The sequence below is a fragment of the Crocuta crocuta genome, unplaced genomic scaffold (genome assembly GCF_008692635.1).
Source record: "Crocuta crocuta isolate KB4526 unplaced genomic scaffold, BGI_CrCroc_1.0 scaffold56, whole genome shotgun sequence".
Classification (NCBI taxonomy): Eukaryota; Metazoa; Chordata; class Mammalia; order Carnivora; family Hyaenidae; genus Crocuta; species Crocuta crocuta.
The window spans coordinates 2,371,400-2,443,060 of NW_027531334.1; the positions used below are offsets into that span (position 1 = coordinate 2,371,400).

General features: G+C 41.9%; 2 protein-coding genes and 1 non-coding gene across 4 annotated transcripts in view; 1 reads left to right on the forward strand and 2 right to left on the reverse strand.

The window, feature by feature from the left end:
• Positions 1-8,183: 8,183 nt before the first annotated feature.
• Positions 8,184-33,340, forward strand: USF3 (upstream transcription factor family member 3). Of its 2 annotated transcripts, XM_077771893.1 has the most exons (6): positions 8,184-8,280; positions 10,148-10,212; positions 11,347-11,375; positions 13,206-13,288; positions 18,524-18,620; positions 21,280-33,340. In XM_077771893.1, the coding sequence occupies exons 2-6, from the start codon at positions 10,166-10,168 to the stop codon at positions 27,762-27,764; spliced, it is 6,741 nt and encodes a 2,246-aa protein (XP_077628019.1). In that variant the 5' UTR covers positions 8,184-8,280; positions 10,148-10,165; the 3' UTR covers positions 27,765-33,340. The 2 variants fall into 2 exon arrangements, with proteins under 2 accessions (XP_077628019.1, XP_077628020.1); XM_077771894.1 differs by lacking the exon at positions 13,206-13,288.
• A 7,785-nt stretch (positions 33,341-41,125) lies between these two features.
• The window catches only part of SIDT1 (SID1 transmembrane family member 1), a 101,163-nt gene continuing 70,627 nt past the window's right edge, over positions 41,126-71,661 (reverse strand). The window contains exons 11-25 of the mRNA XM_077771895.1: positions 67,468-67,539; positions 66,058-66,203; positions 65,146-65,219; positions 63,867-63,933; positions 62,541-62,614; positions 61,216-61,339; positions 60,894-61,011; positions 58,303-58,439; positions 57,569-57,677; positions 53,105-53,181; positions 49,436-49,482; positions 45,609-45,714; positions 45,414-45,524; positions 44,396-44,509; positions 41,126-42,934 (exon numbers count right to left, since the gene is read on the reverse strand). Of these exons, the coding sequence (XP_077628021.1) occupies positions 42,872-42,934; positions 44,396-44,509; positions 45,414-45,524; positions 45,609-45,714; positions 49,436-49,482; positions 53,105-53,181; positions 57,569-57,677; positions 58,303-58,439; positions 60,894-61,011; positions 61,216-61,339; positions 62,541-62,614; positions 63,867-63,933; positions 65,146-65,219; positions 66,058-66,203; positions 67,468-67,539 (1,439 nt within the window). The 3' untranslated portion in view covers positions 41,126-42,871. The remainder of the gene's footprint in view (positions 42,935-44,395; positions 44,510-45,413; positions 45,525-45,608; positions 45,715-49,435; positions 49,483-53,104; positions 53,182-57,568; positions 57,678-58,302; positions 58,440-60,893; positions 61,012-61,215; positions 61,340-62,540; positions 62,615-63,866; positions 63,934-65,145; positions 65,220-66,057; positions 66,204-67,467; positions 67,540-71,661) is intronic.
• Positions 52,330-52,433, reverse strand: LOC144238160 (small nucleolar RNA U13). The gene has a single exon (XR_013337030.1). It is a non-coding gene; the product is annotated as a small nucleolar RNA U13 (small nucleolar RNA).

The window sequence follows — 71,661 nt, forward strand, 5'->3', positions numbered from 1 at the left end:
GTGGCCTGTTGCCCTGGCATCATTTGTTGAAAAAACTATTCTTTCCTCCATTGAATAGTTTTGGCATCCTTGTCAAACACCAGTTGGCCACAAATGTAAGGGTTTATTGCTGGGCTCTTAATTCAATTCCATTGATCTATGTGTCTTTATGCCAGTACCACACTGCCTTGATTAGTGTAGCTTTGTAGTAATTTTTAAAATGATGAGCTCTCTTTATTCTTTTTAGTCGTTATAACCAGTGCTGATAGTAGGTTCCCACATTAAACATTTAGCACCTGTCTAAAGCAGATTTTTTGAATATTTTTATGACAAAATTATAAATCCAGTTGCTTTTTATCTGCATGTGGCTTCTGACTGATGTTTTTCTTTTCTTGTGAGCAAGAGCCATATGAGAAATTAAGTTTTCTGGGCTAGATATTACCACCTACACATGTCCAGGACAATAAGATATATATTGAAATGGAAGGAATATAATAGTTGAAGACATGGTTTTGCTAAAGTGTACCATAGTGTGTTTGCTTTTTTTTTTTTTTTTTTTTTTGGGGGGGGGGGGAGAGGCAGAGNTTTTTAGGGGGTGGGAGAGCACTATTAAAATAGTTAAGGACTTGGGATCTGGAGTCAGATAGTATTAAGTTAGAATCCTGCCTCACTATTTGTTAGCTGTATGACTGTGGATAAGTTACTAACTTATTTCAATGCCACTTATTTTATAATTTATAAATTAGTGAATATCAGATGAGACTCTGTATAAAGTAGTTATATAATGTGTACAAATCATTATATAATTATTTGTCTTAAAATGATTTTTAAAAAGTGTTCGCTAACATAGAGCACTTGGGTGACTCATTCAGTTAAGTGTTCAACTCTTGATTTTGGCTCAGGTCATGATCTTAAGGTGTTCAAGCCCCACGTTGGGCTCTGTGCTGACAGTGCCTAGCATGCTTAGGATTCTCTCTCTCCTTCTCTCTGCTCCTCCCCTGCTTGATATCTGTCTCTCTCTCTCTCTCAAAATAAACATTAATTTTTTTTTTAAAAAGTGTTTACCTCAGAGTGTTGATTAAATCTGAAGATGTCATACATTTTATATTCATAGCACAATTTTTTGCTTTTGCCTTAATTTTTATTTATATATTTTATTAAGATATAATTCACATGTCACAAAACTCACCCTTTTAAAGTTTAGAATTCAGTGCTTTTTAGCATATTTACAAACTTGTATCGTCATCTCCGTACAAGAATATCATTCCCCCAAAGAAACCCATACCCGTTAGCTGTCACTCTTTATCCCCTCTCTCCACTCCTGGGAACCACTAATCTACTTTCTGTCTCTGGATTTGCCTGTTCTGGACATTTCATATAAATGGAATATGTGACCTTTTGTATCAGGCTTCTTTCACTTCCCATGTTTTCAAGGATTGCCATGCTGTAACGTGTATCATTACTCCGTATCTTTTTATTGCTGAATAACATTCCCTTGTGAGGAATAGCACATTTTACTTATCCATTCATCATTCACATGGGCTTTTGGCTTGTTTCAACTCACTGGCTGTTACGAAAATTTCTGCAACAGACACATGTACAAGTTTCTGTATGAACACGTGTTTTCAGTTCTTCTGGATGTATACCTAGGTAATATTGCTAGATCATAGAGTGACTCTTTCTGTATCTGGCTTATTTCACTTAATGTCCTCCAGGTTGATTCATGTTGTCAAAGATATCATGATTTCCTTCTTTTTTAAAGCTGAATAATATTTCATTATGTACATATATGTGTCTATGAAATTTATACATATGTATACATGTCAGTTTATATTTATATATTTCATTGTGTGTGTGTGTGTGTGTGTGTGTGTGTGTGTGTCTGTCACATTTTCTTTACCCATTCACCCATCGATGGACACTTAGGTTGTTTCCATGTCTTCACTGTTGTCAATAATGCTGTAATGAACATGGAATTATAGATAGTGTTTCCATTTCCTTTGGATACATTGCTAGAAGTGGGATTGTTGAATCATTTGGTATTTTTTTTTTAATTTTGAGGAACCTCCATACTGTTTTCCATAATGACTGCACCAATTCACATTCCCATCTGTTATGTACAAGGGTTTCCTTTTCTCCGTATCTTCACCAACACTTGTTACCTTTGACTTTTTTTTTTAAATGTTTATTTTGAGAGAAAGAGGAGAGAGAGTATCCCAAGTAGTCTCCATGCTGTCAGCACAGAGCCCCCAATGTGGGACTTGAATCCATGAACCATGAGATCATGACCTACCTGAAATCAAGAGTCAGACACTTAACTAACTGAGCCACACAGGGCCCTCACTTTTTGATAATAACTCTTCTAACAGGTGTGAGGTGAGATCTCATGGTTTTGATGCACATTCCCCTGATGATTGATGATGTTGAACATCTTTTTATGTACTTGTTGGTCATTTTTATGTCTTCTTTGGAAATACATATTCTTTGAATGTATATTTTTGAAAGAAATTTCAAGGGATTGATTAAGTGGCAGGGACCTCGAGAGAGCCTTTTGAGGTAATGTTCTGTATCTTGATCTTAGTTGTGGTTATATGGATGTATTCACATTCATTGAGCAGTGAATTTAAATTAATGACTTATTGTATATAAGTTATATGTCAATAAAAAAGAAAAATCCTTACTTCATTGTACTTTTTATCATTTTAAAGCAGACCAGGGTAACTTTGTTTCAGAGATGAAATCTGAACACCCTTACAGGCACAGAAAATTCCTTCACAGTCTAGTCTAAGTTCTCTTGCTGTCTACACTTCCTACTTCCTTCCCTCTTTCCTATATTTTTTATATTTCTGCTGCAGTTCTCAGACTCACAAGACTTTTTTAATGTTTCATGGCCATTGAAGTTGCTCTTTTGCTAATGCATATCCTTTCTCCTCTCCATCTTGACTGACAAAAATACTATGTATTCTTTAAAACCTAGCTTTCTTTTGAGTCCCACAAGAAACATGCCTGATACTGTGTTCTCTCATAGCATTTTATTAACAAATCTTTGAGGTAGCATTTACCAATTTTTAAATTCACTTTTAAAACCTTTTTTTTAAATTAATTAATTAATTTTTTGAGACACACACACACACACACACACACACACAGACAAGGGTGAGTGGGGAAGGGACTGAGAGAGATAGAGACACAGAATGTGAAGCAAGCTCCAGGCTTTGAGCTGTCAGCACAGAGCCTGACGTGAGACTCAACTTCACAAACTGTGAGATCATAAACTGAGCCAAAGTAAGATGCTTAACCGACTGAGCCACCCAGGCGCCCCTAAAACCTTTTTATTTTAAAAGAATTATGGACTCAAAAGAAGTTACAAAATTACTACAATGAATCCATGTACTGCTGACCCAGTTTCCCAGAGTAGAGATATGTAGCAGTAGGACAGTAACAAAAGTAGGAAGTCGACATTCATTAACCAATTTTTAAAAATTTTTTTATGTTATTTACTTTTGAGAGTCAGAGAGAGAGAACACAAGCAGGGGAGGGTCAGAGAGAGAGAGAGATGCAGAATCTGAAACAGGCTCCAGGCTCTGAGCTAGCTGTCAGCACAGAGCTCAACGCGGGGCTCAAACCCATGAACTGTGAGATCATAACCTGAGCCGAAGTCAGACATTTAACCGACTGAGCCACCCAGGCGCCCCAGTTAACCAATTTTTAAGTTTATCTTCTTTTCAGTTATTTTTAAATTATCTACACTGCCCAGTATGGTAACCACTAGCTACATGTAACTATTTAAATTACTTAAAATTACATAAAATTAAAAGTTTGGTGGTCTCACTAGCCACATTTCAAGCATTTAATATACACGTGTGACTAATGGCGACCATATGGACAAGGCAGATATAGAATATCTCCATTGCACAGAGTTTTTTTGGGTAGCCCCGATCTAGACTGTGTTCTTCTTGAGGGAAGACATGCCTTTTCCATCTTTATATCTATAATTCCTAGGCAGTGAGGGTACTCAGTACATACCTGAATGATTGAGTCTAGCCCTACCCCCTTGTTTTACATGTGAAGAAACGTGGGCCTTAAGTTTTGATAAATAAAATGATACCTAGCTTTGCAGTAGCAAATCTAGAATTAGAGCTCATTTTCTCAATTCCAGGTACGCTGTTCTTTCCAAGTGGACTCTTTGGTTTGTGAGCTCATTGATTTGTATCAGTTTTAGAGGAAGGAACAGTGTTAAAGTAATGCACTTCCTAGACTGTAGGGTACAGAAATATCAACTACGTAGCTTGTATTTCTGGACTTGTCTTTCCTAAAATTCTGATTCAGCAGGTCTGTTATAGGGCATAGGAATCAATATTTTAAACATATGCTTAGTCAGTATGTGTGGTCATAAAGATAGCTCAGAAGAGAGAACAACAGAACAGAGAGCCTAGAAATGGAACTGCACTGATATGGACATTTGATTTTTAACAAAGGTATCATTGAAGAAAGGAAATCTTTTCAACAAATGATGTTGCAACAACTAAATCCATATGGAAAAACAATGAACTTTAACCCCTACTTCCTCCCATACGGATCATTGATCTAAATATGACAATATTATAAACCTTGGAGAAGCAATCATAGTAGACTATCTTAAGGATGAGTAAAAGTTTCTTGGACAGGCCACAAAAAGAAATTATCATAAATTAAAAATTGCTAAGTTATACTTCATTAAGAACTATTGCTCCCCAAAAGGCACAATTAAGAAAATGCATAGGTAGGGGCGCCTGGGTGGCTTAGTCGGTTAAGCGTCCGACTTTCGCTCAGGTCATGATCTCGCGGTTCGTGGGTTCGAGCCCCGCGTCGGGCTCTGTGCTGACTGCCAGCTCAGAGCCTGGAGCCTGTTTCAGTCTGTGATTCCCTCTCTCTCTGACCCTCCCTTGCTCACGCTGTCTCTCTCTCTCTCTCCTAGAAATAAATAAAACATTTAAAAAAAAAAAAAAGAAAATGCATAGGTAGATCACATAGTGGGAGACAATATTTGCAAAATATGTTTCAGACAAATGACAAGTATGCAGAAGATATAAGTAACTCAGAATATATGAATATTTTCTATAAATCAATAATAAAAGGATAATCCAGTTTAAAAACTGGCAAAAAGACGGGGCACCTGGGTAGCTCAGTTGGTGAAGCGTCCAGCTTCGGGTCAGGTCATGATCTCACAGTTCGTGGGTTTAAGCCTTGCTTCAGGCTCTGTGCATACAGCGCAGAGCCTGGAGCCTGCTTCAGATTCTGTCTCCCTCTCTCTGTGTTGTCTCCCTCTCTCTCCACCTCTCCCCTGCTCACGCTATCTCTCCCTTTCTCTCTCTCAAAAATAAATACACATTTGGGAAAAAAAAACTGGCAAAAATATATGAACAGACAAAAGATCCACAAATGGTTTTAATTTTTTTAAATGTGTATTTATTTTTGAGAGAGAGAGAGAAGGGGTGGGAGAAGGCCAGAAAGAGAGGGAAACACAGAATTCAAAGCAAGCTTCAGGGTCTGAGCTGTCAGCACAGAGCCTGATGTGGGGCTCGAACTCACAAACTGTGAGATCATTCCCTGAGCTAAAGTAGGATGCTTAACTGACTGAGCCACCCAGGGGCCCCTACAGATGGTCTTCTGTGCACACAAAAAATGCACATAAAAATTATTCAATATTATCAATCATCCAGGAAATGAAAATTAAACTATAATGAGATTCCACTACTTAACCACCAGAATGGTTGAAATGAATAAGCAGACAAAGCCCAGTGTTGGAAAGATATTGAGCAACCAGAGCTCTTACATTTTGGGTGGGGATGCAAAATGGTAGTCACTCTGGGGAAAGTATGACAACTGTTCTTATATAAAAGTCTTTTTGTGGATATACTTTTAAAATTTCTCTTGGGTAGATACTTAGGAATGAAACTGCAGGGTGTATAATAAGCATTTCTACTCCTGGGTATTTGCTCAGCAGAAAGAAAGACTATACCCGTGAAAAATGTTACAGAAGAATGTTCATGGAGAACAGCTTTTCTTCCTGGTCGCCAAAACACAGGAATGGTCAGGTGTTCACCAACGGAAAATAAACAAAGCTGTGTTATAAACTCACACACAGGCATACGTTCATACTCAGCAATAAAAAAGGAACAAACTTCTGGATGAAATTTCAGAAATATGCTGAGGGAAAGCTTGACACAACAGAATTCTCAGTTAACGCAATGTAAAGTTCAGTAGTGAAAAAAATTAGAACGCCTGCTGCCCCTGTGGGAGTAGAGAAGGTATTGACTAAGGGTCATGAGAGAACGTTCTCTGCTGGTAATAATGTTCTGTACCTTGATAGGGGTTGGGTCACGCAGGTGTGTGCATTAGTCAGAACTCATTGAATGTTATGCTTAAGATTTGTGCATTTTACTACACATAGGCTTTACTGCAAGGGGAAAAAGCAGTTTTAAAAGTTGTGATTTTGATACAAGTGATCTCAAAACCACACTTTGAGAACCATTGGATTTGACTAATTTCAGAAATAATTCTTGCCATAAAATATAGTAATTCATAGATTACTAACATAACATTTTGAATTTTTTCTTTAAAAATTCATGTCACTTTAAATATTTTAATGGCTATATTTGTATTTAGTTATATAAATATTGTATTAAATGTAACATTTCCTTATTAGGTTAATCAGAGAGTGGACAAGGATTTTTGACAATATTATATAGTTCATTATTTCAATAAGTATTCTTTTTTTTAAATAAATGTTCTTTTTTAATGTGAGGAATGTAAGCTTAATATCAGGAGAAATACCATACGGAAACAACTGTACACTGATAGATGTAATTGAATTGGTTAAAATGAGGTTTGAGAGGGATATTAAAGTGACATTTGGTAAACTGGGCGATGTTCCTCTTTCAGATAAACTCCTGCCTCTCACCCCCATGTGATAAGTATGTTTACTTATGTGATAGAGCTCTAGCATCCTTTACTTTAAGATTCTAGATGTTGAGAAGTTTGGAACTTTTACTTCATGTATCTTAGTTGTAATATGAAATCTGCAAGCTTTCAAAAGGGCTCAAAAGTTTTATAGTTTCAAAACTGAAACTGTAACAGTAATGACCAAATGCTGACTCATGGGCACAAGGGAAATCTGACCTTACAGGTTTATACGTGAAATGAAATGATGTGTTCACCTGTCATGCCATATCCCAAATAATCTCTCCTACAGTAGGGTATTGGTCAGATGCCTGAAATTCCACCAACTAAAGATACCTGCCTGTGTCTCTAAATTTTCCTGATAAGAATCCCCTGGGGCACTCATTAAATTTCAGACTCCACCCTTAAAGATTGGAATTCCTCCCTTAGAGACTGATTCAGTAGGTCAGGTTGACAGTGGGTTGACAATTTGTATTTTTAACTAGTATCTTGTTGAAAATATAGATTCCTGGGCCCTACCCAGTGCTTCCCATTTATCTGGGATGAAGCCCCCAAATCTACATTTTTTGTGATGTTTTTACTTATTTTTTGAGAGAGAATAAGCCGAGGAGGGGCAGAGGGAGGGGACAGAGGATCTGAAGCAGGCTCTTCGCTGACAGCAGCGAGCCCAGTATGGGGTTCAAACTCACAAACCACAAGATCATGACCTGAGCTGAAGTCAGACACTCAACTGACTGAGCTACCCAGGTGCCCCCAAAACTGCATCTTTTAGAGTATATACAATGCATAATTCTGAAGACTGTCTTCCTAGTGTCACTGCCTTAGTGGAAGATCCTTGAGTAAGGTTTCAGTCACTCACTGACTCACAAGTGAGAAGAGGGAAGGGGGAGATTGAAGGAAAATAATTTAAGAATTGAGGGCAGACCTTAGTGTAAGACAGATGTGGAAGACAGAACTTGAGGGACAGTGAACATGCCGAAGAGAGAGAATCTTCTGGGATCTGTCCAATGGCTACAGTACTTGCTACCATTTTTTTGGGGGTGGAGCATGGGCAGCCCATTGTACAGTGACTTTTTAAAGCAACTACATTCATTAGTTTTCAGATGGTGAGAAAAATTCAGGGTCATTCTGTTCACCACTAAAAATCTGCCTGCATGCCCTAAGTTGCCAGTTGTTTTACGTGCTAATGGAAACCTAGCCACTACAAACATTTATTGATTTTTCCCTTGTGTAGTAAGAAGAAAACATAACTTATAGACCATCTTCTGGCAGAAGATGATAGATTTGGATCAGAAACGGGAGGCGCTGGAAGCCAGGAATCGAAAGTGAAGAACTTCTGCAAGCCCTTGGGTGATAAAGGTAACAGGGACTTATTTATTTACTCACATGTCCCACGTTATCGTTATGTAGTAACCCAATGTGAGTGTGTTGCTTTCAGGCTGATGTGTACCATCGCACATGTGAGGGAGAGAGTGGAATAAGTTGCTAGAAATGGGTCTTGAGTGCACATTTCTCTTCAGGCTGCCTCAGTCAGCACTTCCCATCATTATCTTGTCACTATTCACTTCTACTCATTACCCAGGACCCTTTCTCCACCTTTCCAGGGCTAGAGCCCGTTCTGAAATGCCGTCATTATTATTCATAGCTAACATTTGTTCAATTCTTTTGCTGCTAGGCACCATGATGCTGTGCTTTCCCTGCATTTTTCATTCCCTTCTCAAAACAACTCAAATGGTCCAAATGCTATGATTATGATCCATTTTGTAGATCAAACATCTGAGCTTCCAAAGAGGTTATATAGCTTGCCCAGGATCTCACAGCTAAGAAATGGCAGAACCAGATTTTAAACTCATGCTTTCTTTCCTTTTTTTTTTTAAATTAAAAAAAATTTTTAATGTTTATTTATTTTTGAGAGAGAGACAGAGCACAAGTAGGGAAGGGTCAGAGAGAGACAGAGAAACAGAATCCAAAGCAGGTTCCAGGCTCTGAGCCGTCAGCACAGACCCCGACGTGGGGCTAGAACCCACTAACCGTGAGATTATGACCTGAGCCTTAGTCGGATGCTTAACTACTAAGCCACCAGGCGCCCCTAAACTCACGCTTTCTGATTTCTAATTCCATACTCAGAAAATGGGGAACTGCACTTGCACCTACTCCAGTTCCAGAACACATATCCCAACCGGACAGACCACTTGTGAAAGGCCGTTAGTCCCTGAGATTTAAAAGCATTAAAGCTTTCATTATGAAATTTTTAAAAATCAGAGAAGAGAAAGAAACCACCTATAATATTGCTAGCCTTACATAACTATGACTAATATCTTCATGTATTTGCTTTCAGGCTATTTTGGCATATGAATATATTTTCCTGTAGTATATATACATATATTCTTTAGTATCCTGATACATATTTTTTTAAGTTTATTTATTTTGACAGAGAGGGAGTGCATGCATACAAGTTGGGGAGGAGCAGAGAGAGAAGGAGAGAGAGAAAACCCCAAGCAGGCTCTGCACTATCAGTGCAGAGCCTGATGCAGGGCTTGTACTAATGAACCATGAGATCATGAGCTGAGCTGAGCTGAAGTCAGATGCCCAAGCAACTGAGTCACCCAGGTGCCCCAGGGTCCTGATATTTTAAATATAAGTAGAATTTTCCTACTCCTACCCAGATTTTAATGAGTCTCAAGTGAAGCTGTAAGACTTCTAGCAGTTTGAAGGAAGGATAGCAAGTGAATGAATGAATGAATGAGTTTGCTTCCATGTATGGAATATTACATGTCTGTGTGCTTGTCACTTGTTTTTTCTGCATTCAGAGAAGAGAACCAGTGTTCTAGTTTAAATTTTGTAGAACACTTCAAGTAGTATGAACAAAGAACACACTCTCCCAACTCAAGTATGTTTTACCTGTCTTTCCAGGTCTTGCTCAAATCCACACCCCCTTATTAAGCCTTTTTAGATTTCTAAGCTGATAATAACCTTTCTCTACTCCAGTCTCAACTTTCTGGCAATACCTCACATGTCAAATTCACCATGCTCTCTATCTGCTAGTTATAGTGTTTTCTGTCCTATTCTCTTATACCTTTTCTATCCACAGCAGCTAATCCAGTCTTTTTCAGGGTGTCACTTATGTTTTTTTTAGCTTTTTGGTATTCAAACCAAAGTGCTATTAATTTCTCTAACATACTAGAATAACTTTGAACTTTCTGGTTTGTTCTTCCATGCTGTGTAGGTTCCTATCATTGTAACCATGCCAGAAATGACAGAGAATGAGACTCCTACAAAAAAGCAGCACAGGTATGTAGCCCTGGTCCAAAAATAATGTACTTTGGGTAGATAAGCAGCAGAATTAGTCCCCACTTTGCTAAATAGGCAATTCTCAGGGAACTTTCATTTGGTTGCCTGGAAGACCATTACTCTTCAGAAATATGTGTGGATAAATAAATACAGATTTACAGAAAGGAGTACATAGTTAAAATTTACCTGTCCTCCTTACTTTACAGACAGTGTAACAAGAATGACGATGAGCAATTAAAATTTTATAATGCCAAATCTATGCTAAGTGTTTTGTTTCTCCTGAAACTTTTACTTGCATACAGTATCACAGTCTTCGTAGATCGTTAAGTTCATTTAGGCAGAAGTCAATTTGAATAGACATTTTGTGACATTATAATTTTGTAGTATTACCATATGCACATCAGTATAGTATTACTTCTGGTTCTTCATATAAGCCCCCTTCTGAATTTCTAGCATTTGGGGCATTGTTTCTGCTTAGAATTACATGGCCAATGCTTTCATTAATATTGAAATCCCCATTCTCTTTCCTTACCAAATAACTATTAGGGATTGCTAATGTATTGAGTAATTGTATATAAAATGGAAATTCAGTGGTTTTAGTTGGATTAGCTTTTAAGAAAAACTAAGAGTTTGGATAAACTAAGGCACACAAATGCAACAGATGGCTCAAATGTCAATTGTCTGTGCATGGGTGCTGGTGACGGCCATGTTTTCCTACCTGGGGATTAAAACGTTCCTTTATACTTGTTTGTATCCCTGATGCACTCACTGTACCCCTTGCCAGGTGCCAGGACAAACATCAGAAGTCACCTACTTGGTACATCACTTTGAGAGTTGACTAACTCTTGAATTACATTTTTCAAATAGTTAAGGTTTTCAGTGATTGATTTACTTCCCAACCAATGACTTTTGGGTATGGAAGCATAGAGAATTGTAGTTACTTTTGGAAATTGTAGATTCTAAATTTATATTGATGTATCTGCAGTTGGGTTTTCATACCATAATAAGATAGTTTCTTACTGATGCAACAAATACAAATTCATAAAATTTATTTCTATGGTTCTCAGAATATAAAGTGGAGAAAATGTTTTCCTGTTATTTTCCTGTTCCTCTTATCTGCATTTTTTGTTTCAGAAAGAAAAACCGGGAGACACACAATGCAGGTAGAAACAATAATTTCAATTGTATTTGTTAGCACTTTTTGCATTCATAATGAAATTATACTGTAGTTGATTGTAAGTTTCTTTGTTACAAGCATAGAATCATTATTCCTTATGTTTTAGGAAAATGTTCCATTACTGTGTTTGTTCCTGTATGGATTAATTGACAAAACACCCCTCGAGTCTCACAAAGATGGCTAGTTTATCATCTGATTCATTGTCTGTTTAGATAATTTAAGGATTAATAGTCCTCTGGAATTAGTGTTTTAAGTGATTTCACCCACTGGGGAAATTCAGCTTTACTTCTCCCAAATGGATAAAGAATATGTCTTTGCAGAACTCCAGGAGGGGCTGGCTGCCTGGAGGAGTAGCGGGGAGACGGGCAGTGGACTGTAGACCTTAAAAGTCCATGAAATGTGAACAGCCTTAAATGAAGTTGTGGAGTCCTCAATTATAGGAAGAAATGTAGAAAATAAACATTTGGTTTTATCTCAAACGTCAAAATTATAGGCCAAAGCCAGATAAACATTTACAGAAGTAATTGTGCATACTTTTACAGTTTGGTACATTTTGTAACATTTTATTTTCCAGGGGCTACAGTCAGATCTGAAACAAAATATTTTTAGACATTAATGTCTATTACACTATAAATGATACCTTCCTTTCCCTAAGGAAAGGATCCTGGGGGAATTTTTCTATGGGAAGATGTGGTGAGCACTGATGGAATATTGCTGTTTCCCAGAATGAGAATTTCCTGTGGGTCACAGTGGGTCACAGTGTTGGTTTTTTCCACCTCCATAGGTGAAAAAATCCACTCCTAGGTAACAACAAATACCGTTATTAGAGAATTTAGAAAAAAGGTGATATCATACTTTATTGTTTTGCCTTCTTTGGCCAAATGAATTAAATCTAATCTTTTTTTGACCATAGGAACTGAATACTCTTACTGCAGCCAACTCACATGGTGTCATAAATATGTCCTGATAGTAATTTATTATGAGAGAATAATTAGATATCACTGAAAATAAGTCTTTACTGATAGATTGTGAAGCAAAAAGTATGTATTTTGCGCAACAAGACCTGCTTATTGTTAATCTGAACAATTACTGGAATCTTTTGTTAGAAACGAAGGTTTTAGAAACCCCTCTGAGAGAAAATAGCCAAACTAATATTTTTACTTACAGCGTCTTATTGAAATTATTTAGATCATCTCGTACCCTCTTGCCCTTTCCATACGGTCTTTAAAGTTGTGGCATGGGAGCCTGAATACTTCTCAATTTGGTTGAGATATTGTGAGTTGGCCAGTTTCTTAGATGGGAAAAATCCTACATGGCCAGGGTGACTCCTAGAAATTTTAAGTCATAACTGATAGCTGTTCTATTTCAAAAATGCCTTCTAGTCATCCTACAATGTGCTTTAAGGTTCTGTAATCTGCCTAAATAGATCCCATTTGCCTCTTTGCTATAAAAAGTCAGCCTTCTACTAATTTAGCTTGTTAGTGGGTTCTTAAAATTTAGTTATCACTAAAATCTCCAGTAATTACTTGAAACATAATAATGGCCTAACAGTAAAGTAATATTAGCAACTTCTGTTTATAATTTGAATTTAACTATTATAGATCACATTTTTAAAGTGCTAATAAAAATATAGCTCATATCAGTTCCCATAATACTAGACTCTTAGAAACTGTCTTGTAGTTATTTGTCTTCAGTAGATACCGTTTGATAAGATTTGCTAGGGATTTCTTTACCTAAAATTTCTTTACCCTGGGAGAATAGTGAACTATGGCAGTGGTACCATAAGGTTTGATAAATGGATTTTCCCCCTATCTAGTGGAGAGGCATAGAAAGAAGAAAATCAATGCTGGAATAAACAGGATAGGAGAGCTGATCCCATGTTCCCCTGCCCTGAAGCAGGTAAGAAGTCCACTCATATTTTCATTCATTACTTGTGACCAGATAATTCCCTAAGTGGTTTCTTTGTTCAGTGTGATTATTTTTGTTTCCTGTCATTTGGGTTTTGGAGTTAATAATTGCCTTGTTTTTCATTTGCTTAATTTTCTATATACCTATCTTTAATTTTTCCCAAACTTATAGTAGTCTTCTAGTAGAGTGTTCTACATGATCTAATGGACCATATAATTTCTAGATCTTTAAGATCTTGAGTTATTCAGTCCCACGATTATGTTCATTTATGTGCTACAGTATTCACCAGGCATTTCTTTTATTTTCTGCCAATCATATTTTTTATTACCTTTAAATTCTTACCTAGACTCTTCCAAGGATCTCTATTTTATTCTCTGTGCCCTTTCTGCCTCCACTGGTACTTAAATCTCAGCTTATTAAAGTTTTCCCTCATGAAGATAGCTTTTTATTTCTTCTGATAATGAGGATAAAGTGTGCTTACTAAAAAAAAAAATGGAAACAATATGGAAGTCATAAAAAGTTTGAAAAGTAAATTGATATCTTACTCCTAGGTTCTAACTACTATTACAAATGTTGTTACACATCTCTTTGGACATTGCTTTATAAATGTGTGTGTGTGTATATATATGGTATATATATGATATATATCATATATATGGGATATATATGATATATATCATATATATTCATAATATATTACATAATTCATATAATATATATTCATAATATATGTTTCATAACCTGCTTTTTCATTTTCATTCAGTGGTACTTAGTAGACTTTTGGTCATAGATACCTTTTTCTCATATGATCTCCTTTCTTTTTGATGATTATATAGTGTTTCATGATAGTGGGATATCATAAATTATGTTAGCCTTTTTTGGTTACTTGTTAATTAGGTTAATATATAAACATAACACATAGCACTAAAAACCTTAAAACAACATTAGTCTCTGGCCTGCCTACCTCCCACCTCCAATACAGCATTTATTTTTAAAAAATTTTTTTTGTGTGTTTTTTTAGTTATTTTTGAGATTCAGTGAGAGATAGTGTGGGCAGGGGAGGGTCAGAGAGAGAAGGAGATATAGAATCCGAAGACAGGCTCCAGGCTTTGAGCTAGCTGTCAGCACAGAGCCCAATGCAGGACTCGAACCCACAAATGTGAGATCATGACCTGAGCTGAAGTCGGATGCTTAACCGACTGAGCCACCCAGGCACCCCCCCAATACAGCAATTTAAAGACATCCATTCTCGACTGTTTCTTCTGGTATCCACATTTATATTTTGAAATAACATGCTTATATTATTATATCATACTTTTCTATTTTAGATTTTATCTATTGACTTCCTCTTGTCAAATCCTCCCATATAATTCCACCATAACTTTTGATGAAATCATTATTCAGTTCTTATGATATTAACACTGTAAATACTGTTTATGGTGAGCCAAGGAGTACTATTATTTTGTTTTGTTTCATATGAAATTTTTTTTGGGGGGGGCTGTTAATTGCCTCACTGCTTTTCATTTTCTATATACCTATCTTTCTATTTATTTACTTTAGATTTTTTTAATTTTAGTTTTTTATTTTTACATAAGCTATACACCCAGTATAGGGCTCGAGATCAAGAGTTGCATGCTCTAGTAACCGAACCAGCCAGGTGTCTCTCTATACATCTATCTTTATTTCTTTCCACACTTTTCAACAGTCCCTTAAAGTTTCTACATATTCAAGTATACTACATAATGGCCATTTTCTTTTTTTGTCCTTTGAGACTTTCCTCCTGGAACCCTCTTCAATCTGCCCTTCTTCAATCTTAATTGGTTGGTCTTTTGCAACTCTTCTGTTTTCTTTTTTTTTTTCTTTTTAAGTAGGCTTCATGCCCAGCACAGAGCTCAGGGCAGGGCTCTACCTCATGACCCTGAGATCAAGACCTGAGCTGAGATCAAGAGTTGGACACTTAACCAACTGAGCCACACAAGCGCCCCTCTAACTCTTCTGTTTTTAATTTCAGCTCTCATAAATTTAATTTCCAAGAGTCTTTTTCTTATTCTCTTTGTTCTTTTTCATATCACCTGTTTGTATCATGGATACAATACCATCTCAATCTCTGAGAATGTTATATATGTTTTTTAAAATAATTTTTCTTCTGTTTTCTATATTGTCTTTCTTTCTTCTGATTTTCTTTTACCCCCTTTGTTTTGAGGTTTTGTCTTTCCTTTTGAAGAGTTTCCTTAAATACCTGGTGATACTTAACTGTTTTCTCATATTTGAGAATGAGACATTAAACTTTAAAAGCTGATTGAATAGGGTTGATTTTTGGTGACCTAACTATTGAGTGATTAGGTGGTAAGCTAGTGTTGTTTTAGTGGACCTAAAAAATAATAGTATTGGTGGCTTCTTTTATTTTGGGGATAGCTGTTAACTTTTACTTTCCAGCAAAGAATCCTTCAGCCCCCTATCTAGGAATGGGAAGGAGTATAAAGCTAGTTGCCATATTGTGGGAGCTGTCTGGGAGGGGTACTGGAGCATCTCATGCTTTAGGAGGAGAATTTTACTTTACCCTCCTGTTTACACTGAGGAGTCTCATTTTGTCCACTTCTGTGCCAAGCATTCCTGAAGCAGAAATTCTCTGGTCCGAATTTCACAGAAAATAAACTTGTCTCATATGGTTGGGGTAGGAATGAGAAGTCATCCAGTTGCATAGGATGTGTGTGTGGTGGGGGAGGGGGAATAGTTTTATTACTGCATAAGAAAAGTCTTTCCACCAGTCCCCTCAGTCTTACCTTACCCAACCTTTTGTGGTAGTTTGAGCTTCCCAGTCCTGAACCTCTGCAGGCTTTCTGATGGCCAGATCAGTTCCTTCTGCAGGATGGTACTTAGGCTTGCATAAACATGATTTTGTTTTGTTTTGTTTCGTTTTTTAATGTACTTTGTTTCCTTAACATGATAGCAAATTTTTTTTTTAATGTTTTTATTTCTAGGAGAGAGAGAGAGACAGCGTGAGCAGGGGAGGGTCAGAGAGAGAGGGAGTCACAGACTCTGAAACAGGCTCCAGGCTCTGAGCTGGCAGTCAGCACAGAGCCCGACGCGGGGCTCAAACCCACGAATCGCGAGATCATGACCTAAGCGAAAGTCAGACGCTTAACCGACTAAGCCACCCAGGCGCCCCAACATGATAGCAAATTTAAGGGCAGGGACTATGTCTTCTGATAGTTTTGGGTTTGTTTTTTTTCCCTCTACATCTCAACGTACAATAGCTTCTCAGGAAATAATGGTGTTTGCTCAGTAAAATCTTATTTTCCTGCTTTTGACTGTCTTCCCTACAAGTTTCTCTGAAAGGAAACTACAATCATTTCACTTTCTTGGTGTCCTAGAATGTTCCAGTGGAAGTCAGTATTTGGCTCCCAGAAGCTGAGTAGATTCAGATTTTTTTCACTATTGCTATGTGTCCTCAGCCCCATTTGCAGTAGGGAGGCAGGAGATGGGCATTATTAGCTTCTGCCTTCGTCTCATTCTTGCTTTAAGAAAGCACAGTTATCAGGACACCTGGGTGGCTCAGTCAGTTGAGCAATGACTCTTGATTTAGGATCAAGTCATGATCCCAGCGTCATGGGATCAAGCCCTGTGTTGGATCTGCACTGAGCATGGAACGTGCTAAAGATTCTCTTTCCCTCTACTTCCTCTCCTCTCCCCTACTCGTGTTCTCTCTCTTTAAAAACAAACAAATAAATAAATAAATAAAATTTTAAAAAACCAATAACTATTTTTTCTCTCTGGAGTAAAACGTTTCTTAGATTATATTGGGTCTCTATTGGGACTCAGTCTAAGAAACCCAGAATTGTAATTTTGTGATCCAAAGCCCTAAATCCCTGATTCCTACCCGAAAAGAACTATCAGATAAAGTACTGGGGATATTGAATAATAAGCAAACTGGAACAGAAGTTAAACATTCACTGCAATATTTTTGATAGCTGAAGAATAAAAAACCAAAATGCCTCTTATATAGCTTAAATAGTTATCTATTTAAAATAGGAAATAAAATAACTACAGCCTTTAGAAAGTATAACATAGATATCTAAACCCTGTATGGAAGTATCTCCAAGATATATTTGTAAATAGAAAACAACAATGTAGCATAGTGCTTATAGTATTCTTCTGGCGTTTTTTGTTCTGGGAGGACACACAAGTAACTATGATGGCTTACCTCTGGAAAAAGGTCTAAAGAGCTAAAGCCAAAAGGAATGTCACTTATATTTTTATTTTTAACAATTGTTCATAGAGTACAGAATAATATTAAAGTCTAAAACCTTTACAGGGCCTTGAAGGCCCTCTCCGGCCTCCTCTTCCCACTCTTCCCCTGTATACTTTACTCTAGTTCTGCTCACCTCACCGTGGCCCCTCCAACATGTGAACACAGCCCTGCCTGAGGAGGGGCCTTTGCCCTTGCGGATCCTGTTACCTGGACCCTCTTCCTCCAGATATCTACGGGGCTTACTTCCTTCAGGTTTTTGCTTTGCCTCACAGAGAGGCCTTCTCCAGCCTTCCCATGCAAGATAGATTACAGTACAGTGTGTTAGTTTGACTCCTATAAGAAAAATACCATAAACTGGGTGGTTTAAACAACAGAAATTTATTTCTCACAGTACTGGAGGCTGGGAAGTCCAAGTCCAGTTTGGCTCTTGGTGTCTGCTCTTTTCCTGATTATGTCCTTGCATGACAGGGAGCACAGTCACCTCTCTCATGTCTTTTCTTCTAAGGGCACTGATGTTATTCATGAGGGATCCACCCTTGTGACCTAATTACCTCTCAAAGGCCCACCTCCAAATACCGTTATATCAGGGATTAGGGTTTCAGCATGAATTATAGGGGGACACAAACATCAGTTCATAGGACAGAGTGACCTCTGCCATCTCTCTGGTCCCCTCTTTACCCTGTTTTATTTTTTCTTCCTAGCACTTAGCACCACCCAATTGTAAATATTTCTGAAGGTCAGGAATTTTCTGTTTTGTTTATTACATTCCCAGTGCCTAGAACAGAGCCTGAGGCATAGTGGTTGTTTAATAAATACTTAGTAAATGAAAAGTAAACAGTAGAAGTATCTGACTATGGTGCCCATTTTAAATTTTGAAAGGATGCATATCACATATACGTGATAAAGCTTTAAGTTCCTTCTGGCAAGTTCTTACTCTTCAGTGAAACTTATAAATGGTTAATTCTCTTTGGCAGAGCAAGAATATGATCCTGGACCAAGCCTTTAAATATATAACAGAACTGAAAAGGCAAAATGATGAACTCCTGCTTAACGGAGGAAACAATGAACAAGGTAAAGATTTGAAGACTCTTCCTTTTTGTTGTCTTTTCAGTGTTCAGGTCTTTGTGTCACAGGGCAATGTATATGAGGATACAGAGGCTTTTTTTTTGACCGGAAACATTAAGATTGTGTGTGCTTTCGGTGGGTCTGAGAGACTAGTGTTGCATATACACTCATCTTAGTTTACCTCTTTTCCCTCTTCTGTGAGGGATACATAATTTTGCTCTTAGACTCTTCTGTGTACTTCATGGTTGCTTAACTCATGAGACAAATAGTGCTGGATCACTTTTATTCCACTTGGATCTTCCAGCTAGGGGAATCCCATGAGAGGATGCAAGGGAGAGTCCCGCTCAGTGTAACTTAAAAACAAAATAAAGATCTGGGTGGGCCAAGACTTAACTGTGAATTAACTCAAAAGGTCAAAGCATTCCATTCATAATTCTTTATACTGCATGTAATGTGTGCATTAGACTGCCTGATCATTTAATGAAATTTGATTTAATATTATTATTAGTTTTAGACAATTACATTAAAAATTCTATTAAGTTTTTATTTTAATTCTAGTACAGTTGACCCATGATGCTATATTAGTTTCAGATGTACTGAAATTTGATTTTTAATTAGAAGTGACATTTTTAAGCTATATAAGTTCTGTTTTTCCATTTGCAATAGAGAGATTTCCTTGTAAAAGCTGAAAAGAAAAATATGCCAGGCAAGTGTAAAGCCCAGAGTGGTAGGCAGTTTGAATTGTCCTTTATTTATGGCTCTGACAAAAACGGAGAATGAATTTCCTGGGACAACTCAGTAGGTCACCTTAAAAGAAGAGGAACAAAGGTAGAATGTGCTGAGGTGGGGGCAGTGTTGGGCTACCTTTATTGTGTATCCGGTAGGTCAGCATTCTGAATTCTCTTTGCTTGCCTTAAGTTAAATGACAGCTAACCCCCTCCCCCACGTCAGCTATCTTTTACAGTATAGGCCCTGTTTTATGATACTGTTAGGTACTTAGATTCATAATACATGTTTGGTAACCACTCTGAGGCACCCCACAGGAGAGATATTAAGACTGGAATGATGTGTAGACTTTTCTAAGAAGAGCTCCTTTGGTTTCACAGCCCAGAGGCTGAGGCAATCGAGTTACATTAGGGAAAAGGGAGCCTTTTGGAAAAACAGAAGTTGCATGGGCTCAGGAAAGGCTGAGCAGGTGGGCCAGGGCTTGGGGCAGCACCCGAGGAGCTTAAGTCTCACTACGTTGTCATCTCCGTCACCATCCTTTCTTTGGTTCTCTTTTGTGCATTTGCTCTCTTCGCTTTTCTTCTCCCAGAAACTTGCCCACATACCCACTGTCCACGTGACAGGCTGGGCCATGGTCTGAGCAGTGGCCTTGGGGTTGAGTCTCTTCTTCACTTGCCCACTCAGTCCCTGTGGCTACTTACTTCACCTCTCCAAGTCTCAGCTTCCCCATCTTAAAATACGGATAATAATAGCATGTATCTGGTTGATGTTAGGCAAATTTATGTAATTACTCTGAGACTGTTTCTCACCTCTTAAAATACTGATGAGAGGAGGTAGTTCCCATCTCATGGTTGTTATGAGGATTAAAAGAAATAATGCAGGTAAAGTGCTTCGAGTAAAGCTGGCACATAGTAAGTGTTACCTGTTACCATCATCATTGTTACATTATTAAGAAATGAGACAGTGAATGAAAAGTGCCAGGCATGTAGTAAGTGTGTAATAAGTGAGGACAATCATCATTATTATTTGGCCCATAAAAATTGGCCTTTAATTTCTGATGTCCATGGCACATTGGTATCTTCCTTCTGTGTGTCTTGTTTTAAATGTTTGAGGAAAACAATCTGCTAGTCTCAGCTCATCCTTGTCAGAACAGAACTTTTTATGTCAGGCCACTTCATAGGGCATTGGCTTTGAAGATTGGTTGCCTTTGGTGGATGGAAAGGGGAGAGTATCTACCACTGTGGCAAGACAGGTGGGCTGTCTGGGGTCACAGAGCATAAATACCAATAGCGAAGGCTGCCTCTGTAGTAGGATTCATGGGTGGAGTTCTCTCCCTTAGGAAAGGGTAGGGCTGTGACAGTAGCATGTGTACACTGGCCCTACCAAAGGAGACTCAAGTTCCATTATTGATGCTTTCTGTGGTGCTCTACAACTTTAATTTTAACCTGTTTCACTGTCTGTTATTTCCAAGAGTAAAATAGAAGTGAGTTTAAGGCCATTTATAAGAGAGACTACCGATTACCACCACGAGTAATGTTAGCTGTTACAGCATGTAAATGCTATTATATTGATATTCAGTGTTATTTTCCTAGCATGTGACCATGATATCAGTATGTCTTCCCTTCTTTTACCTTTGTAGCTGCCCCGTTGGGAATTTTTGAATTGGGAATTTTGAGATTTCTACATTATGAGTAATTTCTGACCTTTGGGTTGTTGACCCTTAAAGATACTTACTTTTAAAAGGATAGGATAGAGGCTTGATATACCAATGTAAAAAAGAGAAAGAACTTGCATTAGAAAAGAAGCTGAAGATTCTCAGGTGAGATATTTCAAAATGCTGGAATTAGACTTTGGTAGTTAGCTCACAGCTTTTTTCTTAAGTTACTGTAAGTACTGACACTACCAGGTAATTGTTTCATTTTTATTTTTAATATTGTAGCTAAAGAAATTAAAAAGCTACGTAAACAACTGGAAGAAATTCAAAAAGAAAATGGCCGATATATTGAATTACTGAAAGCAAATGACATATGCCTATATGATGACCCTACAATCCACTGGAAAGGAAATCTTAAAAACTCAAAGGTCTCTGTTGTTATTCCCAGTGATCAGGTTCAAAAAAATATCATTGTTTATTCCAACGGGAGTCAGCCTGGTGGAAATAGCCAGGGAACAGCTGTTCAGGGGATAACCTTTAATGTTGGTCATAATTTACAAAAGCAAACTGCCAATGTGGTGCCAGTACAGAGGACTTGCAATCTTGTGACTCCTGTGTCTATTTCTGGAGTTTACCCTTCTGAAAACAAGCCATGGCATCAGACCACAGTTTCTGCGTTGGCTGCCAACCAGCCTGTTCCTCTTTGTCTTCCTGCTACCATTTCTGCTCAAAATATTCTCGAGCTTTCCACCTCCGAGAGCGACTCAAGTGTGCTTGGTGCCACCAATGGCCCACTGATCGCAGTTCCCATCGGGCCTGAACCTCACCAACATCGTCCCATGCACACATGTCTAAGTGATCAGAATTCTCCTGAAAATAAGAATGGGCAAGAGAGCCCCAAAGTATTGAAGCAAACAGTCCCTTGTGCCACAGGCGTCCCTACCACTTCCTCAGCGACTGCCACTAAAGTGCACCATGGCAGCCAGGCCTGCCTGAGCATCCAGGATTTCAGAAATGATTTGCAAACCACCTTTGTTGTCTCAGTTACCACCACAGTCTGCTCCCAGCCTCCCAGATCTGCAGGTGATTCTTGCCCGGTGAGCATCAGCAAGGGCACAGACTCTGCAAGTGTTACCGCAGCGGTGGCCCCTTCTGCCCCTGGAGGAGGGAAGACCGCCACTCCTGTAAGCACTCTTCCTGCAAACCCTTTGGACAATAGTTGGACTCTTTCTTGTTCTTTGCCTTCTTCCAGTGTTAGTGCTTCAGACTTGAAAAGCATGAATAGCCTTACCCGAATTTCCTCTGCTGGAAACACACAGACGACGTGGACTACTTTGCAACTGGCGGGAAACACTATTCAGCCCCTAAGCCAGACACCTTCTTCTGCAGTGACTCCGGTATCAAACGAGTCTGGTAGCAGCGCCCCCACGACCAACCACAGCAGACATGTCGCTACGGGCGTCAACGTGAATAATTCCTTTCCCACAGATGGGCAGGCGGTTGAGCAAGTAGTTGTCACCTTGCCTTCTTGTCCATCTTTACCTATGCAGCCACTAATTGCCCAGCCACAGGTTAAATCTCAGCCTCCAAAAAATATCCTTCCATTGAATTCAGCAATGCAAGTGATTCAGATGGCCCAGCCAGTTGGGTCGGCTGTGAATGCGGCTCCAGCTAATCAAAATGTTATCATTCTTCAGCCCCCCACCACCACCCCTTGCCCAACAATGATGAGAGCAGAGGTTCCCAACCAAACAGTAGGTCAGCAGATAGTGATCATACAGGCAGCTAATCAGAACCCTTTGCCGCTGCTCTCGGCTCCACCTCCTGCTTCTGTTCGACTCCCTGTCAATGGAGCCAGTGCTCTACTAGGGCCTAATAATTCCGTGCAAAATGTTTCGACCCCCCAGACTTTTGGAGGAAAGCATCTTGTCCACATATTACCAAGACCTTCATCTTTATCAACATCTAATTCAACACAGACTTTTTCTGTTACCGTGTCAAACCAACAACAGCCTCAAACCATTTCTTTAAACGGACAGCTCTTTGCTTTGCAGCCTGTGATGTCCTCATCAGGAACTACAAATCAAACCCCTATGCAAATTATCCAACCCACCACCAGCGAAGATCCAAACACCAACGTTGCCCTGAATACGTTTGGAGCTTTGGCCAGCCTCAATCAGAGCATATCACAGATGGCTGGGCAGAGCTGTGTACAGTTGTCTATCAGCCAGCCCACCAATCCTCCAACTGCTGCAAGTAGTCAAACCACCCCAGTTAACGGTGTTTCATTAACAACAACAGTAGCGTCTCCCATGACAACCGACAATTCAGCCACACTACCCAGTACTTATAATCTAGTAACTACTCCCTCAGTCAACACTGTAGTTTGTTTACCTAATGTGAAGTCAAAAAGGTTTAAGAAGCCAGGTGCCAAGAAACACTTAGCAGCTCACAAGTCCGCAGGCCCCCTGAATCCAGTCAGAGAGGTGGGCAAGTTAGCCTGCCCTGGAAACGAAGCCACAGCAGAGCCGTCATGTAGTGATGGACTGTCGGAAAGCCTCCCTGTTGTGTTACCATCTGTCACCGTGTCCCAGGCAAATAGCGTGAGTGTTTCTGCTTCACAGTCTTTGGATGTTCTGAATTCTGAATCCATGATACCTGAATCTGTACCTAAATCTAAGTCAGCAGAAGAATCGAGCCCAGCCTCCCAAGAATCTGTAACAAGTGAACATTTTGTAATGGCCCCAGCAAAATCCAAAGATTCTGCCCCCATTCTGCAACGAGAAGCATCTCAGGATAAGCCACCAGCTAGTCTGGCATTGTCAGATGCAGCCAAATCCTGCACTTCAGCCAACGTGTTGATTCCATCTCCAAATGATCCCCACCTTTTGGTTTCTCAGGTTTCTGGGCTGTCATCCACCACTAGCACTACAAGCACTGACTGTGTTTCTGAGGTAGAAATCATTGCTGAACCTTGCAGGGTGGAGCAAGATTCGTCAGATACGATGCAAACGATGGGTCTGTTAAAGGGGCAGGGTTTGACTGCATTGCTTTCTGGTCTTGCTAAAGAAAAAGACCCTCAGAAGTTGTCTCTTTCGGTCCCAGTGGACCATCCCGACTTTCCTTCAGAGAATTCCAAAACGGCAGATTCAAGTGTCGATTTACATCCCAAACAGGAGCTGTTACTGATGAACAGTGATGACAGAGGTCCAGGGCAACACCACTCCTGCATCCCTGATCAGGAGGTTATTAATGGCTCATTGCTTGTCAGCAGGCAGGCCGACTCTCCCATGTCCACCAGCTCAGGCAGTAGTCGTAGTTTCTCAGTTGCATCCATGCTTCCTGAAACGACGAGAGAGGATGTCACCAGCAATGCAGTAACGAATACCTGTGACAGCTGTACCTTTGTAGAACAAACTGATATAGTTGCTCTTGCAGCAAGAGCTATTTTTGACCAGGAGAACCTTGAGAAGGGAAGAGCTGGCACCCAGGCTGATATGAGGGACGTGACTTCAAAGCCTTCTGAAGCCTCACCTTTAGAGGGAGACCAGCCTTTCAAAACGCAGATGTCTAAAGAGAGTGGCCCAGGACAGGCAGAAGCAACACCAAATGAATTTAATTCTCAGGACTCGATCGAAGCAACTGTGGATCGATCCCTTGGAAAACCAAGTTGTTCTGTAGGAATCAAAACATCAAATGCCTCTTTACAGGTTTCGACTTCTCAGCCACCAAGCATCACCAGTTTAAGTGTCAATAATCTTATCCACCAGAGCACCATCAGCCATCCTCTGGTCAGCTGTGCTGGTTTATCCCAAACCGCAGAGCAAGCACCTGTTCCGGCAACGGTTAATCTGACCGTTGCATCTAGTTCCTATGGCAGTCAGCCTCCCGGGCCAGCTCTGATGACCAAATATTCCCAAGAACAGCTAAACACCATTACCGGCACCATACCAAATCCACAGGTTCAAGAGCCACTCTTAAAGCCAAGTCAGGAAAGCCGCAAAGACTCTGCCAAGCGTGCTGTCCAAGACGACCTTTTATTGTCTTCAGCTAAACGTCAGAAGCATTGTCAGCCAGCCCCGCTGAGGCTTGAAGCTATGTCGCTGATGAGCCGCACTCCGGACAGCATTTCTGATCAGACTCAGATGATGGTCAGTCAACTCCCTCCCAACTCTGCAAACTCTGTTGTGCCTATTAGCAACCCAGCGCATGGAGATGGCCTCACACGATTATTTCCACCAAGTAACAATTTTGGGGCCCCTGCATTGAGGCAAACGGAAGTTCAGTGCAGTTCTCAGAATTCAGTTACCGAGCAGCAGCAAACCCAGGCCAGTCAACATCTCCAGGCCCTGCAACAGCATGTTCCAGCCCAAGGGGTATCTCACCTGCACAGTAACCATCTCTACTTAAAGCAGCAGCAGCAGCAGCAGCAGCAGCAGCAGCAGCAGCAGCAGCAGCAGCAGCAAGCAGGGCAGTTAAGAGAGAGGCATCACTTGTATCAACTGCAGCGTCATGCACCTCATGCAGAGAGCTCTGTCCACTCTCAGCCGCACAACGTCCACCAACAGAGAACTCTCCAGCAGGAAGTCCAGATGCAGAAAAAGAGGAATCTTGTTCCGGGCACTCAGGCATCTCAGCTTTCCTTACAACCAAAGCACCATGGAACTGACCAGTCCCGCCCCAAGAGTGGTCAGCCACATCCCCACCATCAGCAGATGCAGCAACAGATGCAGCAGCATTTTGGAAGCTCCCAGCCAGAGAAGAGTTGTGAAAACCCTTCGACTAGCCGGAGCCACCATAACCATCCCCAGAACCATCTTAGTCAAGACATGATGCACCAGCAGCAGGATGTTGGAAGCAGGCAGCAAGGTTCGGGGGTTTCTTCTGAACATGTATCTGGGCACAATTCAATGCAGAGGCTTTTGACTTCAAGAGGCATAGAGCAGCAGATGGTGTCCCAGCCCAGTATCGTGACTAGGCCTTCAGACATGCCTTGTACTCCGCACAGGCCAGAGAGAAATAGAGTTTCAAGTTATTCTGCCGAGGCACTTATTGGAAAGACATCTTCGAACTCAGAGCAGAGAATGGGCATGTCACTTCAGGGTTCCAGAGTTTCTGATCAGCTTGAAATGAGAAGCTATCTTGATGTTCCCAGAAATAAGAGTTTGGCCATTCACAACATGCAGGGTCGTGTGGACCATACTGTTACCTCGGATATCCGCCTTTCTGACTGTCAGACGTTTAAACCAAGTGGAACCAGCCAACAACCCCAGAGTAATTTTGAAGTACAATCTTCAAGGAATAGTGAAATAGGTAACCCTGTATCATCATTAAGGAGTATGCAGTCCCAGGCTTTTCGAATTAGTCAAAACCCCGGTCCACCACCAATCGACCGCCAAAAGAGATTATCTTATCCACCAGTGCAGAGTATCCCAGCAGGGAATGCCATCCCACCAAGGGACAGTGAGAACACGTGCCACCAGAGCTTCATGCAGAGTTTACTTGCCCCTCATCTTGGTGATCAGGTCCTTGGAAGCCAGAGATCGCTCTCAGAACATCAGAGGAACACCCAGTGTGGTCCATCCTCTGCAATTGACTATAATTGTCCCCCAGCCCATGAAAGTGTCCATATTAGAAGAGAGAGTGAGAGTCAGAATAGGGAAAGTTGTGACATGTCCTTAGGTGTGATTAACACCAGGAACAGCACCTTGAATATTCCTTTCTCAAGTTCTTCTTCTTCGGGAGATATTCAGGGTCGAAACACAAGTCCCAATGTTTCTGTACAGAAGTCCAATCCCATGAGGATAACTGATAGCCATGGGACCAAGGGCCACATGAACCCTCCGGTCACAACCAACATGCATGGGGTTGCAAGGCCAGCTTTGCCCCATCCGTCTGTGTCTCATGGAAATGCAGAACAAGGGCCTCCTGTACGTCCAACTAACTCTTCAGTTCCCCAGCGATCAAGGCATCCCTTGCAAGACAGCAGTGGTTCCAAAATTCGTCAGCCTGAAAGGAATCGTTCTGGAAACCAAAGACATAGTAATGTCTTTGACCCAAGTCTTCCCCATCTTCCTCTGTCCACTAGTGGCAGTATGATTCTTGGACGCCAACAAGCCGCTTCAGAGAAGAGAGGAAGTATCGTTCGTTTCATGCCTGATAGCCCACAAGTACCTAATGATAACTCAGCGCCTGACCAGCATACACTATCACAAAATTTCGGATTTCCTTTTATTCCTGAGGGTGGCATGAATCCGCCAATAAATGCTAATACTTCTTTCATTCCACAGGTTACTCAGCCTAGTGCCACTCGAACGCCAGCCCTTATCCCTGTAGACCCCCAAAATACTCTGCCGTCCTTCTATCCCCCCTACTCCCCTGCTCATCCGACACTGTCCAATGATATTTCCATCCCCTATTTTTCTAACCAAATGTTCTCAAATCCTAGCACTGAGAAGGTAAACAGTGGAAGCTTAAATAACCGATTTGGATCAATTCTATCTCCTCCTAGACCTGTTGGTTTTGCTCAGCCAAGTTTTCCGCTGCTCCCTGACATGCCACCAATGCACATGACCAACTCTCACTTGTCTAACTTTAATATGACATCTTTGTTTCCAGAGATAGCTACAGCTCTTCCTGATGGCTCGGCAATGTCACCTTTGCTTACAATAGCAAACTCCTCTGCCTCCGACTCTTCCAAGCAGTCCTCAAACAGACCTGCCCATAACATAAGCCATATTTTAGGTCATGACTGCAGTTCAGCTGTTTAAATACTGATAGACTAAATGTAAATGTATCAGGTGAGATTACAAACGTATTTGTGTGTGCATGCACACATAATGCACATGTTGAGGGAGGTGGGGTATGTGTGTGTGTGTATGTCTTTGTGTTTGTGTAATCAGTTTCCAGTTATCTTCCGAATGTAGGGAAGCCACGTCAAAGATGATGCAAATGAATACTGGGTTGTCAACAACAAACTGTCTTTCATTTTTAACTGCACAGTGTGCAGTTTTCCAAGTGGAGTTGCATTTTCAAGTTTGCTTTGTAATTTTATATTCCCTAAATACTTACCAGCTGGAAGCTGGAGGGAAATCCCTTCGGCGTGTGCAAGGTAGTAGGAAAGAACCTAGATTTTAAATTTGGTTACTGATCATTTGTAAAATAGATACTTGAGGTAGTTGAGTTGCTCTCCAAAAATACAGACACTTTGATATAACGCAGTGGCTCATCACCAAGTGTTTGGCTGATGGCAGCATCTAGAACAGTTTCTTACCCATGGCAGGTATTGAGTTAATATAGAATGAATGTCCATGGTTCAAATCAAACAGTGAGCAAATAAATGAGTTATTCCATCAGCCTTTATTCCCAAGGTTTGGGGAAGGTAGCGGCTTCTTTCTTAATGATAACAGTTCATAAGTTATCTGATTTTAATGTCTTATTCTTCAAATTAGGGAGCCATGTTATCTTTCAGTGTGCCAAGATCCTGGAAAGCAAAGGTCTTCCTTCCTTAGCCTTAATAATAGCAATCTGAAAAGCAAAGTACATAGACTTTCTCCATTTTGTGCTTGCATTTTTGTATCAGGTCCTAAGGATCAAAGCAGTTTTATTGCAGAATTTTGCATGTGTTTAGGCAACACATTGTTGCTTCATCGATTGAACTTTGTTTTCAACATTCTCTTCATTCTATTTATTTGGGCTCGAAATACTTTCTTTTATGTTTGTTAATCTTTAGGGACTGCTCAGTAAATAGTGTGTTTGGAATCTACACAGTTAATTTGAGCCTTACTTTTTAAATATTTCTGAGCAGAGTCTTAAGCTCTCAGTGTTTTCATTTATTGATATTTATATTTAAAAGATGGCATTGTATGTTACATTATTACCCCTCATAGTAGAATTGTAATGAGAAGATGAATTGGTTCATTATTTTTCCTGATGGTAGACGTGAAATGGTGCTTCAAAAAATTGTCTCTGTATATGTCTGTGTGTGTGTGTGTGTGTGTGTGCGCGCGCGCGCGCGGGGCATCAGGGTGTACACAGACATATAAACTGGTCCTTTAAAAATTGGCTTGCCATCTAGAAATGGAAATTGAGACCTGAGACCTGCTGAAGTATTGGAAAACTTGATGTAAGGGTTTTTAAAAGCCCCACAGAAGTTAATTATGTATACATACACATATACACACACACACTCATATATTGAATTTTGAAAATCTAAAAAAAGCCTATCAAAGCAACCATATATACTCATACTTTTTGTTGTTATATTCTGCCAAATATAGGATTGAGTAGGAGAGAGACATATAAATGGTTCTGTCTGCTCTGTTAATAAAGTAAACCCAAGAACCAGCATTTTATTTTTTCCTCCTTAAAAATGCCTCCTCAGGCTGGGTCAGAGCCATTGACTCTGGCAAATACCTCTTGGGAAGACTCAGTAGAAGGGTCACGTGTGCCTCTTGAACCGTTCTTACCAAACTTTCCTCCCTCCTCCTGCGACTGACTGAAGCAGTCTCCTGGGGGCAAGAAGAAAAAATGTCAACAAGAAAATCTTCTGTACTTTCTCCTTCAAAATGTTCATGGGGAAGAATAGGAGTTACTTAAATAAGACAACAGACTAACACAGTAGTTAAAACTTGTAATTGAGGGGGGAAATTGGGATTTATGACTTGTTTTTAATTAACTGAGTTTTAAGTTGTAACATTCAAGTTTTTTCTCTGTACTTGAAAGGTCCAGCCTGCCAATTTAAAGAAAGGTAGTGTTCAATATGTTTGGAGATTCATTCTCCCTTCCTCCCTCTGTCTGTCTCTCTGTCTCTCTCTGACACATGTGCACACACACGTACAGCGTGATGGCTATTGAGTTCTGAAGAACTGGGCACTATTAGATACAATTAGAACTAAGGGAACAGGCTAAGGAGAAGATCGATTTGAGCATAGCAATAGAAAGGCCTCAAAGCCTGGCACTTTCAGATATTTCTCTGTTGCATTGATTTTATTTTTCTGCTCAGCCCTGCTCAGAGATAGATAGCATTTACATTTTCCAGACCTTTTATTCCAAGCATGTAATACTTTGATCTCAAATGTACCCCTCCCTCTAAGTAAGGCTTATTTGACCCTCTGAAGAAAGATGTGACTATCTGGAAATAATTTGGCTCCTGATGACATGTAGCTCTAGTTATCTTACAGACATGTGCATATATATGTAAGAAATCATTGTATGTATGGACACAGTTCTGAAAGTGTTCAGAGATTAGTAATCTTATTTGATTTAAGAAGCACGAGTGTATGAGATTTACCATCAGTATATTAAGTAGTTGATAATTAGAGCTAAGTGATTTAGAGGAGGAATTTTATTATTTAATATCTAGCAATCTCTGGATATGAATTTTGGCAAATGTTTGGCAGAAAACAGTCGATTTTGGTTATAGTAAACTTTAATGTTATTCTCGGCTTGCTCATTTGTGACTATAGAATGTAAAACCATTTCCACAGGTAATTTTGTAATTTATGAAAATATGCAAGCATATACAAACCTATGAATCATAAATCAGAGTCATTAATTAAATTGTTTCTCTCTTTCAGTGTTACTGATCACATAGAATCAATTAGAGAAAGTAGTTGGCTATGACCATTTAACACAGTAACTTCTAATGAGGTGAAAAATTTCAGATTCCTCATCCTGTATAAACTTTTAATATGTCAATCATGGATAAAAAGAAATCAAGTTTGATGTCTTTTCTCTTCGGGGGATATTTTATACCATTTCAGGAAGTTTATTTTTGTTTATAGTGTAAGACCTTTGGGGAGACCAGGAATGGCATCTTTTTTCTAAGTAAGGGAGCGATATTCCACAGTGATCATGCTTTATAAAATTTAACATATTAGAACTGTGGAGAGAGAAGAATGAGGAGGGAATATTCTTTTGCAGCAATTTCCATTTACGTATCAGAGTGAACTGCAATAAAGATCCATTTTAAAAAATCAGCCTTCTTAAAATACAAAATTATTTAAACATTTTAAAGATAATTCATTTGCCTTGCTCTTGCCTTCTAACATTATCTGTGTCAGGGAAAGACTAAAATTTATACTCCAAAAAAATGTGGAAACACATTTTAATGGGAGTCAGGTTTTGAAAGTTTGAGAAAGGGTAAAGACTCTAATAAGCATCTTCTCAGCTTTGTCCTCCCTTTGATAGATAGGTACCTAGGCTCCTCTTTTCTTCCATCTTCTCTGAATCAAACAGGTGGCAGGGAACCTGCTCATTTCATAGGATGATTACTTCTCTGCCTTGAAATGTTTATTGGGCCCACCCATCTATTGGATCTTTGTGTGACAGTGAGTCATGCTCCTAAGTCAGTGAGTGAGTCCCAATTCCTGGCTTTGGGAACCACGGTATCTCCTATTCTACGAAGAGGCAACAAGGATTTCTTGAAACAAGGTTCGTTCTGAATTAATTTAAGATACTGAATGTGCCATACAGTTCTCTTCCTTGTTTTGATGAACTTGTTTCTTTTTGGTTTTGGTTTTTCTCCATGGAGGAGTTTAGAAAGCTCAAATATGGTACCCAAATCAGATGGCTTTGTGTTGATACTTTTAGGAACCTGGAGGTCGTAATTGTGTTGTCTGTATAAATTCTGCCTTTGCCTGGAGATAATTGCCTATGGCTGTGTATATCCAGAGGGCAATAATAGTAGCCAAATAAATTAGTGTGAAGTTAATCTGTGAGTGATGATTTTATGATACCTATATGCAAATTAAAGGCCAGAAACACGTTCCTTCTTGAACTACCTTTTTTGGCTAAATGCTACCAACAGAAAAGGGTCTTTTTTTTTTTTTAACTTAACCCTATTTTGTCTGCATTCTACACCTTCCTCTGTGAGCTTGACAGTGTTTTTACCAGAGTCTGTGGGGGACACCAAGTTTAGATGGGGGCAGTCCAGCGTGAGGCCCTTCTTGGACACAGAGCTTCTAGTTCTGCCCACATGCCTCTATCCTGGTCTGCACTTTACTTGAAACTGTGCCTCTGGTCCCATGACCAGCCATTGGAACATATTACTCACCCACTCCTGTGTTATATAGCAAAGGATCAGTCGGAATGGTACGTGCTGTGTAATCAAACACCTAGAAGACAAGAACAGCTGATGTTTCTCACTGTTGCCTTATCATTCTCTGAGCCATCTTTGATGCCGATCTTGTAAAAAATGTACTAGTTAGAAGCAAAACTCCTTTTAAACTCAGAGCTTGTAGGTGGTGGTCATTCAACATCCTTGTTTCTATATTTGCACAAACCCTATCCACTGCAGGGCTCTGGCGCATGCACGTGTTCAGATGCTTCATAGACACGAGCCAACTTAGGTTGAAAGTGGATGTAATATTCAAATGGGTGTTCTTTTGGATGATAATCTGCATAATCTGTCACTAGAGGTCTCATGAGACGTAGAAGATAACTCTTCATTTGTAATTTAACACTTTTTTTTTTTTAAAGATGATCATAAGTTGTGGCGTTTTATTTATTTTTTTGGCTCAGTTGTGTATACAGCTGTATACCGTATGATGTCATAGGGACTTAGAGCTTGCTCCATCTAACCCCTTCTTCACTTCTCTGGATCTCTTTACCCCCATCCCTCAAGTCTTAAAACCATTTTCATCTGTGAGGTCATTGAGGCACTGGACTTGACTATATTGGTAACCTTTAAGGGAGTTAAACTATTGATCTTCCAGGAAGAAAGGGACCAGACAGTGTTGCTTAAGATGCTGCAGTTGTGTTACTGTGAAGAAAAGATTTGCTTCCACTTTCAAAAGGCCATATATATATATATATGTGTATATATATATATATATATATATACATATATATATTACACATTTTGGTAAAAATAGGTGGAAAATCAGAGAACATAATTACCTTCACAAAATATTTATAGATACACTGGGTGAGAGGCTTACTGTAGGGCAGTCGCCAGGAAAAAACCTAACTGTAGTCTTTCAATTGTGTGATATTTGTATCTATTCCCATGCCAGCGATGTCTGCTGTGTACTGTGTCCTATTACTGTAAATCACCTGGTTTATAATTCTAATGGGAATTAATTTGTAATGGAATCCAGAGCAGATATGTATAATACGATCAGGATTGTCCTATGGTTGTAAATAAGAATAGGTCCTGTTTATTTTGACATCTTTTTACAAATGCATTGTATTAGGGTGTGAATATTCTGAACCATGCTCTTGTTTAAAGTTTTCAAATTTTTATTGGTAAATGTAACATTTTAATGGTTGTAATAATTATTTGTATAGATATGAATATAGTATTTTATTTAAGAAAATAAACTTTGCATTTTTGCATTGTGAATGGTCTTTTCTGATTGTTGCCATGTACTACCTCAAACCTGGTATTAAAACAACTTGTCTTGCGTACCAAAGTTTTCTGTTCAAGGACTCTTCCAATATTACCACAGTGTCTAAAACACCATGACTCATTTCCCATGGGGACTGTGTTCCCGATCAAAGAGTCAAATATTTAAAATATCACACTTGGATTAAGAGGGAAGCCCTCAGCCTATTGGACTCTCACAGCCTGTCCCCGTCATTCCCAACAGAGGAGAATAATTGTGTCTTTCCCAGATGAAAGGAGAGAAGTCAGAAAAACTGAGATGTACCTTGATGACCACCTCCAATTTTTCATAAGAAAAATGAAAGTCCCAGTTTTGATCTTAGCAGGAAACAGAGATCCAGAAAGAGACAGAGTTGTGGTGGGAATCATCCCAGTCCATCCTTGAAGAAACAAAAACTGCTCCAACTCCCTAATTCTGAGGAACTGCAACAACCCATCCCTGCTAGAGGACAAACGGGGCTGAGCTTTTCGATCTGCCCTTTGAGCAGGGTCTTCCTGTTGGAAACTATTGTCCTCAGTTCCCATGTCTAACCTGGAGAACATTTAAGGGAGCAGAATTGATCATTAGAACAGCAAACATTTGTCATCAAGCATTGTGTCAGGGGTGTTATATGCATCTTGAACCACCTTCCCCCCATGAAGTAGGCACTGTTATGACATTTGCCACATGGAAAAACTGACACTTAAAGAAGTCACTGTTCACTAGATGAAACGACTGCTGTAAAAACCTGGATTGACAGAAAAGAGTAGCCTAGGTAATGTGACCGGAGAAAGGCAAGACAGATTGTGTTGTAAGGAAGGGTCAACTCTTATTTATGCATGCATCTATATATGCAAAACAGCCTAGAATTATATGACTATTGAACATACTAACAAAACAGGTTTCAGCAAAATTCAGAAGATATGTGTCTGTTATATAAACATGAATAACAATGAAACTGGTAAAACCATGACTTGGATCACTTCGGCTCTATAAAGCTGGAACAGCTGGATTCATGTGAAGACTGTTGCTTCAGTCTCTAAGCTTGCAAAAGTTAAGAACCAGAGTCCTTTTTATAAATTCAATGATTGTCCTTGGCAAAGGGCTGCAAGTCCAAAGATTCATTTTAAACTAAAATATATATAGCATAATGTGTCAGGTTTCCACAGGGAGCCTGCTGGTCCAGAAACAAAATTAACAATGGAAAGAAAGTACAGGAATATAGTCCTAGAGTTTTATCTCCTAAAACAGACTCGGGTGCCTGGGTGGCTCGGTTGGGTAAGCGTCTGACTTCCTTCGGCTCAGGTCATGATCTGATGGTTCGTGGTTTGAGCCCTACATTGGGTTCTATTGCTGACAGCTCAGAGCCTAGAGCCTACTTCTGATTCTGTCTCCCTCTCCCTCTCTCTCTGCCCCTCCCCGACTCACGCTCTCTCTCTCAAAAATAAGTAAACATAAAAAATTCACAGATTCAAAAAAACTGTCGAGGCAAAAAGTCTTACAAAGCTACCTCTAAGACTGATCTCTGCTGGTCCAATAGATAAGGCAGAATTTACCACTACTGTCAATGGCTGACCCATTTCCATACTTGGTGACTGGGCCCAGCTCTCCCCTTCTACAAGGGAGTGATTTCATCCTGCCAAATTCAGGCAGAGGAATTAGCCTGCATTGAACTGGGGAATTACAATTCTCCTTTTGAAGTATAATGATAATAGTGGTAAATGTTTTTAAATGTGTCCAGAAATAAGATTAAAAAAGGACATTACTTGGTTTGAAACACCAATATACCAATCAGTTTTCTTCTCCTACACTAAGCTATCTCTTGGGCTTATATATATTGTGTATTATAGATATTTTACATATATACACATATATTTAATGTGAATTTGCACATATGCCACTCAGCAGCATTTAAAAAAATAAGATTTAACCTAATCAAATCATGAGTTCCCAGAAAACTTTCCTGAAGCAGTAAGTTCTCTACCACTACAATTTGGCTTCAGCATCTTTCCAAACCACATATCTGAATATGATTAAGTAATGGACAAAAACAAAACCAGACCTGCCCAGCACAAACTTAGTTAAAAGCTGGATTTTCACATCTCCCCAAAAACCTGCAGCTTACCTGACCATTTGAAAAATTAAGTGGCACATTGATACCAGTTCAACCAACCTACCAGACTTCTGAACTTACATAGGCAGCTAATTAACATTATCTCCTTAATTTCCAACAGAAAGGTCACTGGGGCTGTTGACATTGACCAAGAAATTATATTCTAGTGTTCCCTACATTGTGGTCTCCTGAACAGGGGAGATGGAAATGAGGCTTGTCATAAAAAATGATTGCCACTTTATATTCAAATGTTCCTTTGCAACTGTGTGAAAACTCTTTCAAATATCAAGCCTCATTTGTCCCTCATGTCGGCCAGATGAGGCAGGATAGAGTGTTCCAACAAATAAACAAAGATGCAAATAAGTTATAGGACTTGCCCAAAGTCACACAGCCAGGCAACAGGAGCCAGATACAAAACAGTGCCATCGTCTTTTCTTTTTCTAAAGAATGTCAGTAAAATAGCTTTTAGATGTTACCAATTCTAGAACTTCATCAAGAAAAAACTAACATCAGTTCAGACTTCCGTAGGTAGTTTTTTCTTAACCTTTTTATTTAGGCACGTATCAAATATGTTTAGTAATGCATGTATGTGCACACCTACATACCAATGTAAACACCACCCACAGTGAGATAAAAAACATTTCCCATATCCTTGTGCGCATCCCAAGTTAACTCCCCGCCCCAGAGATAACCATTGTTCTGGCTTTGCTCCTTAGAAATGAATTCTGCCTGTTCTCGAATGTCATATACATGGAATTATGCAGTATATATTCCTTTTTGTCTGGCTTCTTTCATTCAATATAATGTCTGTGAGATTCATCCATGTGTATTAGTACCTTCTTTTTGTGAGTACATGCATTTCTTTACACATTCCCCTATTGATGATGGATGTTTGGGTCATTTCCAGTTTTTGCTACTGTAAGAAAAAAAAAAGCTTCTGTGAAGCATCTTTCAGTCTGCCTGAAAACAAGCAAATAACATCAAACCTACAAAGGCACTCATCAAAACATGTCCCTCCTATTTGAGCCCAGCCCTTCTCCAGCCCCTTCTTACAAGGTCCAGTCGGCTCTGTCCATCGTGTGAGCCACCACTACCGTTACCAGTTAAATAGCTTTCTCTTCCTTCATGACTCAAAGCAGCAGCTATCTTCCCCTCCACATCCCAACCAAGCCTCAATTTACCCTCTTGTGTAAAGCCTCTTATATACCCCCGTATATAGTTTTTAGGGATGGTTTAGGCTGTCATCTGTTGCCTTCCATTTTTGCTTTCAGAGAACACGACTGCTTGAAACTGACCTTTGACCGACTCTCAGTTGGTTCTTCTGTGTTTACACATCTTATTCCTGCTTCATTCTCAGTTTCCCTTCTCTTTGGTGCTCCACCTACCTGCTCACTACATTGTTCTAGCACTTGAAAGCCAATTTGGAATTCTCAGACATCTTTGGAGCAGTTTTAGCCATAAGCCTCTTCCTTCAAAGTTACCCATCCCTGAGAATAGCACCCACCTGTCTGATCCTGAGCAAGTCCTAATTATTTTATTTGTTTGTGTAGTAGGACTGGGAACCATAGAGGGAGAAAGTCTGCACCTCCCTGAGGACATCTCTTCTGCAGACCCAGCAAATACCCTTTCCAAGAATTTGGTTGTGAGAGAGATGCTATGTTGTATTAGCAGCAAGTTTAGGGCTTCACACCTGGGGACAAAAATTGCTGGTACCTATTTGGACTTTTTTTCTGCTCTGCACCTAATGATAAGATTCTCAGAAGGCCACTCTCTTCTTGGAGCTCTTTGCCCACTTAAAATGAACAAATGATGATGATGTCATTCACATCCATTTTCCCTTTCAGACCGCAGATCCCATGATGGAAGAAATTGTGTCTTTTGCCCACGCTGTGTCCTGCTCCCCATGGAGCCTGGCCCAAATATTTCTTGATTAACCATTAGCTGAAGTTGTATTTCTGATTCTATGTAAGTGGACAGAGAAGTGGACAGAGAAGTGGTGAGGAAGGAGAGGTTAAAAGAGAAATGGATCCCCTAAAAATGTAGGATACTTTATCAAGTGTCCTAAGTTGAGAGAGAAGCAGAGTCAACCTTAGGTCTGAATTTGTCCTCTTCCTTGAAGGGGCCTGGGTACTGAGCCTTATGAAAGTCTCAGATAGGTGACATAATATAAGTCATAAAGTACAAATCAGCTCTTTTCTGTGATGGCAATGTAATAGCCCCGTAAAATAGAGAGGCTTTGAATTATTTTGGATTATCTTCTGTTAAATGACTTAGAGTCCTAATTCATGAAGAATGTTGGAAGATAGGGTAGATGAGGAGCCCAGGAGAAAGCCATACTACAAGTAGGTGTCAGACTTCTCTTGTCCTGACTTGAACATCTTTCACTGTTTAAATCTTTTAATTTTCTAAATCAAAACTATACTGCTGAACAGGAGACAAAACACCTAGACTTGATTTAGCCCTTGACTGAGATGTGATACAACTTCAAGGCTATTCTCTGTTAAAATATGGTGGTTAATTATTGTTCATCTCCAGCGAAATGGGTAAATCCTGAGATGACAGAAACTTTAAGGCAATGAAAAGGATGTAGGATAGAACCAAGGAATTTTTTAAAATTTGAAGTTCAGGGAAAATTATGAAATCTCCTAATCCAGGCATATTTAGGAAGAGGGCAGAGTCTATTTCCCTAAGACTGGGGGAGCAAAGGGAAATTCTATGTGAGCAATGGTAACCACTTAGCCTTCTTTGTGTTTCAGTAAGAATAGCAAGACCACACGTCAAGGAAAACTGTAAAAAGTCCCGCCTTGGAGTTCATAGAGTAGGGGTCTCTTCTTACAGAGGAGTCCCATTCAAGCAAAGCTATTATTATGGCCTTTTAAATTTTTTTAAATGTTTTTTATTTATTTCTGAGAGAGAGAGAGAGAGACAGCATGAGCAAGGGAGGGTCAGAGAGAGAGGGAGACACAGAATCTGAAACAGGCTCCAGGCTCTGAGCTAGCTGTCAGCACAGAGCCCGATCCGGGGCTTGAACCCATGAACCACGAGATCATGACCAGAGCCAAAGTTGGACATTTAACCGACTGAGCTGCCCAGGCGCCCCTATTAAGGCCTTTTAGAAACTCATGGTGAAGGCTGATCTGTGACTCCTGCGAGGCTTTCTTTGAATTTATGTGTGTTAGGGCCTAAGATTTAACAGGTACTTTACCTCATTGACAATAGTGCTTTATATTGAGGAGACATTAAAACCTAGTCACACAATACATCCTGTCTCCACCAAACAGCGTTAAAAAGAACAACAAAACACTTACCATAAACTGGGCAGAATCAGGCTACCCGAGGGTTTTCCATTGCTTCAGGCAGAGGCAGATGGTATCATAATGCTTTTCCTTAGTTTCACCAAGGATATTAGTCATTTCAAACCCTGAGGGATGTTCCTCTGCTTCTTTCTGGAGCCGGTTTTGTTTCCCACCTTCATGCAGGCTGATCAGCCAGGCTTTCTCTACAGAATGCTTGGGAGGGAGTGGGGAGGGCCGGGGGAACATTTGCCATGGCTTTCACTGAACCACACTGGTAACAGCTACTCGAGAAAGGGAGGAAATTCAGGTTTTCGTTGAGATTCTCAGGGCAGAGATGGCGGTAATGAGGTGTGACTTACATGGCCAGATTTTCCATTTGGTCCTGGCCTTAGTAGTGATTTTTCATCTGCATTGGAGTAAAAGAGTATTAAGGGCCAGAGAGAGTGACATGCAGCCATAAAGGGCGGGGTGGGGGTGGGGGGCACTGGGGCCACCAGGTTTNATATCTCTGAAGGTAAAGAGGCCTCCCAACTCCTTCAGGGTCTCCTGGAACTCAGGACGGGAAACAGGACAGCAGGTTTCAATGAAGAGCCGCTAGAGGAGAGAGATGCCAGCCCAGTGGAGAGACCCACTCTTGCCCTGTGCCCTTGTGGGTTTCAGGAGGGACAGGGTGACAATCTTCTCTGGTACTACTCCTGGTGCTCTGCACACCTCCACTTTGGTCCTCTTGTGTACTGTAAATTGGATGTGATGGGCGGGGATCAGAGTGTTCCAGTGACTTGCCTGAGGCCACACAGTGAGTGCGTGAACATATTTGGATGAAACTCTGACTCAAGAATCTTTCCAGGCTCAACTGTTCCTTCTGTGAATAACGTTTACCTCTGTTTCTCCCTTTCCCCCAAGTTATACACAGATAGACTATCTCCCAGAATAAGAAACATTTGGATGTTATTTGATTTACTGACACATGCATTTTGTGACCCCAGAGAACATTCTGGTGGCAGCTCGGAGCTATAAAGGAAGCAGCTGCCACTTTCGTTGCCCCAGGGGCTGGCTTAGTAATCTCCTTCAGTCATGGAAAGGAGATAGCCTTTTCCCAGATAGACTCTGGTTTTCCACTGGCTTCTCCTGCTGCTAAAATAAAACCAGGCTAATCCCTCAACCATCCAACATCAACAGGTGGGCTTGCCTCTCCAGCATTAGTCAGAGGTGCGAAGAGGTCAGGTCTTTATGTGCACAGCTTCGCTCCCCTGGCTGCCACATCCCGGTCATCCTCCGGCTGACCTGCTCCTATTACTTCTGTGACTTGTCTGCCAAAAGCGTCCTCACAGTGGCTGTTTTCTCCGGTTACCCTCTGGCTGAACTTGGCTTTCAGAGTACTCTTCCCTTCTCTTTAAAGACAAAGTCCACGAGGGGCGCCAGGGTGGCTTAGTCGGTTAAGCGTCCGACTTTCGCTTAGGTCATGATCTCGCGGTTCGTGGGTTCGGGCCCCACGTCGGGCTCTGTGCTGACTGCCAGCTCAGAGCCTGGAGCCTGTTTCGGTCTGTGACTCCCTCTCTCTCTGACCCTCCCCTGCTCACGCTGTCTCTCTCTCTCTCTCCTAGAAATAAATAAAACTTTAAAAAAACAAATAAATGAAGACAAAGTCCACGAGCACAGGCGAAAGTTACGTGGGCATTGTTCTACGTAGGGACAAGGGACCATTCAGCCAGGAGGTGGCCCCCCTCCGCCCCAGTGTTCTTATCAATCACAGATGCAGTCGGACAACTTTCTCATGTCCTCTGGACATGAGATTGGTACTGTAGGGAGAAGTAGCAACAACTACATTTAGAGTTGATGGTTATAGGAGCAAGCTTGGTCTGGGAGTTTAGTCCTGCTGCGGAGAAGGGAACTGACCACAATGTGTGAGTTTACAGCATAATACAGACATGATGGGAGTAAACGCTCAAGAACATGGCAGCACAATGCAGTTCAGAGCCCCCTCCCCATTCCCACAGATACATCCCAAACAAGCTGCTGAACAGGTAACGCATCTCACAATTTATTCACTTTGTCCACTTGAACAGACTTTGTCCACATTTCCTTAGTGCACCTTTTTGGGTTATTTTTTTTTTTGGATTTGAAGTCATCAGTGCATTAAAAGAATTAGGCCAAATAAGCCATTATTAAACAGATTCGAAATTTGTTTCAGATGTTAAGACTATCACAGCCATTTCACAGGTGGCCTTTATAAAGCCTAAGGAAGCCAACAGTTTTGAAGGAATGAAGAATAACAGAGAAGCAATTGTAATTTGGGAACACTGAAGAAAAGAAAAATCACAAAAAGTTTCATTAAAAACATCTTTGTGTTTTTATTTTTTTAAATTTTTAAATGTTTTACTTATTTCTGAGAGAGAGACAGCATGAACAGGGGAGGGTAGAGAGAGAGGGAAATACAGAATCTGAAACAGGCTTTAGGCTCTGAGCTAGCCGTCAGCACAGAGCTCGACACGGGGTTCGAACTCACGAACTGTGAGATCATGACCTGAGCTGAAGTTGGACACTTAACCAACTGAGCCACCCAGGCGCCCCGTCATTGTGTTTTTAAAATCTGGGAAAGTTTGCTATTCAAACTTCCAAAATGTGACTTTGAACATTATGCAAATATTTTAGAATGATACTGTTTTTTAAATAAAAAGAATGTCTAATCCATTTCCCTAATGAATGATCAGGAAAGCGGAGGTGACGGGTGACTTCAATTTCACAGGCAAATATATACAGGGTGCACATTCATATGTCACCCTTCTGATTACATCTTCCTCCAGGTAACAAGGGTGCTGGGTCCAAATGGGGTGTGGCAGGAGCAGAGCCACCAGACAGTGGCAGTGAAGTGGGCTTTGCAGCACCTTACTGGAGAGAGAATGAGAATCCGGTGCAACCAAGAGACAGTCCTCAATTGGCTTGCTCTTTGCAGCTCGAGAGGATGAGTGAAATGTGTTCATCCCGAGTTACTTCTAGAGAACTTCAGGGAGGAAATCTGGAGCCCCTTACCTGCCTAAAGTGACAGGTCAGGGGTTTGGTCGGTGGCGGAGGACCCCCAGTGCAGCGCCCCTGGTTAGAACAATTATTTATTCCCTACAGGTGACATGGGCACAGAATTGAGCTGTTAGAATTGGATGCTTGAGGAAGCAATTTCGTCTTCGCTGCATGTGCTCTAGGAGCCCACATCCTTAGGGTGAGGTCTGTTTGCTGGATGCTGATGTCACCAGTCTCTTAACCCTGTTGGTCATTTCTCTCACTCCTTCTGCTGCTAGAAAAGTTTTTCCTGTTTCCCCTTCTACTTTGGAGCTGGTGAGGTAACCGGGCCTTCCCAAGAAAGTAGAGCCTGAGTTGAGGGGTCAACACACACAGCAGTGAGATGAAGACACTAGGTAAGCACCCAATCCTTGGTCCCGGAGACAGTTACCCGTTAGGGCGAGTGTGTGACAAAGCCCAATCCAGAGCCCTTCTAGCCCTTCTAATGGGGTCAGGAACCTGGGGGACGCATCCAGCATTCCTTCCAAGGAGGTGACTAGCTGGTCCTACTAAACCTAGGGCGTTGGGTTCAGCCCTCCACTGGACTCTGAGGAGCTGTATCATCCCTGGACCCTGGAGAGGCAAGCTGGTGCTCTGGGATGTGTCGAGCAGCAGATGTTGTAGGGGTGCAGAGGGGGCCCATCTAAAGTGTCTGGGCAGGAGATCCGAGCTGCTGGCCTCTCTGGGCCTGGAGGCAGCTGGACGGAAGAGGGCAGCATTGCTCTGCCCTTGCTGGCAAGTCTGGGAGGAGGGTGGGAGGGGTCCCAAGACAGAGAGCTGACGCGGAGGCAGCAAACAGGAGATGGGGGTCTCTCGACAATTCAGGGCTTGCCTCTGTCCAGCCCTGTGGCTTCCCCTCTGCCTCCCTTCCTGCAGGCTTGAATCTCCTTCCAGCCCCTCTCCTCCCTGTGTGAGTGAGTGCACGCGGAGTTGACCTGACAGGGTGAGTGGAGCATTTGGCAGCGGTGACTTTGCTGTGGTCCCTGTATTTTCACGAAACAGCACCGAGATCCGTTGCTCCCTCTCCCTCTCTTAGTGCTGGCGGCTCAGAAGACAGGGATCTGGTCCCTCCGAACCACGTCTAGGTCATCATCCAGGGTTAACAAAACCTGGAATGAAGGGGCGGAGAAATTAAAGCGGTGCACGGTCACAGCCACAGTAAGCCCGACTTCCTCTCTGAGACTCACACGGGCTGATAGCATAAGCCCCTGATTTGCCTTCCTACCCTCTGTGGATTTCTGCAATGCTGCACTCTACACAGGCAATTATTCAAATGTTTGTCATGGGTCTATTATGTGCTATTCTTGATGCCAGAGACAAAACTCCCTACCCTCATGGAGCTTACATTTTAGAGAGCTTCAGACATGAAGCAAATACATGCGTACAATACAGCATGTTAATGATGTGTGCTAAGTCCAGTATATTAGTGATGTGTGCTAAGTCCAGTGTACTAGATAATAATATGTAATAAAAATAGTAATAAAAATTAAACTATGGAGGGAGTATAGGAAGCATGGGGTATGGAAAGGTTTAAAAAAAGTGCTGATACGGTGACCAGGGAAGTCATTACTTAAAAGGGGACATGTGGCTTCAAGATCTAGAGGAAAGGAAATCTTGTTGCAAAGGGTATTGCTACATGAGCAATGTACACTCCTCCATTTTTAACTAAAAAGCCACCTCTACCACCACTCTCTTCACATGGAAACTTTGACTCCACTTTTGTTGTCTCTGTCTCTCTCATGAAAGTGTTTATCAAAAATACAAGTCAGGAGGAATGAGGTTTATGCAGATTGCCGAACTTCCGCAGCTGGCCACGAGGGGGCAGCCCCGCGTCACTCTCGAGGCTGTGTGGCGGCCGAGCCCGCTCACCGCGGGCGGTGCGGGGAGCACGTGTCTCCCAGTGACGTTTGGCCAGCTGAATCCCTGCACCGGCACAGCGGACTTTTCATTTGTAAATCTAAACTAGGATGAAAGGAAGCCAGGAGTGATCATGCAAGGTTGTTAGGATATGCACAGCTTCTGGACGGGTATTTGGGCCACAAGAAATGGAAGGATGGATTACAGGAGAGATCTGGGACAGACTGGTTAGAAGCAAGACACCTGGCTGCTATCCCAAGCCGCTCCAGAAATTTGTAAAATATTTGTAAGGTATTCAGTGAGACTGGAAGAGGAGGAGGAACGTGAGTGTCGCACAAGAAGGGAGAATCTAATGTTACTGAAATTTGAGTGAATGCCAGAAGTGATTCCTGGGGCGATTCTGGGCATGTTGAGTTCTCATAACCAATTCAGTCCAAACATTGTGCCATTTAAGGAAAATCATTTTGTTACTCTGTATCTTAAAAAGACTGGAGTAAAAGGAAAATGAAAATAAGGATCTAACCAAAGGATACAATGTGAAAAAAGAAATAAAATAATCTGGATATTAAATTATTTAATTATAATTATGGAAGGAATGGAGGAATTATGAAGAGAAGTTACAGGGAAATATAAAAAAGCAAGGAAGGCAGGGAAGAAAAAAAATACAAGAGGTGAAGAGAGAAGAAATTGACAAACAGGTATTATAAACTCACCAAGAATGAGAAAAACAGGGCAGTGGCAGAGAGGAAGTGCCAGATGTCATGATCATCAAAGAAATCGAGCAGGACGCACTCCCGGTTCTTCTCCCGGGACTCGGCTGGGGTTCCCTGGAGGAAGATGAGGCAGAATGTGGCTGAGCGTTCCTACAGTTCAACTGTTTAGAGGGTTAAGCGTCCCGAAAGCTACAAAAATGCTATTAGATGCCTGGCTTCCAAGGAAACATTAGTCCACACGAAAACTTGTACACAATGTTCCCAGTGCCAACATTCATAAGAGCCAAAGAGTGGAAACAATCCAAATGTGCCTCAACTGATGATAGATAAAATGTGCTGTAAGCGTACGATGCAAAGTTATCCAACAATAAAAAGACATGAAGTACTGATCCATGCTACCACATGGATGACTGGATAAGCTGGACTTCAAGACCACAAATTATAGAAGTCCATGTATATGAAATGTCCAGAACAGGCAGATCTATAGAGACAAAAGAGGGATTCGTGGTTGCCTATGGCTGGGGATTTAGAGAGAAATGGAAGGCGACTGCTAATGGACAGGCTTTCTTTCTGGAGTTGTAACAAATGTCCTAAAATTGATTGTGGTGATGGGGAGCTGAGGCTTCCTTTCACTTATTTCCTAGGCCTCAGTTTTCCCATCTGTGCAATGGATTTATAAACACCTGCAGCTGGGTATTTGTTCATGGATGGGGATTATGAGAAGATACACGAATGAAGGTTTGGCACATGTTAAACATACTTTGGCAAAAGAGTCCTAATACAACACGTAATGAGGATCCAATCTGCCCTGTCTGCAGGGCTCACACCTCAACGAGGCACACCCTGACAATGACCACAGCAAGCCATTTATGTGTGGACATTAAACACCATCCCTTTTAGAGAAAGTCTTCATTTCAAAGGCAGAAAACAACAAGCACACCAACAGCGGGAAGGAGGAAGGGCAAAAAGGCAAGATGGAGGGAGAACATTTCCTCTGAAGAGAACACTGCCCCCTTACCTCCCAGCTGCTGAGATTCTGGAAGAAGAAGTACAGAGCGGCGGCCCACACCACAGCCGTGGCCACGATGCAGAAGAGTGGGATGGGGAGGAGCTTCTCCGAGCTGCGGAGCTGTGGATGGAAAGGAAATGCAGCTTGTGGCCTGTACTGACCAAGCCAGCGGCCCCCCCCGCCCTCCAGGGCACCAAGACTCACCTTCATGATGATGTAAAAGGCCAGGTAGAGCAGCAGGTTACAGATGAATATTCCCAGCATGTAGGAAGCGAAGTCCCAGGGTCGATAGATCAGCCCAAAGAGGGCGCTGCGTGCAGGGAGGGATTAATTACTATGTAGGCATCAAGGTGGGTTTGTAACATTGTTGGCTTTTTCACTCCCCCACCTCCATTGGGGAGGAAGGGAAGTAAAAAAAAACTCTAAGTAAATTACAACACCTCCTGCAGACCTTGCATTTTTGACGTTTGTAAGGTTCCCATAAGGGGATGTACCACAATCCTCTTTCCTCTCTAGTGGAAATAGTTTTCCCTTTGCCTTGTGGCTTTTCATTATTATAAAATACGCTGCAATGAATAAATCACTACCTTCAGACATATTATGCTTGTCTCTTTTTTTGCCTTTAAGATTAATTCATTAGACTAGATTACTAGAAGTGGACTTATCTCAAAATTGGCTTGACATACATTATCAAATTTTTGCTAGCTGTTTATGGTTTTTATTATTTATTTTTAAATGTTTATGTATTTTTGAGAAAAAGAGAGGGAGAGCATGAATGGAGGAGGGGCAGAGAGAAAGGGAGAGAGACAGAATCCCAAGCAGGCTCCACACCCAGTATGGCGCCAGACTCGAGGCTGAAATCAAGAGTCGGAAGCTCAACCAACTGAGCTACCCAGGCGCCCCTATGGTTTCCACATTAACACTGAAGTTTATTTTGGTTGAGGTTTAGCATTATTTTTTCCCCCAAATTTCTATTCAGTTATAATAAAATTATTATATAACTCTTCCTTCCTATGTCCTTGTTTTGAAAAGCTTATTTTTAATCAATAGATATACAGACACACATATGTAGTTGGATTTCTATTCTCTCCATTCTGATTCATTAATTTGTTTCTAATTTCTAATTTTGGATCACTGAGTTATTGTTTTAGAACATGTTAGATTATCTGGTTAGGCTAGCTTGTATTACCCAGTATGGGAGCTACATGTGGTCATTTAAATTTAAATTAATAAAAATTAAATAAAATTCAAAATTCAGTTCCTCAGTCACACTAGCCACATTTCAAATATTCAGTAACCATATTTGGCCAAAAGCTACCATATTGGACAACTCAGTGTAGAACAATTATATCATTCCAGATAGTTCTATCGGATAATGCTGTGCTAGTCACTATACTCCTCTGCCTCTCCTTCCTTCTGTTAGCCACCGCCCCTCCTATTTTTTGCAGAGACTTTGGAAATTTTGCCAAAGTAGGCAAATAATTTCAGAATAAAATCCTATTAACTTAGTTCTAATTCAAAGTTGAAATTTACGTATCAACTTGATAACTAATATCTTTACAATAGTTAATCTTCCCACCCAGGGCACGGCATCTCTTCCTTCAGTCAAATTTTCCTTGATGTCTCCTAATAAGGTAATTATTAATTTTTTTTTTAAATTCTTTTTAAATATTTATTTATTTTTGAAGGAGAGAGAGAGAGACAGAGCGTGAGCACATGGAGCAAAGAGAAAGGGAAACACAGAATCCAAAGTGGGCTTGAACTCAAACCATTTGATCATGACCTGAGCCAAAGTCAGATGCTTAACCGACTGAGCCACCCACGTGCCCCTGAATTTTCTTTTTAAAAATGATGTTTATTTTTAAGGAGAGAGAGAGACAGAGTGTGAGTGGGGGAGGGGCAGAGAGAGATGGAGACACAGAATCCAAAGCAGGTTTGAGGCTCTGAACTGTCAGCATAGAGTCCAATGCGGGGCTCGAACTCACAAGCCATGAGATCATGACCTGAGCTGAAGTTGGACACTTAACCAACAGAGCCACCCAGGCACCTCAAGTAATTAGATTTTCTGCAGAAAGATCCCTCCTGTCTCTCAAAATTTATTCCTAAGTATTTCAAGTGTAAAGCTGTTATTAATGGACTCTTTTTGTTCCCTTTGCATTGCATTGCATTTGTTCTGTGTAATATAGGAAATTTCCTCCTCCCAGAATTGGAGTTCTTCAATATACTAACACTAACAACTCTTGTATACTTTACACTCAGATTCATCAATTATTAGCATTTGCCACATTTGGCTTATCATTCTCTCTCTCATTTTGTGTGTGTCTGTACATACATAGGTATACATACATCTCTTTCTATGTACAGACACACCATTCTTCCTCATGACTATATGAGTGTGATTCCTTTTAAAATAACATTCAAGGTTCGGGGTGCCTGGGTGGCTTAGTCGGTTAAGCGTCCGACTTTCGCGTAGGTCATGATCTCGCGGTTCGTGGGTTCGAGCCCCGCGTCGGGCTCTGTGCTGACTTCCAGCTCAGAGCCTGGAGCCTATTTCAGAGTCTGTCACTCCCTCTCTCTCTGACCCTCCCCTGCTCACGCTGTCTCTCTCTCTCCTAGAAATAAATAAAAATATTTTAAAAAAATTAAAATAACATTCAAGGTTCATATGAAATCACTCCACGTCTGGTAGTGTCCATGGGAAACTGCAGATGGAGAAACAAAGAGGAAGCTAACCCTCTACCAGGTTCTCATAGTGTTGGTGCGTTGTCACACCTCATTCATCCCTGCAGACCTTGCTGCCCAAAGAGCTCCTGTGTAAAAAAAAAAAGAGGCCATTCACTTTGTCTTGGGAGCGGATGATGGGTTTGGCTTTGGTCACGGGAGGTGCGAGGACAAGCCAGGTGTTTGTAAGCACTGGGGACATTATCAGTTGCTCGTTATCAAGCAGTTGTCCCTTTTCTCCCACAAGCACCCTGCACCCTGTCTTGCAGGGTCATCAGGACTGCGGGATCCGCCCTAAAAGAGAGGTCAAGAAAGCCGCAGGTGACCACTGCCAAGAATCACCCATCTCGATGTGTCTCTCCATGAAGGTGGGGTCCTTCACAGGTACGGAGCTTACCCCGAGGTAATCCCCGGGTGACTGCATAATGGGGAGTTTCTTCCACAAGCATTCGCCCCAGATAAGACTTGAATTCTCAAAACCAGATTCTGGCTTCCCCTGAAGGTATGCCTTTTCTTTCGAGCCGCTCATGTCCTAAAAGGAGGCAGGAGTCCTCTTTCTATCAACGGTCACTGACCTTTTTAGCACATCCACTAAGAACCACTAATAAAAGCAACTAAACTTATCAATTTGGGGGGGATTAATGAAACAGCTCACTTATTCACATTTTAAAGTAGAGAACAGGCTGTATAAAATAGTTACAGATAGCAAAAATATAGGTCTGTTTTACTGTTCTATTTTGAGGCCGTCGGAGGGGAAAAGGCAAGGTGATAATGAGGGAAAAGAAGAAGGATATTGGTGCAGTAGGAAGATTGAAAGCAAAAGGGCAAGAAATAAACAGGAAAAGGAAAAAGACTTGTACGCACACACACTCACGCACACACACGCACATGCAAACACACACATTTAGTAAGAGAGGGAAATGTCTACTAGGTAGCCTCGGTGGAAAGTTCTACAAGAGTTTAAAACTATGCTTCATGTTTGCAACTTCTGGCATAACCTCTATCATCTAACAGTCTACGTAGTCTATCCACATAGATAACGGACTTGATGTTGGTCTTGTGGGGCAAATGAACTCAATGCATCAAGGTGTTGGACTCCATGCTTTAAGCGACCGCCGTTGGTACACAAGGCTTCCTAGTGCATTCTTTGCAGGAGGAAGAACACTTTTCTTTCAAGTCCCTTGGGCAAGCACTGTCCTACACTTTCCTTAATTTCATATTTCTTTATAAAAATGACAGCCAAGGAAAGCTAAACCGCAGTGTTACAGACATCAATAAAGAGAAAAATGGGTCTTCCTAAGGCTACTTACAAGGACCAGTTAACCAGATTCCCCATGATGAGCAGCACCATTCTGTCCTGGAAAGAAAACATCAAGTGAGAGGCTTCACGCATCGCTTTGCTTTCGACCTACTGCAGGGGAGGCATCAATTATGGGGAAACAATTGCCTGGTGAAAAGAGTTTCCATGGTTCTAAGAGAGCTGTGGCTGCAGCCGGACACTAGTTTCCTATGGGAACAAATGGCCGGGCCTTGGACTGTGACTTTGTGACTGTTAAAGAAAACGTGGTGAGTAAAGAAGGACCCCTACTATTCCCCCCACCAATGTTTAGGCCAGCTGGGCACCCTGGGCCCACTTCTTGAGGAAGTTGGTGGTGTGTGTGGATTACTTGGTAGTTAAAAGAATTCTGCTGTTGGCGTAATGTAATCCAGAACCATTTCCCAGCGCTGTTACTTAGTGAGCCCCAAGGCAGCTCTCGGGGCTCACCTGTATGGCACCCGTTTCACCCCATTACTCTGGCTCCAAGGAGGCTCTACAACTCCCAGACTCCTGGTCTCTAAACACACAGCCTTAACACTAAAGATACTGGTGGTGGGGAAAATAAGAAAGGTCCATCTCAAAGGGATCTCTCTCTAATAGAGATTAATTCACAACTTGGTCCTGCTCCTTTGCATCCAATGTAAAACTTTTAGGCGGTGTCTGAATATACCTTAATTTGCATGGCCTCTTGGACTATTTAAAAGTGCCGATTCTCTGTTTTTGTGGGTGGTCAATCTAGTTTGGAGGAAATGTCTTCCTTTAAGAATATTAGCTCTGAGGCGCCTGGGTGGCTCAGTTGGGTAAGCATCCAACTTCAGTTCAGCTCATGACCTCAGTTGGTGGGTTTGAGCCCTGTGTGGGGCTCTGTGCTGACAGCTCAGAGCCTGGAGCCTGCTTCAGATTCTGTGTCTCCCTCTCTCTGCCCCTCCCCTATTCATGCTCTGTCTCTAAAATAAAAATAAACATTAAAAAAATTTTTTTTTAAATTAGTTCATCTATAAGGAAGGATAAAACATTGACAACACCCCATGTCAGCGAGGATGTAGACCAACAGTAGCTCTCATTCATGGCTCATGAGAACACAAAATGGTACAGCCACTTTGGAAGACAGTTTGACAGTTTCTTAGAAAACTAAACCTACTTTTGCCATATGATCTGGCAACTGCACCCCTTGGTATTTAACCAAAGGGGTTTAGAACATACACCCCCACAAAAACCTACACACAAATTTTTATAGCAGCTTTATTTGTAATTGCCAAATAATGAATTGTCCTTCAGCAGGTGAGTGGATAAACAAAATGTAGTACATCCAGACAATGCAATAGTACTCGGTCTAAAAAGAAATGAGCTACCAAGCCATGAAAAGACACGGAGACACCTTCAATGCACATTACTAAGGGAAAAAAGCCAATCGAAAGGCTAAATTCTATATTATTCCAACTCTATGACACTCTGGAAAAGGCAAGACTATGAAAACAATAAAAAGATCAGTGGTTGCCAGGATTGGGAGAGGAGGGGGAAATGAACAGGTGTAATGTCGACAATTTTTAGGGCAACGAAATACTCTGCATGATACTATGATGGTGGATCCACTTCATACATTTGTCAAAACCCATGGAATGTACAACAGAAAGCAGGAATTGTAAACTACCGACTTGGAATGATTATGATGTGTTTTTTTTTTAAGTTTTTTTTTTCATGGGTGGGTAGGGTAAGGGGAGAGAGAGAGAGAGACAGAGAGAGAAGATCTTAAGCAGACTCCAACTCAGCACTGAGCTCAACATGGTGCTCGATCCCACAGACTGTGAGATGGTGACCTGAGCCCCAATCAAGAGTCAGCTGCTTAACGCACTGAGCCATCCAGGCACCAGGATTATGATATGTTAATGCAGGTTCATCAACTGTAACAAATGTGCCGCTCTGGTTGGGAGTGTTGATGATGGGCGAGGCTGTGCATGTGTGGGGGAAGGCATTGATGGGAAATCTCTATTTTCTGCTCATTTTGTGAAGTTAAAAAACTGCCTAAAAAATAGCCTGCTATAAAAAAAGGCAGTCTGCATCACTTAATGTGAGCAAGCAAACAAACAAAATATTAATTGCTTCTCATGGCTCATAGCTAAGGCAGACTTAACTCTCAAAATACTCATAGGTCCTACTGTTTCTTAAAAAAAAATTTAAATATTTATTTATTCTTTGAGAGAGAGAGAGAGAGAGCATGAGCAGGGGAGGAGCAGAGAGAGGAAGACAGAATCCAAAGCAGGCTCCAGGCTCTGAGCAGTCAGCACAGAGCCTAATGTGGGGCTCAAACCCATGAACCACAAGATCATGACCTGAGCCGAAGTTGGATGCTTAACCAACTGAGCCACCCAGGATCCCTGGTCCTACTGTTTTTTTCCTCATGTAAATAAGACCCTTCAGCCTCAGTGCCCTCAATTTTCAATGCCTATAGCTCCTGCCCAAGCTCTAGAGGGTGAAAACATTCTCATACTCCTTCATGTCAATGTGATCATAAACATATTTGATCATAAGTTATTAGCAGGTACTTAGTGAACTCCTGTGTGTCAGGCCCAAACAGTATCACGAGTTCTGGCCACAGCACAGTGAAGGTTGGGGCTGTGGCTCCCAGCACGTATGTGGCCTTCCTAAGGTCACTCACTGGCCAGAGAGCCAAGATATAGCTGGGGCCAGGGTCCCAATCCCTCTGCTTAGTGTAGAAATGTATGATATACTGAAAACGGTGATGGAGAATTTTTAGAACTGTATATCAACCAGTCAGTAACCACAATTTTGAAGAAAATATCCTTACTGTAAAAATCAATGTACAAAAATCAAACAAATGTATAGTGTGTAAAGTATTAAGTTCTTAAAAAAATTTTTTTTTTTTCACGTCAGACGGGTAATGTGCCTGCGTCGTAACAAGGTTTAAGGGCGGCACATGTCACACAACGGCGTGAGCACCCAATCATCACGCTTATGAACTACAAAAGGATCCTTAAAAATTTTTTTTAATGTTAATTTATTTTTGAGAAGGAGAGAGAGAGTGTGAGCAGGGGAGGGGCAGAGAAAAAGGGAGACACAGAATCTGAAGCAGGCTCCAGGCTCTGAGCTGTCAGCACAGAGCCTGATGTGGAGCTTGAACTCGTGAACTGAAAGATCATGTCCTGAGCTGAAATCGTATGCTTATCCAACTGAGCCACCCAGACACTCCTGAAAGTGTTAAGTTCTTGATGAAAGCAACTGGAGTGACAGATGCCCAGTTTGCTTGGGACAAGCCTGGTTTATGCCTGCTGTCACGGTATAATTATCGAGTGAGTGTCCTTTATACTTCCACAAGTGAAATCATCATAGCTCTGTGGATGACAGCCTGCCTTGCTCTCTCCCCATGGCAATTGTCACTGTTTTGTAGTTTTGTATGTATACTCGGATTTCTTCTTTATACACTATCAATATTTCATGTATAAAAATGGATCTATCCCGGTCTGTTTTTTATTAGCAAGAAGAAGAGTAAGGAACATGCTTCTTCCCCCTCCTTGGAACTCAGCCACCCTGGGCCATCTGGTCTTCTTGATTTAGGGAAGCTGAGTGTCTGCCCTGAGCCTGCCCCTCGTACTGTTCCCCTTCTCTCTGGGACAGGCCACGGCACACAGGAGCACGCACGTACCATGTACAGAGGCCGGCTGCACTGCTGGACGAAGTCCGTGTAGAACACCATAGCGGCCCGTCGGAAAATCCCCAAATCTGCCGATGACACAATTGCACCGTAAGGCTTAGTCAGAGATAGTACAGAATACCCCCATACGACCCAAGACTTTGGGGCTAAGATGATGTCGTCTTCACCTTATAAAATATGGTGGTTTGTACTTATTTGGTCAGCAACAAATGTTTGCTTTAAAAAATGGTGTCTGTGGGGCGCCCGGATGGCTCTCTCGGTTAAGTGTCCAAATTTGGCTCAGGTCATTGACCTCACAGTTTGTGAGTTTGAGCCCCGCGTCAGGCTTGCTACTGTCAGTGCAGGGCCCACTTTGGATCCTCTGTCTTCTTCTCTCTCTGCCCCTTTCCCTCTCTCTCTCAAAAATGAATAAATATTTAAAAAATAAAAATTAAAGAAAAACAACTGTGCCTGTACATATCCTCATATCCTGATACAGCACAGGATAAAGTGTGCCGTATCCAGGCATCAAACTGCAAAAAAAAAAAGCAAGTGAGGTGGATGCAAGTGGCAAATGCTCACGAATAATTTGGGTGGTTTGGGTGGCCAGCCAGTGCCTCTATCGTCTCCACCAGCTAAGTTCCCCTTTGTCTACAGTTTACTCCAGAGGTGTTTCCTTTATAGCAGAGAGGTTACGGGACCCCTCCAAGTACCTTAAAACATCTGCTCTCTCTAGAGGATGGGGACTCTTAGCTTGTAAAAATTCCAATCTATATTTTTCCATGTGGTTATAAGTCAGTAAGAACTGAGCCAAGGGATACTGAAGTTTACGAAGCATGTTCAAAGAATCTAAACTTGTACTGCAACAGTAATCAAAGGAATGTGAGTTAAGATGGAGGGAAAAAGAAGGGGAAGAATTTTTAAACGCGATCCTTCAGAAGCACAGTATGAAACACAGCACGGGTGTGTGTTACAGTTGTTCTATGAACAGAGTGAAAGTCACAGGTGGAGCTGTGTTTCTGCGAACCGTCTATACTCATAGACATCGCAGGCAAGGCTGGGGTCTGCTCAATGCAAGCATTTCGGTGAGAGTGGCCCCCAGCTGTGTTGTGAATGCGATTCTTCCTCACATCTACCCCTAGGAGCAATTTCACCAGAATTCACTACACCAGATCTACTGAGGGAGGAAGGGGTTGGGACGGGTTCATGCAATAACCCCGAAGAGGCGCAGGGCAGGCTGGGTTGGACTGTGTCCCTTCCTCTGAGCCTCTCTCTGTCCCCCTCCCCGTAAGCTGATCCTGCCCAACCTGGAAGGGATGTTCAGAGAGCCAAGCTGGAAGAACAGCCAGACAGGTCGCTTTGTTAAGAAAACAATCTAGAGGGGCGCCTGGGTGGCTTAGTCGGTTAAGCGTCCGACTTTCGCTTAGGTCATGATCTCGCGGTTGGTGGGTTCGAGCCCCGTGTCGGGCTCTGTGCTGACTGCCAGCTCAGAGCCTGGAGCCTGTTTCAGTCTGTGACTCCCTCTCTCTCTGACCCTCGCCTGCTCACGCTGTCTCTCTCTCTCCTAGAAATAAATAAAACATAAAAAAAAAAAAAAGAAAACAATCTAGAGCCCTGGGAAGGGTGGCTGAACATTACCTGTGTCAGACACATCTGAATCGGTGGGAAGCAGAGAAGAAATGAGAAAAGAAAATGATATAAGAAGGTAGCCAAACAGGTAAACTACTGATCATTTCATTTGTCTCTCAAAATGATGACTTTAATTTTATCTTCCAATTAAAAAAAGTAATGTTTGCTCATCATAAAGAACACAGAATCTTCCTGCCTGTCTCAAACATTCAGACGTTTCCTATTCCTCAAAGAACGAATCAGATTCTGTCGCTCCCTATCTCCTTTATGTGCCACTTGCATTTCGCAATCCATCGTCTCTCACAAGCGAACCCTGCCATCGTCTTCTCGGGCTCTGACAGCAAGGTCATGACCCGGGCCAGCAGCTCTCTGGTTTTCTGTCCTCCTTATGAGATGCTCTGCCTCATCACTCCTACTTTTCCTGTGTCCACGTTTGTTGGCAGGTGTGGCCTCAGGGTCACAGAGAAGGGTGTATGTCATTTCAGAAAGCAAAGGCAGCTTGTGAAATGGGCAGAGAGGCTGGTGTTGGCTGAACCACTGTCCATTAACCCAACTTCCTGCCTTGGACTAAATTTAGATGCAATCATCGTCACCATAGAATAGGACACTTTTCTTTTGACTCTGGTAAATCTGTGACCACCTGGGGAAGATTCCCTGGGACTCTTTCACAACTGAAAATACTCAGTTGTGCTATGCACTGGCTGTCTTCCAGTTACCCTTGCAGACCCGTCTGCCACATCTCTGTCCTGCACCAGGCCCAGGAGGCTGACTGTGGGATCAAAGAAGTGGATTTGCCTACTCTCCATGGGTTTGGACAGAGGGAAGCCCCAGTAGGAGACTGGAGGGACCCAGGAAGGAGAGTGAGCTCAGAGTACTCATCCACCTTCTGTCCTCCTGCGAGGTTGCCTTAGACTGGCCGTGTCTTTCAGAGTGACTTCCTCTCCTTCCACATTTTTGGTTACTGCTTCCTGTCCTTTGGACTAATGGATATGAAAGCTCCTCTGCTGATTACCTCAGGTTGCCAGACTACCCCTTTCATTCTCCTCTACTGTGACCTTGTCTTAGGAATAGTCGCTTTGTGACTAAATCCGTCATCTTTGTGTGTGACATCTTTTTTCCATTGAGACCCTACAGACTGTTATGTGGTCATAATATAATACATTACACCTCTCCTTTTTAAGAAGATAAACGAATCCAGTATTGCAAAATTGTATGGGGCAAACATGGTATAGATATAGTAAAAACTCCTCTGTGTATTATTAATGGTCACTACGGTTACATACATCTGTACTCAAGTTTATTTTTCTAACTCAGGGAGCAACTAGAACAACCATGCTCCAGGTTATTTTCCTTTTCACAGGTGACTTTCTATGCCTTCACTCACCTTTGAATCTGGAGAATGAGGCATCTGACCAGAGCATCAAGCCAAATGCTCTACACAACCAGTTAATGATGCTTCCACTGGGCGACTGGAAGGTACACTGGCTCTGTTACTGCCAAGGGCAAATCTACAGACTGTGCCGCAGGGGAAAACTAAGCTGCCAAAATGAGAAATTGTTTTATTTGGCTTTCTAATCTGAAAGTTACTTGTTTATGTACAGTCACTCTTAGACCTGGCTGTATTTTAAAGGCCCTCACTTCCTAGTGAGTGAGGGGCTCTGCCAGGCAAGGGAACACTCCTTCTGGGCCACGTTCTGAATTCCTGGACTCCAGACTTCCCAGAGTCCCCTCGCAGAAACTGCATAGCCCGCTTCCTTAGTCTACCTTTCTGAGGGCCGATGGTACCCCCGGAGCAGGCACCTCTAGGGGCGAGAAGGGACCAGCTGAATGTTGGGCAGGAATATCCATGTACATGCTTGTGAGATCCCTTAAGATGGAGGACAGAGCCAGCATGGGAAGAAAAGAGGGGCAGGGGCTGGGGACCAGCTCTCCGATGCAGCTATGTTCTGGAGTGTTCTGAGGAACTGACAATTTTAAATGTGAACCTGGACTTTCTAGGTTGTAATGAAAGCATATTATATTTATCAGTTCGTTGGCCTGCCTGCCTTCCTCCCTCCCTTCCTTCCATCTATGTATTTAACAGGTTTTTTTAGCCTGCTTTACAACTTAAAAAAATTTTAGTGCGTTTTTATTTGTAACCTTGCTTTGGGCTCTGCAAATACTAGAGTTCGGCCTATGTTTATATACAATAACTTTTCTTGAAATCTACAAAAGAATATTTAAGTCTGATGTCCTGGACCTTAAACGGACTGGGGATATTTAAACGCTCTAACATTACTTAAATCTATCTGTTCCCGTATATGCCGGCTGATGGCAGCAGAGCAGAGGCTGATTTCCGTGGAGCACACGGTGTTCTAATGTGATAGTCACTCGCGGGGGTAGCTCAGCAGGTGTCCTGCCTATTATGATTCATAAGTTTCAAAACGTTTCAGTCCCAGAACTTGAAAATAATATAAAATTCATTCTTGATAATGATGTAGCCTGCTTAGAGAAAGGCTCCTTTTAAATGCTACAAACTAAAATCTATCTCTCTAGGAGGAACGGGTGGAGTGCCGACCAACCATTCTTTAAACACACTTTCAAAGTTCTGTGAGTTACAAAGCACTGGGACTCGGAGCGGGAGGTCTGCCTCAGGTCTGAGTATGGCCAGCTCAGTTTCTCAGTTGGAAATCGAACTAGTGGCGATAGCTCATTGTAATCCTATCCAGGAGAGGACGTTATTAAACACCCAGAACTCAGAGCACGTGTTCATGATGACCAGCAACACTCCCATTTAGGGTGAGCGAAGACAGTGCTTTCCTGAGGTAAGTTAATCAGTGTGTTAGCATAGAGTAACAGGTGACTCACCTATCTTGAAACGACCCATGTAGTAGATCTGGGTGCTGAGGGCCAGAGACGCCAGGATATGGATTGCAGAGAAGATGACCCAGAACCACAGGTCATTTTTTCCAAACACCTAGGAGTAAAGATGGAGGTTACCTTCATCCAGGGTTTTCCCCACAGAACTCATGAAAATCATTCTCATGTATGCATAAGGAGTCCAAAAACGAGCTGTACGTGCATTTTGACCCTCCTCCCCCACAACTCCTGTGAGCTCACAGGGATCATACTGCACCCCCAAAAATAGCTACCTGGCCAAGCAAAAATGGAAGGAGAAAATGGGTGAGGCAACGAACAACTGTTAAGGGGCAATAGGTTTGGAGCTGGGGTCTAATGCTCTTCCAATGACTTCAGACAACAGACACCTGTCCCTGCACATTTAGAAAGTCGCTTCTGCTCTTTTAAGTCTGTCTCTCCCATCAGCTTGAACATCTTTATTCCAATCTCGCGTGAGTCAGGTCCCAGCTTTATAATCAAACTCCCCAGGGGTAGTTTTACAGATGCCTATTACATTATTAGAGATAAACAGCTAAGTAACTCAATAAAATGCCCTCAATTGACCCAGAATGGCCATGTGGCAGCAATCAAGGATTGTAATTAATTCAAACCTGTTCCCCTGAGGTCCATCAAACAAAGAGCAAAAAACCTCCCAAGGGGGCACGTTTGGAAAACCAGGCTGAAGGCCATGGGGACGGACGCACCACTCCGAGGACTGTGAGCGTGATGACCACTGCAAAGGAGGCATAGGCAGCGTAGGCGCTGGCATTGATGTCTGGGTGGCGGGTCTGGTAGAGCTTCAGCATGCAGAGGCCAGCAATCATGTACATGAAGGAGGTATCTGAGGGCGCACAGGAGGAGCCGAAACAATCAAGATCCGGTAGGCGGCAGACAATTTCTCTTTAGTCTTGGAAACCCCCCTGCCTTCAGGCCCTAGAATATTTGCCGCCCTCAGTCTGTGTGGAGACCTCCAACATGGCAGCCTCCGCAGGCACATTCTCTGGCCAAACCCCACATACTCTGCTTCTAAACCCTTCCAAGGCTATTCCTAGTTCACAGAAGAAAGGTATCTGATGATAGGATAAATAATTGGCTATCCCCACTTGCAGGGGTATTTGCATTTAAATGCTGGTGTGCAACAGCAATAGCAAGAGTCCATACTGGTGACAGTTGGGGCACTATGACCATAGAAAGAATGCTAGGTGGGTGTCGAAGGTCCTTATCTGCGTCCTGAAATATAATCACATTGATTACTCAATGTATAGCTCATATAATTGATTGCTTATATACAGCTTTGCAGCCTAGGGATGGAAAACAGCTAGAAATTAAATATGGCTTAGATGCATGACAGTTATGGAAATGCAAATCGAAACAAGGCCATGTCCCATATTACTCAAGAATGTAGCAAAATATTTAAATGTTTGACTGTAACATGTTAGTGATGATACAGGGAAATGGGAACTCTCAGGCAGCTAATGGGAGTAGGAATTAACACTCTGGAGAAACTTGGAAGTTCTTGGTAAAATGGTGACTGGTAAAAACCAGGTGACTCCAAAATTCTACTTCTAGGTGTCCCTGGGAACGTCACTCACATGTGCACAAAGAGACGTATGTTAGGGTGTTCACTGTAGCACTGTCTACAATAGCACCGTACTGGCAACATCTAAGGGATTGACAAATATGTAGTATACGTATTTTTATTACAGAAGATAACCGTCCTTAAAAATGAATGAACTGGATGTCCTTGATTCAATATTCATAAATCTTGAAAACATGCTGTTGGATGAAAAAATGTGTAGAACATAGTTTGATAAATATTAATTTACTACAAATGTAGTAAAATTTTAAAAACTGGACTGATAAATATCAAATTAGTCAGGCTGTTGCTTCTGGGGAAGGAAGAGGGGGGATAAGTTTGGAAAACAGTTCAAAGGACTCAACTTGGTCACATTTACTTTCTTTCTTCTTCCTTTTCTTTTTTAATTAAGTAGTCTCCATGCCCAACATGGGGCTTGAACTCACAACCCTGATATCAAGCATTGCATGCTCTACTGACTGAGCCAGCCAGGCACTCCACAATGTTTTATTTCTGAAAAAGTAGATTTAAGGCAGATATTTTAAAATGTTGGCATTTGTTCATTCTGAGTGGTGAATGATATTGTTCTCTGTAGTTTTCTCTATTAAAATGTTTCTCATTAAAAAAAATTAAATGTGGCAGAGAATTTCTGTGGTGTTCTGGGCTCACAGACAGAGGCTACAGTACAAACATAAAAATGACGGTTTTTAAAATTCTTATCCTTGAGTGCGGAGGTCACTGTTAATTGCCTGCTACTGGCACCTGCTCTTCCCTTTCTCCTTCCTGACAGCATATTAGTAGTAACTCAACTACCTCAGCTCCATTTTTCAATTCAGAAATACATGCCTTTGGTTTCAGCAAAGCTAACCCCACCTGTGGTTCCACAGATGGTTCTCATTGGTCTAAAGATAATTCCCCTCCTTCACCACCATGAGTGGTGTCCCAAACCAAGCTTGAGCTAACCAGCACCTACGGAATCATTCTGGAATGGGCTCATGACTATTTAAACTACTGAGGTGTGGAAGAATGTTATCTGGGGGGTTTTGGCAAAGAAGTGTCCTTGCTCTTAAATGAAGGCTCCTGGAAATCAACTTGCTGCATCCGCCAGGCATCATGAGGTAGATAGAGACAGGAAGCCAGGACCCGCTGTAGCTATTTTTGCCACAGAGAGTTTCCTGATAGCCTGAGGATAAAATCAGCCTATAGGCTGGGCACAACCCAAGGGATTACAGAGACTTGGAGTCAGAGCCACCAGATAAATCAACTGGAAGCTCTTTCCACCTTTGGACTTTCAGAAGGTGAACTAATAATTGTTCTTATTATTTAATCCAGTTGAATTGGGCTTTCTATTATTTTCAACCCAAAGCAGTCTAACTACTAAGTTAGGCCAAATTATACTGAGGGAACTTTCCAGATGTCTATTGGTGGATTCTATCTGCCCTGCTGCCTAATGCTTGGCCCACTGCCCACCTGCACATCTATCTAGCCATGAGATCATCATTCACTGTTGAGTGTTTTCTTATCTGAAGGATGGTCAGAGAGACAAAAAATGGTACAACATGTAGAAACCATGCCCTGGGGGGAGGTGCCCTTGAATCAACGTTAGCTCACATAAAATATCACTTAATTCTTGCATGCATGACCTTGGCATTTTGTGAAGGGTCCCAGGACAAGAGTCCCATAACATAAATCTGTGGGGTTGATATAAATTCTAATTACCAAATTGGAAGTTGGAGTAATTAGGGCAGACGTGGTAACAAGCACTGAGCACTCCTTCCATCATCAATGCGATGCCCATAGCATAGAAAACACCAAAGTGTTTAGGAATTCCATACTCCTGAAAAAGGAGAAAGTGTGGTCAGTGGAAAGACACCAATCGGTGACAGAGCCACAGAATCTGGAAACCCAAGCTTCTGGCCTCCTGTTGTTCATTTAACCCATCACCACACCATCAAGCCAGACATCCCTCCCCTTTGCAGATGCTGCTTGGAACCATGACCCTGCCTAGCTCCCATATCCAATTTACCCTCCCTTTCCTCACCATGGCAAAGATATCCTTGGCTTCTAGGGCTCTGCGATGGAGAATGTCTCGGCGCAAGACTATCAGCAGGAAGAGGAAGCCCAGGAGCACGTGGCCCAGGTTACTGAGAATGTTGTTGAAGGCACTAAGGGATGAGAAGGAAACCACGAGAGAGTCAAGGTGATCCAAGAGATTCAGAGAATGAAAGAATGCTTGAATGAGCGAGTACACTCAGCAATCCATGTTTTCTACCTGGACTTTTCATAAGATTTCAGGACTGGCAAGTCATGTGAGATCATCTTTAACCTTACTCCTTTACTTTAGGATGCCTAACCTATGACCACGTGTCCATTTCCTCCCTTGGAGGCCTGTGTGGCTTCCCTAGCATCCACCCAATCCTCTCTTATCCTGACGGCACTAGCATGGAATGAACCCCAGGAAACAGAGCTGCTCCAAAGATGGACAGTTTGGCCAAGTGTTTCAGCTACACTGTGAGAAGGAATTCTCATAGATGGACCCATGCCATGTGTGTCAATATTCAGCTCTGTAACGGTGACGTGTCAGCCAGTCATGGCCAGCTGCTTTATTTCAGGAAACTGAGGCTGGTTCAGTTCTGAAACAGAAAGCCTGTTCTTTCCACTTCACCATGTTCTGGCGGCTAGAGGGTGGCCTTGTAGGCAGCAGGCCTGGGTTCAAGTCCTGGCGTCACTAATAGTTGAGGGACCTTCTGCAAGTTCTTTTCTAAGCCTTTGTGTCTTCATCTGAAGATGGGAGTAATGCTCTTCCTACCTATCTCATGAGGTTGTTCAGTGGATTAACATATGAGCAGCTCATGCCCATGTGTGAGTGTCATCACAGCTAGGACCCAATGTCTTCAAAAAGGTCCCTGCACTCTTCTCAGCTGTTATTCTTAGGAATGTTTCCTGAGGCCCCACACAGGAATGAGAGGAAGGTATCTGCTCTCAACTTCTTGATTTCATCCCTCCTTACCCTTGACCAGGGCAGTCATCCATGGTTGTTTTTAGTATTTTTTTAAATGTTTATTTATTTATTTTGAGAGAGAGAAAGAGACAGAGACAGAGACAGAGAGACAGAGAACAAGTCGGGGCAGAGCAGAGAGAGAGGGAGGGAGACAGAGAATCCCAAGCAGGTTCCGCAGCTGTCAGTGCAGAGCCCAACATGGGGCTCGAACTCCTGAACTGTGAGATCATGACCTGAGCTGAAACCAAGAGTGGAACGATTAACAGACTGAGCCACCCTGTGTTCAGTGTTTTTAAAAATTGAAATTGCATCACACAGACAGGAATCTCTAAATGCCTCAGGGGCAACCAGAGGACAGGCCTCACCTCAGGACGCCCAATGGGTGAGCACAGAGGAAGTTGTAGTAACAGATGTCCTGGTTGCCGGTGACATTCACCACCTGCAAAATGAAGAGTGAGAAGAGGAGATGCTCCACTGAGCCCAGCCTGAAACCACAAAAGGGAGGCACTGCTCACAGCGATTTACCATATAATCAGTGTTCCTTCTCAGTCGGGGACGGGTCATTTTCTGCCACCTTTACACAGCACAGGCTAATTAGGGCTGTCAGGATACGTTCTATTTTCTAGATGCATGTTGGGAGGGTATGGAGCTGTCCCATTCTCTGTGTGGGAGTGATAACCACAGGGCAGGTGGACAGGAGGAACTATATGTTCAGTTTCCCATTTTTCTCACCATTTCTATCATTAAGAACCTTCCTAGACCACAGCGCAGCTGTATCTCCTCACAGGGCCCTGGAGTAGTAAGAGAGTATGGAGATTCTAACTGTGGGGCCCAAATCTCATAAAAGTCCTTGTCCTCCTCACATAGTAAGTAGGGAACTGGCTGAATTATTAGGCCAATGGCTTCCATACTTGGCTGTACATTGGGATTATTGGGGTCTAATCAGTACTGATGCTTGGTTCTACTCTGAGGGACTTGGATCTAATTTGGTGTAGGGTACAGCGGGGGCACTGGGATTTCAGAACTCCCCAGGTGATTTTAATGCACAGCAAAGTGTGAGAGTCACTGCATTAGAAACACCATCAGCCCCTCGTGCTTTCTAGATAGGCTTTCTTGTGTATAACAAATGCTAGAGAAGGTCATTTGTGATCTGGACCCCAAGGTTCTATGAAGGCACAATGGGGATTCTCAAGGTGTTTTGATTATTATCTTTATTTGTTTTTACTTTATTTTAGTTCTTATTTTATATTTTCTTAATTTCTTATCTTCTTAGCTTTGTAAAGCTGTTTTTGGTTTTATAAAAAATACCCTCAACAAGAGGGCACAGGCTAAATTAGATACCACGTTTCTAATTTAGGAACTTTACTCATTACCCTTTGATAATCAAAGTTCAGACTGGTAAATAACAGATATAGTCGATAGATATTATGACTGAATGAGCTTAAGGTAATAATTTGAGCTTGGTAGACAAAATAATATGAGGCCCCAGGCTCCTCTGTGATAGAACAATCGAGAACTAGATGTAAAGTTTCATCGAAGATGAAGCAATGGAGAAGCCCAATTTGAAGACAAAATCAGAAGTTAATTCTTGGACTGAGATCAAGTTATATATACCTTTCTCTGTAAGTCATAGCAAAGCTCTCTCCCTGCAGTACAAAAGCTGGGGTTCCGGGGTTCTGGGCAATACTCACTGTCTGGTAGGTGATGACCAACTGGATCACAGGCAGTGCGTAAAACACAGCGATGGTGATGATGTTCCTAAGTAGGCAGAAAGACCCGGAAATAGTTATATCCAAATTAAGAATGGAATTTTTGCTCAGTGTTTTAATATAAGAACCCTTCTACTCCATAACTCTCCAGTTAACTTGCAAAAGTAATTAAAAACTGATTATGCAGTTCCTGCTTCTCCAGCCTCCCACTTCTACAAACCCTGAAAACTGTAAATGATACTTCTTCTGTTTTAACCAAATTAGTAATGAGGGCCTATTTCTTTAGAATGTTTTAGATTAAAAGTGATCAGAGTGCAAGTAATGGGAGATGGATCACATGAAAGGGTATGGCTCTCGTAGGTACCTCTTAGTTCCAACTAATGGTCCCACTATGAAATGCCATGGGACCCCCACTGGTCCCTTGGTTCCCTCAAATATCTGTATCCAAGTAAAAGGGCGTCCTTCCAGAGGAAAAAAATGGAAAGAGCTATCACAGCATCAGCCTGGGATTTCTGAGGGGAGAGGGGTCCCCTGCCAGGCAGCTCAGCCTCTTGGCTCTGAGAGAGGCTGCAACTGGGTGCTTGATGACCAAGGGTCTATTTACCACCGGATGTGGTATCATTTCCTCTCAGTATGGTTCCCAGTTACTCTGAGATGCTGTAGACATCTAGTCCCTGAAGCCACTGGCTCTTGTAAGAGCAAGGCTGAGTGAGAAGAGGAAATGGCTTCAGTTTAGTGTGTCTTTTGGACGATAGTGACATGTTATTGTTAGATTGCCTTCCTGGAAATGGATTGAGTGTGTTCCCTAAACATATGGGATGCGACCACTATTCTTAGGATTTTTTTAAATCACTACGAATTTTTTTCATGTTTTTAAAATTATTTTATTATTTGTAATATTTTATTTAGATCCAAGTTAGTTAACTTATGGTGTAATAATGATTTCAGGAGTAAAATTTAGTGGTCCGTCACTTACATATATAACACCCAGTGCTCATCCCAACAAGTGTCCTTCTTAGTGCCCATCCCCCCACTCTACTGCCATTCTTATTTTTACTTTGTGTGTATTAAATTTAGGGCTGGCTGCCTTTGTAGTTTTTTGTTTTGTTTTGTTTTTCTTATAGAATGTGCTATGAATCCTTGAAGCATCTATACCTTTGCCTTGTTAAACAGAAAGGTGTCCCATAAGTGATCGCAGTTTTTACTAAGAAAATTTTCATTTTACTTAAGGGAACCATGGCCCTAATGGCCCCCTACTCACCAGAAATAAATCTTATATTTTTTGCTGACAATCCTCCGGTCCTTCCTGGACAGATCTGACAGGTAAAGGAACATCTAAGATATCAAATAAAGAAAGAATGCAAAGTGTACTTGGCTTTTTTTGCAGAAGACACAAAGGAAAACTTCATAAATGCTCAATCCAATCCATTGCTAGAGATTCAAATTATTTAATAAAGCTTTTCTTTCAATTTTGTTTTTCCCAGAATACCTTAATGCAAATCCTAGTATTTTCTCTGAAATAGTAAGAATTGGCTGATACAGAAAAACCTGTAGAGAGTCTCAACTGCTTCTTACATCTCAGGAACTGGTTTCACTGTTTTCAGAGAGGTCTGCTGTGTGCCTCGAATCACAGGATTGAAACTGTGCAGTCCACTTTCATATCCCTTACTGGATATGACACAACATAGTAAATATATGCCAAAAAGAGATGAACTTTATTCCTGAAGGATGAAAGCTACAGAACCAGGGAGTTTTCCCAGGCATACCCCTCAGAGAATCTTTTCTTTCATCTGGGTTGGGATCCACTTCAGACCCTGAGTAATTCTTTTTAAGTTTTATTTATTTAAGTGATCTCTACACCCAACGTGGGGCTTGAACTTTCAACCCAGAGATCAAGAGTCACGTGTGTTACCGACTGAGCCAGCCAGGCACCCCCAGGCCCTGAGTGTTTTAATGCACTGTTCTCCTTCATGCTCTCACTTTCTTCCTCCAGAAAGCAGTACTAATTAGCAGGGTATTGCTTTTAGTCTGTAGTTATAGTTTATCTAAAGAGCCATCAGGGATATATGGTTTCCCTTGAAGGGAAAAATCAAAGGAAACTGAGACTTCGCTGAAGGTGTATTTGACTGTTGAACGTTCCGCCCTTGCCAAGAGGACGGCCAGGCAGAGGTACCTTGGTCCGGATCACGTTCTTATCACTCTCAATGTCTGGCATGGTGTCGAAGTCACTCTCCTCCACAGAGCTGTCTGTGTCCGACTGGCATGGCTGCCCACCATCGGAGGAGGACATCTGCCTGGCGGGACTGGAGCTTGACTCCCCTGAAAGAGAGAAAACTCATCTACTTTCCCAAGCTAGGAAGAACGCATGCAGCCCATTCCTCTCTGCAAAACGCGGTGCTGACTCATTCTTGAAGATGCTGTGTTGGTAAAAACGAACTCTTTACCCACAGCACATGTTCTTTCTCTCCATTCCTCCTCAATGGACTTCTATGTTGCCTCTTCTCCTATGTTTATATTTAAATTGTCTATTTCTATGGCTGAATACATATTAAGAACATAAAGGCATCTGCTCTGTTAACTATTTGGATGCAAAATTAAGATTATGCTTATATGTCATGTTTCATATTTTAAAATATGAACATAAATATATAAACATACGCATGCACAGTTATGTATAGCATCTACCGTGGAAGCACACACATATCCAGCAGCTATACATTGCTCATGGGTAAAGTATTTGTACACCGAAATCCCCCACATGCCGCATCTATGATTATATAATGAGAACAACACTCTGAGGAAGAATCCTTGTGTTCTCATGAATGTTTCCCAGAGCAGATGGGAATTTTTGCAGCTTGACGAGCACATGAGCCTACCCTACCTTCCGCTTTATTTCTTCTGTTCAGTTAGTTAAAAAAAAAAAATCCTCTTCCTGCAGAGCCAGAAATAAGTAGCCTGCAGGAAGCCCACATGCTTCTCAAAGTTACAGTACACCAGAGCAGGAAGAAGGACTCCAGCCCTTCTCCCTGACATTTTAGGCAAACCATTCACAGACCCACGGGAATTCTGTCTCTTTCAGGCCACGCAATGAACACTGAGGGGTCGCCATGTGAATGACTAGGTTCAACTATGAAGTTAGCCAAAGTGAAAGATTGTTGGGCTACGGCCACGTTCACCTGCAGCACAGCCTTAGTCTTCTGATCGCCCTTACTCCACTGAAACCTGAGAATGAAAGAGCTCGTCAATTGATTTCGGGCTCCCTGACACCGACTCTGACACACCGTTCATGCCCCAAGCTAGGCTGCGTATGAAAAAATCCCCACGGGGACTTTGGGAGTTGATGGCAGCCATGGTAGGGAATTCTGCTCAAGTGTGGTTAGCTCGGAATAACAAGCTGGAGAAGGTTAGAGCTGAAAGACTTCTTCCAGCTCTTCTAACCAATTCCTCTTATAAAGAGAAGACAATCTTATATGATAACTGCCTTGCCCACTCGCACAGTTAATAATGGCTGGAGGGTCCTTTTTATCCTGTTCTCTGGAGAATTAGGAAATACTTCAATGAATGGACTCATAGTAGGAAATACCTATTGCCCCATAATTGCTCCCTTCAGGGGTGCTGGCAGCAATGGGATGTGACGCCACCATATTTCCAGAGCCTGTTAAAAAGAAAAGCAAATACTTCATGTCCAGTTGCTAAAACACAACAACACAACTCTAAGTAGCTTGAATCATCAGTCCACCACATTTTAAAGTTGGTTTTCTTTTTACTCTAAGACTCCCTAAACTGTGACCTGCAGGCAAAATCTAGCCTGCTGCTGATTTTTGTATAGCCCTTGAACTAAGAATGGTTTTAAAATGTGAGACAGGAAACCATCAATGATGTGGATGGAAGTAGAGTGTATTATGGTAAGTGAAATAAGTCAGTCACAGAAAGACAAATACCATACGATTTCATTCATATGTGGAATTTAAGAAACAAAACAGATGAACGTAAGGGAAGGGAAGAAAAAATAAAATAGGATAAAAACAGAGAGGGAGGCAAACCATAAGAGACTCTTAACTATAGAGAACAAACTGAGGGTTGCTGGAGCGGGGGTGGGTGGGGGGATGGGTTAAATGGGTGATGGGCGTTAAGGAGGGCACTTGCTGGGATGAGCACTGGGTGTTGTATGCAAGTGCTCAATCACTAAATTCTACTCCTGAAACCAATACTACAGTGTATGTTAACTAACCTAAATTTAGGTAAAATCTTGGAAAGAAAAAAAATAAATAAACATTTTAAATGGTTAGGGAAAGAAATCAAAAGATTTCATGACAGGTTAAAAATTACATGAGCTTGGGGCGCCTGGGTGGCTTAGTCGGTTGAGCGTCCGACTTTCGCTTAGGTCATGATCTTGCGGTTCGTGGGTTCGAGCCCCGCGTCGGGCTCTGTGCTGACTGCCAGCTCAGAGCTTGGAGCCTATTTCAGAGTCTGTGTCTCCCTCTCTCTCTGCCCCTCCCCTGCTCACGCTGTCTCTCTCTCCCTCTCTCTCCTAGAAATAAATAAAAATATTTTAAAAAAAATTGCATGAGCTTCAGATTTCAGTATTCATACCTAAAGTCTTATTGAAACACAGCCACAGCCATTTGGGTATGTCTATGGCTGCTTTTGGCCAGAGTAGCAGAGTTAAGCAGTTGTGACAGAGACGATATGGCCCTGCGAAGTTTACCATCTTTGCTATTTGGCACTCTACCGAGAAAAAAATCTGGTTCCTGCCTGAAAGTATTGCAGAATTACAAGAACAAAGAAGCTCAGGTCCTGAAATCGCCTTGAGGAAGGCCACTACTGAACAGAAACACTGAAGTCTAGGTCTATCATTAAACCACTGTAATTTGGAGGTTCTTAAAATAGCATTTAGCAGTACCTTAACTATTGGCAGGATAAGTCCAGATAGGGGGGAAATGACCGCACTCCTTGGAGCAATAGATGGTGAAAACTAAACTGAGGATATGGAAGAATATGAGATATCTTGGAAGAGATTTCTGTATCTGTTGCCAACTGCTTGTTGGCAGTGAGAGAAAAATGGAGGAAAAAATGCTCCTCAAGCTTTTCCATTGAAAGCAGTGCTTGTAGCACAGGGAGTGAACTCATCCCTCTGTGTTTGCGCTGTCACCTGGAGCCAGGCCACCACCAGTATCAGAGAAAAACATCTCCCGACCTTCTCCTTGGTTATCAGGCAAGATATTTTTATTGAGTTTATCCACCTGTGAGGATTAAGCGGAGCTGAACATGGAGGGGAGAAACCACAAATAAGCAGGGTATCTAGGCAGTTTCTTTGACTCCGTCTTCAGGCTACCGTATTTCCAGGAACCACACTCATCCAGAGAGATGCTTGGGAATGTTTCTTTACTGCCTCCTGAGCTTTATCAAGGATCTGGAATATTGTCAGGCTGGTGGACATTTCAATACACTATCTTCCTTCTGAGATGAGGTTGCTTGTATCACATTACAGGCAGAAAGGTCTGTGTGTTACCTGGTCAGTCTCGTACACTGCTGCAGAGAAATATATTTCCAGTGAAGACACATAACTGAGGATATGCTCTGATACCCTCCCTGTAAATGTTTTTCTTCATTGAAAATAGTTTGTTACAGCTTGCGTTCACGCTGCAGTACGTAACATTGCGCAACAGCACCAAAAGCCTCAAACAGTTCATCATTTGTCACAGCCAACTCCCCACAGCCAGTTCTCAAACTTCCTTTCACTGGTGGTCAGTAAAACCATTCACAGTTCTGCAATCCAATTTGTAGGCTTTATCCTAGTTTTTGCTTTTTGTATCCATTCATTTCCTTCATGAAGAAAAAGATTTAAGGCACGCCTCCGGGGACTCAGTCAGTTAAGCATCTCACTCTTGATTTTGGCTCAGGTCAAGGTCTCACAGGTTCATGAGTTCGAGCCCCGTGTCTGCTTGGGATTCTCTCTCCTCTTTCTGCCCTTCCCTTGCTCACACTCTGGCTCTCTCTCTCAAAATAAATAAACTTAAGAAAGGAAAAGATTTAAATCCCGAGGTCCAAATATTTAGCCAGGTGATGAGAGATGGTGTTGGAGACTCAACTTCCTTCCTCCTTTTGGTAGCTTAGCCAAGAGCCAGCTCAGCTGCGAAGCACGGCCGTTAGCTAATTCAGCATTCCTGGCCCGCGAGGATGTCCCGGGCCTCACATGCAGGCTCCCTGGCACTGTTCCTAGGCCTGCAGATTCCTGGACAGATTCCTCATCACTTCAAGAAATCAGATGTTCCCTGGCCTTTCTTAGGCTCACCTGTAAATATGGAACACGGTTTCAGCACCATCTTTGTCTTTCATCCAACTCTGAGGTAAAGAAACAGGTTGTTTTCAGACTCTTAAGTATGAGAATTAAATTCTTTGTGCACAATAGTAACGTCTGTGGAAATGAGTACAGTTTGAATGGCTCCTCGTCCTAGGAGAGATTTGGCCGTAGTTACAGCACCGAGCTTTGCTGCTGCTACTATCGACTAAAACAAGTACTACTTATTATTATCACCACCACTAGTACTGCTACAATAACTAATGCTCCCACTGGTATTACTACTGCTGTGGTTGGTGATGCTATTACTACTATCACTACTACTACTACCGCTACTGCTACTAGTGGTGAATGTTTATTGAGAACTTACTGCATGACAGACACCCTTTTAAGTTCTTTGCAAGAATTTACTCTTTTAATTTTTCTTTTTTTTTAATGTTTTTTTAATGTTTTTATTTATTTCTAGGAGAGAGAGAGACAGCGTGAGCAGGGGAGGGTCAGAGAGAGAGGGAGTCACAGACTGAAACAGGCTCCAGGCTCTGAGCTGGCAGTCAGCAGAGAGCCCGATGCGGGGCTCGAACCCACGAACCGTGAAATCATGACCTAAGCGAAAGTCGGACGCTTAACCGACTAAGCCACCCAGGCGCCCCTACTCTTTTAATTTTTCAATAGCCCAATGAGGTGGGTACTATTATCACCATTTAAAATTTCTTTTCAATATTTATTTTTGAGAGAAAGAGAGCACAAGCAGGGTAGAGGCAGACAGAGAGAGTCCGAAGCAGGCTCCAGGCTCTGAGCTGTCAGCACAGCGGGGCTCCAACCCACCCAGGAGCCTTGGGATCATGACCTGAGCTGAAGTCAGACACTTTTTTTTTTTAAATATTTTTATTTTTTTATTTCTAGGAGAGAGAGAGAGACAGCGTGAGCAGGGGAGGGTCAGAGAGAGAGGGAGACACAGACTCTGAAATAGGCTCCAGGCTCTGAGCTGGCAGGCAGCACAGAGCCCGACGCGGGGCTCGAACCCACGAACCGCAAGATCATGACCTAAGCGAAAGTCGAACGCTTAACCGACTAAGCCACCCAGGCGCCCCACTGACTGAACCACCCAAGTGTCTCATCACCATTTTAAAATAACAAAAGAGAGGCACTGAGAGATCAAGTAATTAGTCCAGAGTCCTTCAGGTAGTGGATGAAGAGTAGTTCGTGTATTAGTTTTAGTTAAAACTTATCTTCTTTTTATTTATTCATTTATTTATTATTGTTTTTTAATGTTTATTTTTATTTATTTTGAGAGAGAGCATGAGTGTGGGAGGAGCAGAGAGAGAGAGAGAGAGAGAGAGAGAGAGAGAATCCCAAGCAGTCTCTGTGCTGTTAGCACAGAGCCCAACACGGGGCTCAAATCTGCAAACCCTGAGATCATGCAAGACCTGAGCAGAAACCAAGGACACTTAACTAACTAAGCCACCCAGTTGCTCC

Coding starts and splice junctions, on each gene's coding strand:
- USF3 (XM_077771893.1), top strand. CDS start 10,166: ATGCCAGAAATGACAGAGAATGAGACTCCTACAAAAAAGCAGCACAG. Junction 11,376..13,205: donor CCGGGAGACACACAATGCAG/GTAGAAACAATA, acceptor CCCCCTATCTAG/TGGAGAGGCATAGAAAGAAG. Junction 18,621..21,279: donor CGGAGGAAACAATGAACAAG/GTAAAGATTTGA, acceptor TTAATATTGTAG/CTAAAGAAATTAAAAAGCTA.